Genomic DNA, 58,801 nt, shown 5'->3' on the forward strand with positions numbered 1-58,801 from the left:
GGTATTGTTGAGTTTTTTGAATATATAACGAGTAGCGATGAATTATCTGAAAATAAAAGGAAATTAGAGTCAATAATAAATGAGAGTACTTCATTTAAGGCTCGTATTCATAGCCTGAAGGTTAACTGTAATACTATACTAATATTTATTTATAGCCAAGTTATATCAAAAGGTAAATAATAGAATAAATACTTTAGAAACAAAAGTGATACAAAAAAGAAAAGCAACAATAACATTAAACAATAACATTAATCAACAAAAACATTGAAAGAAAAAAAAATTAATAAAACAAACAGATCAAACCGTGGTGAGGTGAAAAAAACTGGATACGCTCATTCCGAAAGTCTTTTGTCCAAACCAGTCAGCTTCTCAGTAATATTCGGAAGGTAAAACTTACTGACTATCGTTCGATTTGTATACTAAAGAGGAAAATAAAGAAGGAATTTAAAGAAGCGGAAATAACAAGCACAAATACCACTAAAATCAGTTTCGATAATTCAGAAGGCTTTGTAGGAGATCTAGAGAGATGAATTTGCCAAGTAAGTATGGGGTGAACAGTGCGCCGGACGTTTTCAACAGCAAGTTATCTACCAAAGCAAACAATCCACTCAAAATGAAAGTTTGTCTTTTAACCTTGAGATGTTTTTAGATAAGCTGAAAAGCTCATATTTGAATTTTTCAACTTACTCTCTATTTTCTTCTTCGTAATATCAAAAGAATATCAAAGGTATGGTTGAATAGAATCTCCAGCCTTTCTAATTTTCTTTTTTTTGCCTTTCTAAATTTTTTGATGTGAATGCGTTCTGCGGTTTCACCCCTGCAGCGATGCGGAAGACGCAAAAGTTCTTTAGTGTGGCATCTAGTTTTTAGATTTTATTTCAAGTGAACCAGATAGAAAATTTCTGACATAGGGATAGGATGCTATTATTTTTTTAGGCTGTCAAATTAACTGGTAGGTTGACAATTGTTTAGTCAATGAAGATGAGCATTTTACACAGAAGTATGTACCCCTGTAAATGGCCCCAATCTTGGTAAAGTTCTAGAAAGGCTTCTTTTTGCTATCTTGGAAAGGGGTTTGATTAGGAAAATAAAACTTTCAGGGATGGACACTTTTAACAACTCACTGCAGCACCAAGCCGCCTGAGGCCAACACAGCTACGCACGCTCCTCCTCCATCTCAATCTATCTAGAGCCTTCCTTTTTACACCCTCCCACAAAGTTCCCATTTCCTTTAAATCTTCCTTTAGCCTATGACATCCTCCCACCCCAGATGAGAATGACCTGCTTTCTGTTTAGCCCTATATTTTTGGCCAAAAAGATCAATCTCCAGCAATCTGTCATCCTTCATTCACACAATGTGCCCTAGCCACCTCAACCTTTCTTTCATTATAGCCCTAGAGAGCAGTATTGAACCACTTTTTTGTACAGCCTAGGCTATTGTTTGAAATATGGTCAGTCAGCTGGGTACCCTGAGCAATCCTTAAGCAATTTCTCTGGAAAACATCTATCAAATCTTCATCTGCTTTTCAAAGCACCCATTCCTCTGAGCCATATTTGACCACCATCATCACTAGGCCTATAGCTTCTAATATTCTAATTTTGGTTTGCAGACTTATCTTCCTTTTCTTCTAAACTTTTTTTTTGATGTGAAAAACACACTGAGCTTTGGCTATTCTACTTTTAACATCTTCACAGCTCCCACTATCTTTACTAGTAATACTACCAAGGTAGGCCTAAGTGAAGCTGCCCACCTGATCAATCTTTTTGTTACCCAATGTCAACTTTTCATCTTCACTTATTCCTAGCTTTAGTGACTTAGTCTTCTTAACTATTAATTCAGGAATGAATCCAGGGCCAAAAACTAACTCTAGGAAGGTAATGTCAAGCTACTTTACTAGGCTAATCATCTTCTGCTTTCTAAGTTTTAGAAAATTGCCTACCTGGGAGGTCCATACCTATTGGAATTTTAACAAAACAACATTAGGCTAGCCTAGCCTATCTTAATTTTCAGTTTCTTTTTCTTTCAGTTTAGTTCTAAAATTGTAATTCCTCTTACATGAGTAAAATTTAAAGCCAGATGAATGTTTTTTTTCTAAATTTAGGAAATGTATTTGTAGATCTTGGAAACCTCATAAATCAGGATCAAGCTAAGTTATGATTCTGATATATTTTCTTGTTATTCATTTAAGCAGAAGATCTATGTTCAAAGTTTCACTTATTTGATAGGCCTATAAAGATTTTAAAGGTTATCAAAGGTCATTGCCCTCTAGAGAGAGAAAGAGCAGAGATAGGTACTTCAAAATACCTTCCTGTGACACACCATACTATGGTATATATATCCATGCTTGAATGTGTCATTTTCCTAATCTAACCCATTTCCACAATAGAAAAAGGGAAATATTGTCTAGAAATTCACCCCAACCTCTCCTATGGGTCAGATGTTGAGTAAAAGACCTCTTTTTGAGAAAGACCACTTTTCTTTGGGATTCTGAAAAAATAGCAATGGGTTTTTGGACCTCCCCCTTTTACTACAGCATGATGCAATGTGAGGGTAGTAATAAGAGCCCTGCCTTCTTGGTCAAATTTTCGCCAATAATTTGTCAGCATTAATTAAATGTGGTCTCTGTTTTGAAAAGCAATTTAAAAGAAAAATTATATTTAATATTTGTGATTTATAGAATAAATATCTAGCAATAAAAGTTACATTTCTAGAATCAGAAGAAAATCAGCTTTTTGTTAATATGTGAATAAAACTGAAACACTAAAAGAATATATACATAAGAATAAGATAATTGATATTTCCAAAAAGAGGTCCCTGTAGGTAAGTCAATAAAGTATTAATTTCAAGTGTTTGATCTTATAGTTTTAATAATAACCATATTGATGCATAGCTTAGATTGTTAGCTATTCATTAATATATACAATTCTTCTCAGTTCCTCTTTGGTAACAAAATGTGAGGGTTTTTGTTTTACATAATTTTGCTCAATTTGATACTGGTTTTTTATCCTAGCCCTAGGCTATAGTTTAAACAATTTTTTTGCTAATTTTGTAGTTCTATTTGGCCTACGGTAAATTTGCAGTTGACTGCATAATTTAGGTTAGATATCACTTGGTGCCTGTTTTATGCTCTTTTATAATTCAATAATTGTTTCTGGGGGAAATTGCATTTTGAGCCCCTAAAGGGCTTAAAACAGCTCATGGTAACCACAAGTCTAAAAGATCCTAAGGAATATTTATAAATGATCCCAGTGTATTAGTTCCTCTCCTTGGAAGGAAACACTATAAAATTCCAAGAATGACTTTCAAAATTATAAAATAGTCTATGGAAAGAACCCTAGTACTCAGCTAGTGCCTAATCTTGGACAGATATACTGGTTAAAAAGTATTTTTCTTATGCATAGACAACATGCACACATATCATTGCATAATCAGGGCTATTGAGAAAGCTGCATTTGAAGGCCATGTAGCAAAGAACATAACAGAGTACAGATATCTCAATGGTATGTACAATAGTCTACTGCACAGGGATATTAAGACCTTTGTTGATCAGAAAGCCAGCAATCTTCAATATACTGTAAGGAAGCAGTGGCATAAATCATGGGAGGGGGGGGGGGATAAAGTTGGAGCCGATTTTCCCAAATCATGACAATGACAGCAAAAACTCAAAAATGAGTCATATATTACCATAAAGGCAAAGATATACTAAAGACAACTGACCCATTTCTCAGGATAATTGAATTCTGCAGACTTATCTTAATTTTGACAAGATTTTTGTAGAAACTAAATCACAGGTGTGGAGAGGGAGACAAACTTGGGTCTGAAGGGGGCAGTTGTCTCCCCCCCTCCCATGTCAAATTATCCCCCTTCTAGGAAGGGAGACACCTGCTCACTATACAAACTTCTCCATGAGCTGAAAAAAGGGAAGCCTCCCATAATGATTTTTTTTCTCTCTGTGGATGGCAGCATGTTGGATAATGATGCAGTTCAACTTTCTTCCTAGAGCAGCCACTTTTCAGAACTTCTGAACACTGAAGCATGATACATCCTGACCCAGACCTAATTTAAGCAGCCATTGCCACACCCAAGGTGACTTCTGACCTTGTTTTGCAACCATTTGCAGTCTTCATTTTTTTTTTATTTAGAAAAAAAAAAAACAGAGTAAGCCATAGGCTTATCTCATTACAAAGTGATAATAAACAAGAATTGGATCTCTGGGAATTGATTGGCACCAAAATAACAAATAAACTCCATAGGCTGAACACATCACAAAAATATGCCAGAATACACAAAGTGACAAATTCAAGAAACATATTTTAGGGGCACTGAGTAAAACAGATTTTACAAATGCCATGAATATTGTGGCTCTATATACTGCCCTTCATAAAAAGAGGTTGTAACCAAAGCATTTTTAAAAGCTATAACATTATTTCTTGAGATGGCATGATCAGTTAAAATGCTCCAAGATTTAATGGACCAGTTTACCAAAGACCCTGTCCAACCCTGTCCTGTACAAAAGACCCTTTTTCTGGTACAATTTCAATGAGTTTTGGTGTATGGGCAAATAATGGCTAAATTGAAAGAAATCACTAAAAGATAGATTATCAACACTTTTAATAATTCAAAATGTATTAACTAGGTCTAATCTATCCCTCTCAAATTGCAGATGGTAGGCCCAAACACCTTCTCCTAAACTCATCAAATTGCTTTTTGCTTTTCTGCACTTGACAGGTTGCAGTCTGTTCTGATGCCTGGTGAGTTTGGGGGTTGGTAGCGGTTGGAGGAAGAATTAAGCAATGTTTCTCGTTTGACATGAGTGATTTCTCAAATCTCGTCTTTGGGCGAACAAAGTGGGCAAGCTCATAACCACAAGGGCATGCTCATAACTCTCATACCTGGGTCCAAGAATTATTTTAGTAGCACGTTTTTGAATGTCTTCTAGTTCCTCTGACATGTAGGCAGTGTTTTGTGCTTGGGGACCCCAGACAGAACAACAATATTCAAGGATTGGCCTGATGTATGCTGTGTAAGCCAATAAGAGCTGACGATCTGAGAAACCCAGCCTTTGCATACTCGTTAAACTTTGGATTGAGTAGTGTCCTTTGCGTACAATATTGTCTACTTGCAGTTTAAATGAGCAATCACTTGTAAAAGTCAAAATCCCCCCCCCCCTTGGAAGAATATAAATTTAATGATATGGAGGAGAATCCACCAACTAGGAGGCCAGAAAGACACCAAAAGATGGAGTCCAAGTGATTTCTAACAAAGAAGAAGAAAAGTCCAGTTAGAAGCTGAAAGGAGTCCGTTTTAGGATTCCAGGTGCTTATTTTAAGAAGAAGTCACACCCAGTATTGTTGCAGACAAAACAGTTGGAAAGGGAACATCTGGTATTGTAATATCTTGTTTGAGCAGGTTGAATTGTAGAACTTTCGATTTCTGCTCGTTCAGTTGCAGGCTATTAGATTTACACTGGTTAACAAAGTCCGAAAAAAATGTTGGTTCAAACTGCTGTTTTGCTACTGCGTTTTCTACTATGTATTTGAGTAGTGAAGACAAGTTGTCAACAAACTTGAAATGCTCCTCAAATTCTGCAAGGATTTCATTGATGACTGCAAGGGATAAAAGGGCAGCTAGTTTCATTCCTTGGGGACAGCCACAATTAAGTTTGGTCCACTCAGAGTGGATATCATCAGCAAATAATGGATATACCAATTGCCATTGCCCTTGTAGAAAATCTCTCACTTATAGGAGCAAGTTTTTCCAGCTCCCATCTCTTTTAGATTTTTCAGTGCAATGAGGTGCTCTATAAGTTCGAATGCTTTCCTGTAGTCTGCCAAAAGTAAATTGATAACGCTGTTTGGGCTGTCCAGCCACTCAACTATTAAATGGTACATCTGCACTAGGTATATTGCCATGCTACTGCCTCATATACAGCCATATTGGTAAGTGTCTATTGAGGGTGCAATGTGCTGTAATAGGGCATGGCGGATAAAACTTTTGGCCACTTTAGCCAAGTTGGGAGTTATGGATATAGGTCTCAGCTGATTGCAGGACTGGGGTGCCTTTACTTTTGGAATGACCTGCACATAGGCAACTTTCCACAATTTTGGGAACAATTGTTCTGAGAAACACTGATTTATGATTGATGCCATTGGTTTGGCTAGAAAAGGTGAGTAGTCTTTCAGTAGCTTCACAGGGAGTTCACCTGGGTATGTGGCACAGTTGTTATGTAGTCATTCAATTTCACGGAAGACTGATATTTTGGACACTTCTACAATATCATTGGCACTACAACTGTTGATGATATTGCTCATCTGTTCATCACTTATGATGGGGTAAGAAGTGCAAATTTTTGTAAAAAAACTCGTTAACATCCGAGGCTCTGGTTAGACTCCCATCTATATTGCTGATTTGTACTTCAGTCCCTTTCTGTTTTCCAGTAAGCCTTTTTACCGCATTGTGCCACTTGTGGGAATCTGACTTGAGGAGTGGAGCTACTTATTCTCATATATACCTTTTCCTAGATACGCGGTGGGCTGAAACAACTTTGTTTCTCAACTTGTTCCCCTCTGATACTTCTCCCATGGCATGGAGATTGCATCGTTTTTTGATCATTATTTTGAGCTCTGACCAAGCTTGGTCTGTGTTTCACAGACCAAGCGAATTTTGACAGGAAAGAATTCGCTGTATTTTTGTTGCAGAGTTGAATATAGTGTCTCGACCTTTAAATCAATGTCAGTTATAGCACAGATTGCAGCAAAATTGAAGTTCGCAATCGATCTGCCAAAGGCTTGAATGGCGCTTTAACTCACTGGTCTGTACAGTATTCTAGTCTTTTTTGGTTTAGGTATACGGTCTCTGTTCTTTGACTTCCAGCATGAAATGTGTGATCAGATTTTGCAAGTGATCCTAAGTAAAATGGCGGTTCATAGTACGCTTCGAGATTTGTCAGTATGAGGTCCAGAATGCTTCCACTTTTATGAGTGGGATCATTGACAACTTGTTTAAGGTTTAACACGCGTGAAATCCATTTTTTGTTGGTTAAGTTGAAGTCTCCTGCTATAATTAATGCTGGATTGCTGTACTGTTTCCAAAAACTGTCAACTTGATATTGCAGATACATCACTAATTCTTGCTTATTACGCGCACCTTCTGGATAGTATATTGCTGTTATTATGATGCATGAGTAAGTCCTTGGTAGCTCCTTTGGCTTGCACCAGAGCCAAATTGTCTCATGGCACAAATGTGAGGGGATACTAAGTTGTTTGCATGGTAAGTCTTTGCAGCTATAAATTCCTATGCCACCTCCATGTCAGTTGTCCTCTCTATCAAGTCTGGTATTAAAAAAGTTCAGATATCCTTTGATTGCACCCGTTTCGGTTGTCATATCCCAGCATTCAGTAATTGCTGTTAATGGTGCTAAGTTTATGTGCAAGACAAGTTCTAATTCATCAACCTTGTTGGCTAGGGACCGGGCGTTGTTAAGAATCAGGTTTGGAAGATATGTCTTGGCATTCAGCGTTACAGGTTTTAGAAAGGGAGGGGAACTATTTGAGGGGAGGTGGTCCACAGGATTATCAGAAGAGTAAGTCCAGGGTTGGCATAGGTGCTGAATACCCTGTAGTTACTGTATATGTCAAATATTGGTTATTTCTTGGCCTTTTGATTCTTAATAGAATCAACCAAACTTATCACTGAATCACCAATGGAATACCAGTATGCTACTGCATTCACTACATAGCATTTTCCCTGATTAATAAACATTGAATTTAAATTACACCAGTTAGCAACTGCATCTAAATCATCCTGTAGAAGAGCCACATCAACTAGGGAAGATATTCCTCTATAAAGCTTTATGTTATCAGCAAACATTTTGATTTTGCCATGTTGAATTACCTGTGGAAAGTCATTTAAAAAAATACAAAACAAAACTTGTCCCAAGCAACTACCCTGAGAGACTCAACTCAAAACACTACACTGGTTAGATAATGCCTTGCCAATCCTAAGATTCTGTGACCTATCTGAGGAAATCTGTAATCTAAGCCATAGCTCTCAATCCAGTCCCATAATTTTGGCCTTTTTTCAGCAGTAGAGGTATTGAAGCCTTTTTCAAATACCTTATAAAAATCAACATAAACACAATCAAACTTTTGAACTGAGTTAGCCATGATTTGTAAATCATTGATTACTTCCACTAGCTGACTATTACAAGACCTATTTTTCCTAAAACCATGCTTTGCTATATGCCAAATCTTTTTTTTCTGATTCTGGACCCAATCAATAATTACCTAATCCTAGAAAATTTGAAGTGTTTGAAATAGGATAATTATTACTGAACTCTGATCTTAATCCACCCTTATGAAAAGTTTTATCACTGCTTTTTTCCATGCAACAGGGCATTTACCAGAATCTAAACAAAGGTTAAAAAGAGAAGTAAGAGGACTTGCTAAGCAAGGCCAATTCAAGCACAACAATATTTAAAATACCATCAATATCAGGGGCTAGATCCATGGAAAGATTCTGAATGATCTTTTCAACTTGTTCTGGTATAATATCTGAATCATCAAACTGCAATTTATTTTGCAGTAAAGGAGCTACTGCCATGTAGTTATGTTGCACACGAGTAGCAGGATTTACAAAGAATGATGAAAAGTTTTCATTAAAAAAAAGCTGCCTTTCTCCTATCTTCAGAAACAGACTCACCTGTGACTGGATCACTGAAAATCATAGATGATGGTGATATGATCATTATTGCCCCTATTTACATACTTTCAATATCTCTTTGGGCAGCTTTTCAGGAAATCAATGATAGATGACTACTGATTCAGTGCATGATTGCAAAGCAATTGTTGCTACATTTATTGCTCTTTTATGGGCAAACCAGGATTTATCATCCTTAACCAACAGATAATATCTCCAAAGTTCACTTTTTATGGTGAGATAATTTTTATCCTTTAATTGGGTAATTTTATATGGTGAGATAACTTTGAGATCCAAAATGCTGTAAAATGTCTATAAAATAATCAAGTCCCTGGATAGAATCTGTTGTATTTCTTCAGAACTGTTCAGGTACAGTGGTACAACAATGATATTGTGCATTCAGTTTATCTTCTTAGTTATATTGGCAACAGAATGTATATCAAAAGATTGGCAGGCTGGCATCATTTTGCCACCCTGGAAATGAATGGGCAGTTGCAAAACTCGCAGTAAGTATCAGGGGATGATGCTTCTCTCTGTTCCCAGCAAACTTTTTACTACGACACTACTGGACAGATGCTCTGGCTTCCTCCATAGAAATAGAAGAGCTCAGCAAGCCAGATTCATGCCTGGCAGGCCAACAACAATTTAAATCTTCATTATGCACATGTTGATGGAGAAGACACAAACGTTCAACCAAAAATCATAGGCTTCAAAGCAGTTTTTGATTCCATGGATTGTTGCGATTTGCTATTGTTGATATCAAGAACCACAGGTATACCCCATAAATAATGCTCACTTTTCAAAAAGCTATATGATGGAATGGATAGCTGGATGCAACCCAATAGAAGACGTGGCCCACTTTGTCAGTGAAGACAGGGGTTCAGAAAGGTTTTACTGCTGCTCCTGGGCTCGTCAACTGCATGATACTTTACATTATGACTTGAACAACAAATTGCCTTTGATTTGGTATCTAGTTTGGAAACTGTATGCTTACTTATTCTGACTGCTGATGATCTTGCAGTAGTCACTGAAATCATAAAAAAACTCACTAAACTCTCCATATGCTTTCAGAAGATACCTAAAAAGTTGGTCTGCAGATCAACTGGCAGAAAGCCATAAGTTATGCCCATCAAGCCCCCCACATCACCATCAACTTTAAAGGTAGTCAACATCAGGAGCAACTCAATAGATCTGGTTGAAGATTTCAGCTACCTGGAATCTACACAATGAAGGGATGGTTTAATTAATAAAAACTTACATCCCAAATAGCCAAAGCACCAGCAGCTGTCAGAAGGCTGAATAGCATATAGCAAAAACCAAATATAAACCACCATACTAAGATGCATATTCACAATGCTTCAGTCCTACATGTCACACCAACACAGATTGTGCTGGACTTTGACCTCATCCTGCATGAATGGAAGCCTCCCAGAGAAAGCCCCCTGCTAGATGTAAAGACAAAACTAATGAACGCCTTACCAAAGCCCACATCCAAGTGGAAGGAGGCACAAGCCTGGCAAATAATAGGTCAACCTTAGGGTGTCTGTTCTCATTATTCTTTATACTGTCCTGGGAAGAGCTGTAACTCAAGCCCCCCTCCCCTGCCCGGAGGGTCCTAAATATAGCCCTAGAATATATACCAACTAAAAAGATCACTAAAATAACAAAAAAAATTCTGGCTTCATAATCTGTAGTATCTTTCTATTAATCACATTATCCTGTTACCTTTCAATGTTGTCCATAATTTCAAATAATGTATCAAACAATTCCATTAAAATCACTTAGGTATAGTGACTTTTTCACAGATCAAGAATGCAGTAAGTCTGTTTTAATTTGGAAGATATAATTCATCTTGAGATGATAAGCAATAAAGGGTTATTTTATTTAGGGCTATAACTGCAACATTGAGTTTTTTTTTGCAATTGTCAAAATGCAAATATGACATCTGAAAAGAGCATAAAACAAGGAATCTAATAATTCTACTTATATTATTGTATTTATTCTTCTGTTGAGCACTAGTCTAAATTGTTACCCTTTTCATGAACATGCTTTAAGCTTGAGCCCAAACAAGGAAATACTGCCTAATTTTAGACATGGGATTTTAAGTTTAGCATAAAGTATCTAAATCATAGACAGACTATCATGAATATATTCAATCTAAGGCAAGTATTGTGAAGCAGAATAATTGTATTTAACTAAGCTAGAATGTAAAGGTAACTTCTGTTTGAATGGTAAGAAATAAGATTTTTCTAGATTATAGTATGGAACCCTAACTAGCCCAGTCACAAGTAAAAGTGGAAGGGTGAAGGTACTGATGATTTGACAGTTTTTGTAAAAAACCAGTTATTCTATTCTAGGAGTCCCAATTCAAAAACTTGGTTTTAAAAGGGTTTCTGTATGTAGTAAAAACACCTTGAATTATATTTCTATAATGAGAATTTTTAATTTTTGTTAGAAAAGGGTAAACAACTTTGATTTTCCGAAATTAGAGCATCTTCATCAACAAATTCAACACAACAAAAAAATTACCTGTTTTCGACACAAGTCTGAACCCAACTTGACACGTGTTAAAATACTTGGAGAATGCCTGTGGGTGCAAGTTGGTGTATTCGACACGTGTCGAAATACTTGGAGAATACCTCTGGGTGGAACCTAGTGTATTTGACATGCATATTCTTGTTTCTTTGTTTTTCTTCAACTTCATTTAATGTATAAAAGTATAAAACACTGGCCTATTAAAAAAGCACAAGAAATAAAACTAACAAAATTGTTTCAAGTATGTATTATTTAGTATAACAAAATTGGTTAATCATAAGGAGTGTGATATTGTGACCTAGATCACATAAATCTTCTTTTTATTAAGTGTTGCATATATGTTACAGAATAGCATCTCCAAACGCCATCTGGAATGACCCACTTCCTATCAGTTTTAATTGCTTAGCAAAGATTTGTTCATTGTTGACAGAGTAAATGTCATCAACATTTGGCCATTTCAAAGTGTGGTCTACAATTCTAATCCATTTGAAAAATTTTAGTTTGAACTGTCCTTTGTCAAGACAGTCTAGAATCCTACCAACAAACTATGGCACCTTGCTTTTTTGTTGCTAACAAAACGGCATAGTATTTGTCAAGCTGCAGTTCAACCTCTGACCCGAATTTGAGATTTTTTTTTTAGTTTCATTGGTAAGTGCTTGGGAAAGGAAAAAATGACTTCCATGTGAACCTCTGCAATTTGGCAGTAGTAGGCACTCATAAATTTGACAGGTTTATTTTCGTTCAGTGGACCCTGGAATTTCGAAACCAACTATTTTTTATTTGTTATACATGTTCAATGAAGTTTCAACAGAGTCACCTATATTTCAACAGGGCCTTTTGGTGTCTGTCGAAAATTTCCACAAGGTTACTACAAGATATTCACAAAAGAAATAAATCAATTTATAGAAGCCATTATCTACATTTGAACTTGACTGAAGGAAAATTCTTAATGCACCTGGTATTCCACTACATTAAACAAGAATTTTTGTCACTTGGAACCTAGTTTTGACAATGTAATATTTGTTGCCATTGTAATTTTATCAAGAAAAAGCTGTTGTGACTATAATTCAGATAAAATCAGATGTATCTTGATGCATTGGGGCTAATCCCAACTTTTTTTTTGCAATAAATAACCAAGTAACAGCAGTTTTGCTGTTGCAAGTAATTGTCAGGGGCTCCTTTCTTGTCAAAAACTTCAAAAGGAAAATTTTGACAGGGGTATCAAAATTGCACTGTTGAATCACTGGTACCTTTACCCTATAAGTTGCAGTTGCCGTTATTCACAATCATAGTTAGTTGCAGTCAATGTAACTGGTAGTCTCAGTTGTAAGTATTTGCAATCACAAGCCATTTTAGTCACTGTTGCTATTAGTCCCAGGAATAGTTGCAATTGCAACTACTATGCTGGTGATTATTTGGTTTGGCATGGAATTCATTTGACTCTGTAAGCTTAGCCAGAGTCAGGTCAGCTCTAAATGACTATATGGTGAATTCTGGGGTCCCCTTTCCCCTAATCAGTTCGGATTCTTTTTCGAATATAAATTAAAAGTTCTAGTGCCCTTTCTAAATTTCTTAAAATTTCTCATTAGTTAAAAGAATTGTGTCACATCAGAATGGTTTTTTCTGGGATTTTCTGACAATTTGGGCAAAATTGTTGGCACAGTTGTTGTCACAAGACAACAATTTCACACCAAAGTAGGAGGAAAAAGCTATTGATGGAATGAAGGAGGGCTGGATTGTTTTGTATTATTTATTTGACCAGAACCCCATAATTATAAATAGTTCTTCTTTATCAAGATATTTTTCTTGGACTACAGATAATTTTTTCATGGTCCAAGGGTCTTTCTTCCTCTTCATACTTTTTATAATAAAACTGGAACTTGTTTTATTGCTTTTTTTTTATTAGGAATGGTTGATGTAGGAATTTTGTGTTAATGGATGTTTTGTGCAGCAGCACATTGCTTTCCTTCCAACGCATCAGGGGGGTATCGTTATTATTTGTCAAGGGGTACGCGTTTTTTTAAGAGAGTGGTCTATGCCACAAACAACGTTGATGATCCTGTTTTTTTTCACATTGGTTTTATCTGGCATTACAAGCTAACTGTTGATGAGGAACAAATACAAAAACTAATATCAAGTCTGTGCATAGCTTAAGGGTATATCAAGTCCCATTAAGGGGGCCTGGGATATAATTGTCTGTCAAGCAACTATTATTGTGTTATAGCCCCTTAGGGAGGTCAGATATAGCCCTAGGCATTATTTAGGCTTTTACTGATTTTGTGGGTATGCCATTTTTTTTGTTAAGGGTACTTATAGAATAGAAGTATTCTTGGGCTAACTCTTTTCTTGGTGTTCATAAACAACCTAGGAGACAACGTTGTGAAAAAACCTCACTGTTTGTGGATGACACAACAGCAAAAACATCAATTGCAAAAGACAAAGATCACAGTGAACAAAAAAGGAGCTTCAGGCTGACCTGAAGAAAATTGAGGCGCGGGCAGATGCATGGCTTTTAAGTTTTAACACATTGAAAACGAAAGAGCTCCTTATTTCTAAGGCGCGTAATATGAGGGCGCATCCTGATTTCGTCTTCAAAGGGGAGGTAATAACGCGACTTGATACACTACGCCTACTTGGAGTTAACTTTTCTTCGGATCTCTCATGGACTGAGCGTCTCAGTAAAATTAAATCCTCTTGCAACAAGAAGTTAGGAGTAATCCTAACATGCAAAAGGTTAGGAGCTATTATCATACTCAGCTTTATGGAAAATAAAAACAAACCTGCAAAATCAGCAAAAGTTTGCATTTAGCCTAGAGCTATATCTGTCCTTAAGGCTGAAAAAAAGTCTGATGGTTGTTTCTATTTACTATTAAACAAAAAAAACAAGTTTTTTAAACTGAAAGTAAGGAGCGACAATAAAACTTAAAACGAACAGAAATTATTCCGTATATGAAAGGGACTGTCCCCTCCTCAACGCCTCGCTCTTTACGCTAAAGTTTTTTATTGTTTTAAAAAATAAAGTTGTGAGACAGAGTAAAACTTTAGCTTAAAGAGCGAGGCGTTTAGGAGGAGACAGCCCCTTTCATATACGGAATAATTTCTGTTTGTTTTAAGTTTTATTGTCGCTCCTTACTTTAAGTTTAAAAAACTTGTTTGTTTTATTTAATTTTTGAACATTTTCGAATAAATGCAGCTTTTGATCTTTGCTCACCGTACATGAATAACTAAAACAAAATTTTCATATTAATTTACTTTTATTTAGTTAAATGGCTTTCTCGAAACTTGTTTAATTATATTTACGAACGTTTTTTTTAGTAATAAATATACATAGCTTACGAATTAACTTACGTAACGAACTTCTATATTCATATATTTTTAATTTGTTTATTAGGGGTTCGCCCCCTAGTCAATACCTTGCTCTTTAAGCGAAAGTTCGAATTTTGTTCCAATTCTTTAAAAATGACCGCTTAATCACAAAGGCCGTTAATTAGAATAAATAGCTCTTATGAAAGTACTAAAAAATCTTTGGCTTAAAGAGCGAGGTATTGACTACGGGGTGAACCCAATCATATATGTAATATTTTATGTTCGTTTGAAGTTTCGATGTTGCTGCTATTGCAGTTGAAATAGCTGTTTTTTTATATTAAATTTCTGATCTTGCTTTAAATAATGCTGGGAAGTCCGGCGTCCCCTTCATAGCAATATCCCTTCCCCCATTAAAACTTCCTTCATGGAAAGATCCTCCCACATAGCCCCCGAAACACCCCCCCCCCCACTACCAGGAAAAATCTCCCCTGAAAACGTCTGTATACTTCCAAATAACCAATACTATATGTTAACATTGGGTAAAGTTCATAACTTTCAGCCCTCCCCCCGGGAATTTCGGGGGATTAAGTCATCCTAAAAGACATACTTACCATATATTCAAACATACTGAACAAAATGACTATCTCAAAATTTCGATCGGGTGACTTTGGGGAAAAAATTAGCGTGGGAGGGGGCCCAGTTACACTCCATTTTTTGGTAACTTAAAAACTGCCCTAGAACTCTTAAGGTCCATCCAATTGAGCCCTTCCACGGTATTATAGGACCACTGGGTCGATATGATCACCCCTGGGGAAAAAAAACAACAAATAAAAACGCACCCGTGATCTTTCTTCTGGCAAAAAATGCAAAATTCCACATTTTTGTAGATGGGAGCTTGAAACCTCTACAGTAGGGTTCTCTGATATGCTGAATATGATGGTGTGATTTTTATTAAGGTTCTATAACTTTTAGGGGGTCTTTCCGCCTTTTTTCAAAATCAGCCAAATTTTCTCAGGCGCCTAACTTTTAATTGGTACAATTAAACTTAATAAAACTTATATATTTGAAATCAGAATTAAAATCTGATTCTTTTGATGTATCTATTTGTATCAAAATACCGTTTTCTAGAGTTTCGGTTACCATTGAGCCGGGTCGCTCCTTACTTACAGTTCGTTACCACGAACTGTTTGATAAGTTGTTTCTCATTAAAGTTGAATCATAATGCCAAATAAAGCCAATTTGGAACCTTGAAAGGTGAAGGGTCTTTCTTCAGGAATTCTAAACTTTTAAAGATAATATTCATGTGACCTATAGGCTTCTTATCGAATTTTTATCTCTTTTCTAAACCTTTTCAGTAAGATGCTTATTGAATAGCCGTAAAAAATAAACCAGATACATTTTTAGATACAAAGTAAAAAACAATTCATTTTTAGGCTACCATTTTCAGTACTTTCAAGGGAGGGGAGGGGTAAGCCCTCGGACCAGATGAAATAAAAAGCCTATTTTTTTCTTACACCACTTTTCCCTCCCTAGGAAAAGTTCTCTGGCCTCCCACCCCAAGGGTGTAATATATGTCTACCTGTGTATGTCTATGTGTATGTATCTATGAGTATGCGTATCTATGTGTATGTAGTATGTGTATGTCTACAGTGCTGTTATTTTTATTACACAAGCTTCATGTTTGACGTTTTAGCTAAAATGGAAGAGGATGAAGCAGAGAAAAGAGGTATCCTGTGTCTTAAGTCTATAAAAGTCTATGGCACAACAGGGGACTTAAGCTGTAGCAGCAATCAGTTTCCACGACTATATAATCGAGACTATGAACATGTTGAGTTTATTGACCATATAGTGACAGAAAGGGACACAATCCAGGGACTCTCATTAAAATATGATTGTACTGTAAGTTTTTATCAAGTTTATGTACAGTTTACCTATTTTTTTAACAAAGAAGAAGCTAAATCATCCTCTTGTTTGATTGTTGTGATGCAATAGCTTTTTTGGTTTTGTCATAGACAATTGATATGTATATTCAAGAAATTTATCAGTATGCTCAACAAACTGATTTTGTTTGCTTCTATGTTATCTGGACACAATTATTTAAAAACGTAAATGTTTCAAACTTATTTTTTTCTAAATTTGTCTTCCATAGCTCCATTTTTTTATTAATTGTTTCACTTTATCCTTTTGAATTAATAGATACATTTGTTACCCTTGCATCAATCTATTAAAATCACCTAATTCCTCAAAAAATTCTTCCAGATAGGTATGTTTAATATCAAAATTATTGTCTCTAAATGAATTTGGATCCTTGTTGTAATTTTTTTTGAGAAAAATTGCAATTCCTTCTTTCCTGCTATGGAAATAACTTATTATCTTATTGCAATTTTTCTGTTTTTTTTGTGTTGCACTATTTGCCCTAATTATACAACTGTTACACTAATTATACATAATAATGCTAATCATTATAAATATGCTAAATTGTCCTCTCACATGAAAAAAAGATTAGTAAGTATTCAAACCTCATCTGTGTAGTTAGTAAGCTATCTACTAAATTTCTGTCTCATGATAATCTGCTTTTTATTTTCTGCCAAACTTCTAATCCTGTCTTCCAGTTTTAATTACTGATCCCCTAAGTTCAATCCTGTGCTGAATAAAAATATTCTGTGACTAAGATGGTTGGAGATAAGAATGGTAACTGAAGCCATAGCCGGAATTAGAAATTTTGGGAAGTATCTTGCCCAAATTAGAAGGATTGATTCCACAGTTGCATGATGACCCTTGAAACAAGAAGACATCTTCTTGAAGATTGTCAAGCTAAGAATATATCATGGCTGGAGTTTTCCCATCTTTTCAACCTCAAACTAAAGGATATTGCAGGGAAGGAAGGCTTTGACTGCTGGCAAAGTATATGGCAAGGGTGAAGGGAATCGCATCTACTTTGGGTTCCCCAGCCAATAATTAGTTTTTTTTTTTAGGGCTATGGAGGCAATGGGTCTTTGAGGCCTGTGTTTCAATACAGGGGTTTTTGTGGGTCCACACTGCAATAGTTTATAAATTTATTGCTGTTCTGTTGTACTTTGTTGAAGAAAGATTCCACAAGAGCTGAAGCAATGTTGGAAATCTAACAAAAAAAACAAAAAAAAAAAAAACAAAAAAAAACAACAAAATAGTGAAGATAAATCCTGTTGCTTTATTCCCCCAACCGATAATTTTTTTTTAAGGGTGTGGAGGCTTTGAGTCCTGAGCCTTCACTCAGACGTTTTATGGTTCCACTTCGCATAAAATTGCTAATTTATCTAATTGTTAATAAATTAAATTGCGAATCTAATGTACCTTTCCCAAGGAAAGATTTTAATGGAGTGAAAAAAATGTTGGGAATCAAGAAACAAAAAAAAAAACAAAAAAAAACAAAACAAATATTGATGATAAATCAGCATTATCTGTTGTCTTAATAAAAGAAAATTGTAAAATTAAACTAAATTCTTGAAATAAAACAGAAAGAAATAATAGCACACATGGGCGTAGGGAGGGGGGGGGGCAGGGGGGCCGCTGCCCCCCCTAGACCTTCAAATTTAAATTAGATATGGCTTAAAAAGCAGATGGTTTGGAAAAAGCAGTTGATAAAACTCCATCACACTATCGACTGCCCCCCCCCCCTAGACAATATGCTGCCTACGCCCATGATAGCACATATAGTACAAGCTCTTCACTATCCAAATCTTACCTATCTAAGACTCAACAATTTTATAATGAACCTTGCCGTCATTCAAACAAATCCCAAATTTGTATGAATATTAAATAAAAATCGTTTAAAAAGTTCTGCCTACGAGGAGAGACTGGCCCACAAATCCATAGTTAAGCTACCTATTTAAATTTTGCCATTGACGTTACTGAGCTGTATATATTATGGTAAAAAGAGTTACATGGAAATTCACCCACCCCAAGTTCCCATAGCACCTGGACAAAATATTCCCAATTCAATGTATTTACAGATCTGTTTTCAAGCCCAACTATCTTGGGTATACCATCTTTAGGTGGTACCTACAACCTCAAAGGTGCACCCGAGGCATCGTTCTTGTGCTTCCAATTTGAGACATGTTGCCTAGTCATCCCTCAGTGATGACGTAGGAGTGTAATAGTGGTCTTTGGCTAACTCTTCAAAGTTTGAGTCTATTATATAAAATAATTATATAATAGTCTATTATATAATATAATGGTATGATGTTTATGATATAATATAATAATTTAATAAACACAGAAAAAGTAAAGCCACCTCTCTTGCTTGCCAATGAGGACACCAGCCAATCAGAGGAGCATTTATCAATGACTCAATTTGACCATGTCCAGAAAGTTAAATCAATGAAGAAAGATTAAATCAGCTAGTATGATGACTCACACATAATTATTAATGCTATAAGCCAATGTGTTTTCTTGGTCATATTTAAGCTGGAAAAACTAATTCATTTAAAGTGCTAATGAAAGCAATTTATAAATGGGAGAATAAGGACATTTATCTGATGATTTTGGCCGTGGGCATAGTGCCAATCTTTTCACCTGATTTATCACTATTAATAGAAATAAATGTATTACCACTTTATATATAATAAATAAAGTCAGATGGTATACAATACGATCCGTATTTGATCATATGTGGATCCCTTTGGAGCTCAATTAAAACCTCTTAGGAACTTCAACAAAAACTCAGAGGATTTGATTAGTATATTGTATGTGATTGGGTGCTGTAGACATTTTTTATTCTAGTCTACTCTTTTTTAGTAGTATCTATTAATTTTATTAATTCAACTTTTATTAATTTTATAATTTATCAATTTATTAATTCAACTTTAGCACCAATGTGGTGAATAATTGTGAACCAAAGTTTGCAGAATTTGTGTAATTTGTCTGCCAATCCGTTCTCAATTTGAATCTTTGCAACTCTCAATCAAGAAGCCTAAACAGGGGGTGCTAATTTATGGAAGTTTAGGAGGTGATTTTTTTGTAATGAAGAAAAAAAAGGTATTTTCCGAAGTCCAGTGGTTTTTTTTTAGTTTTATTTTTCTATTGAAAGTTTAAAAAAAGATATTTTTTGAAAGCTAGCGTTCCAAAACGGCCCCGCCCTAATTGGTACCCCTGTGCCTAAAATTAATATTACGTTTCGACAAGATTCAAATTCCGCTTTGGAAAGCAGATTTTACGCTAACCCAATGAAAAAAATGTCTTCACATGGACAAATATTTGGTTCGCTTGAAGAATAAAATGAAAAAGAATTTCTTGTTTTAGCTGACGAAATTGTGTTCAGAATAAAAATAAATATGTTTGTCTACTGGCAAAGGTGTTTGTCTGGTGCTCTGTTTTGTGCATGCACTGTTGACAAGGACACATTCTATTTACATCACATTTCATTCTTTTTTTTATAGTCGAAATTTTTAATTTTTATCCCCCATCCCCGTTTCTTATGGTTCTAAAATTGCTCTGCATAAAATTTAACGTCTCTGCCTTGAATAGTTTAGCTACAATTTCAGCGAACAGAAAGAAAGATAGAGAGACAATAGATTTTTATAGACACAAAATAAAAGTAGGCTACTATGTTTTTAGATTGGGAAATAGGCTAGTAAAATCTTAGAGAATTTCGCTTTCAATTAGGCATACCGATTCGATTCCATGTTTACACGTCGCTTGCACGTTTTTTCTTGGCAAAATCTAAAGTCCTTAGTCAGATCTCACAGTGCGTTTGAGCACGCCTTACCCAACATATTGGCATAACACAAACTTCTCTACATGTAATCTATAAAAGATAACCAAAATGCTTGTCAAGCCACTTATTAACTAAAATGCTATGGACAACTAGGCAAATAACAACATTAATTAATTATATTATAGTTAATTTATTTATTAATTTATTATATAATTTATTTCAAAAAATCACTATCACAAGCCCCAAAGGTCCGAATTTGGACTTATGAGTCAAAATATCATAAACAAAAAAACAAGATTACTGGCAAAAAGAATGTCAAAACGACAACGAAAATGAAAAATCTGAATAAATCATCATTCGTAAGTCAATTATTTAACCATAAAGTGTCAATTAATACTTAAAAAGATAAAAACTGGTCAAATTAAACTAAAAAAAATACATGTTATATATTTTAATTCGTAATTACCCCATAATTTATATCATTAGCATTGTCGTTAATAGAAGGAAATCAGAGGAAGGATTTCCTTCCTCTGATTTCCTTCCTCCCTAATTTTCCAAATTAGGGGGGGGGGGGGGTAAATGAACACCCAAAAAAAACACCAAAAAAGCTTTTTTTAATTGAAAATAACTAATTGAATAGGTGAATAGGTATTCAAGCTTGAATAGGTATCAAGCTGTTTGCGTACCTATTTCAAATAGCGTGGGCACAGTTTATATAATATACCAGTAAGTTTACCGCAGATGATTTCTGGCTCTTCATTCTCGGTGTGAACAAAAAGCTCCTCCCACTTATTTCTGCACTTATTGTCCACTTATTGGTGAGCCGGCCAAGTGGTTTTGTCATTGCTTGTTCCGCAGGTGATTATTCTTTGTCTACCAATGAAAAGGTCTAATGCCGCTTATGTTTATATTTGCAAAAACGTTCTCTGGAGCACTCGTACCTCGGTCCGGGTTTTTATAAAGGGTGAGATAGGGAAAGATCATACTGGATAATTATATAAACTGTGAGCGTGGGAGTCTGTGCCACATTTGATTCAGCAATCCATCCAAAAGATATTTCGATTTTTGTGGATCAAGGTGTTAACACTTGCTACAGTATTATGGTTTTGGTATTCTATTGCTTTGTTTGTGTTAAACTCTCTGACAGTTTACTTTCATCGGTGGATGTGCTGTATCATGGCCCGTCGCAAGGTTCAGTTCTTAGCCCGATACTGTTCGACTCGTGAGAGTCTAGCGTAGCTCAATATTTATCTGGTGGTTTTTCCTTGGACGGTATGAACTTGAGTCTGTTGTGGTTTTCCAACGATGTGGTCTTGATTAGAACATCTCTCATTAAATTAAAGGCTAATATTGATCATCTACTCAAGGGCTATGCAAATATCGGCGTGAGTGTCAATCCAGCCGACACCGAATTTCTTGTTTTGAACTTCTTTGTCACCGAAAACCATACCCCACCCACAGTTCTTATTTGTAAAGTTTACGAGAAAAAAAGCTTTACAAAATGTATAAAAAATTGTTTCTGTGCATTTTTGTTTCGTTTTTACGTGTCGGACAACAATTCCGGGGGTAGTTCAAACCCTCTAACCCTCGCCCTGGATACACTGTTGGCTGTTGACATTCCTCATTGAGGTGTGAATGTGTTTTTATGTAATTTGGTATTTTTTTGCATCTTTAGACGTTATTTGAGTTAATTTTGTTTCATTGCTTCGCTTGTTTCTAGCGGTTTTTTTTTTTATAAATTAATTAGTCGGTTAATTTTGGGCATTCTATTTAACATAATTATAAGTAAAAATAATTAATTTAATAACTAAAATAACATTTCTTCCGTTTCTTTGTTGTAAATTTAATTACTGATTTAAATCTAGATAAAATTTACTTTAATTATATTTTTACTTATTTGTTTCTTTTTCAGATGAAAGATGTCAAAAGGAATATCCAATTTTGAAATAGTTTCGCATGTGACACCAAAGCTGATTTAAAGAATCAATTTTTTTTATTAAAAAAATCTTATTTAAGAAAAAATTAAATTAACGATTGCTTGTAATTATACCTATTTATTACTTTGTTTTAAAGTAAAGTTGTTGATTTAATTTTTCAACTCAGTTCTAATTTCAATATCAGTGGTTTAGGTATTATTATTGTTTTACTTCCAGAAGAAAAATATCAAAAGATATAATTGTTGAGCAATGATAATTCCTGTGCTTGGAAATTCACAATTTTATAGCCTACATAAAAATCGTATAAAAAACGGTGTCCATGTAATTCAATCCTTGTTTAATTCAACCCCCATGCAACTGAATCCTCATTCAACATAACTCGGTGCAATTTAACCCTCGTTTAGCACAACCCCATTTAATTCATTCCCTATTTAACTCAACTCCAGCACTGGTTAGGTTAGATTAATGGGATCGTGTTGAATGGTATTGAGTTAAATATGGGCCACGTTGCATAAGGTTGAATTAAATGGGGATCGAGTTTACTGGGGGTTAATTTAAATAGGGTCTAGTTGATCAAAGGTTGAATTGGGCGCGAGGGTAAAGTTAAATGGGTTAAGTTACATGCACACCAAAGAATTTCTTTAAATACAAAATTGAATATAACCTCATTTGTCTTTTCTTTTTTTAATTAAATTATTAGCCTTCAGTTAGAAATTCGAACTAAATTCTTTTTAATTTTTTTTTTTCAGATGGAAGATATCAAGAGGTATAACCAACTGTGGAGTAATGATAGTTCGTGTGTGAGGCAGAAAACAATTTTAAGAATACCCATTAGACAAGGAAGTGACAAAATGCCAAATAGTTTAAACAGCACAAGTAATTCTGAGGATAGTGAAACTGATCTTGTTATGATTCCGGATTCTCAGAATAGTAGTATTAATAATGAAAATGCTGATGATTTTTTCAGTAGAATTGATTCCTCTCTTCAAAAGCTGAAAAAGAAGTCGTCTATGGATCAAAGTTTAAGGTTTGAGACATTTCCTTTTATTATTTTATTACCATTCTAGCACAAGAATGACCGAAATTTTGAATACCTTGCGATGATACTTGCACACTCTGTGTCTACTCAGGGACTAATGTAGTGGGGGGGGGGGGGGTTCGTGGTCCGGTCTCACTCCCTAATTTTCTTGGATTCTGGGCATTTTTATTCAGATTGTCAAATAATTTGTCATTACTATTGCCTTTTCCCCCTGAGAAGTTATATTGTACCCCCCCCCCCATCCCCAATGAAAATTCACGGGGATGAGCTCACGCCTGATATTTGTTTGTTTCTTTTTTTCAATTGATTTTGTAATATGATGGATAAAGAGGGTTCAAAATTATAGAAAGCGTTTTAGCTAGGTCAATTAAACTTTATGATATTTTTAAGAATTCATTTTTCAGGGGCAGATGCTTTACGTTCAGAAACCGAAATATTCAATTTTCCGTTCACTGTTTTAAAGCGGAGGACAAACAGACGATATAATAAATATAGGAAGTCCTAGATATCCTAGTTATGCGTTTTGATTGGTTGGACACCTAAATAGATGCCATAGTTTTGGATTTTGAAAATTTTTGTCCGATTCAACCCGTCTGGGGAAGTGGTTCCCGAATTTCCTGTCATCAGGATATTTACAAGAAGGGGTTATTTGTAGGGGAGAAAACGGGAGGAACCATAAACCATTTTTTTAAACCTTATTCTTATAAAAGGAAATAAATAAATTTTATGCATAATTTAGATTTACGGGATTAAAAAAAGAGCATGCTAAAGACCTTCAAAAAAACGTAAATTTTGGAAAAAAATGAATGAATTTATAGTTGCTATTGATCCGTCCTAGACAAATGGTTTGCGTTCTAGACTTGAAATCCCTTGTCCGTGAGGGCAGGGGTTCAAGACCTGGTATTTCTGGTTATTTGATTTGGAGTGGGAGTCAACACTGCGACTGTAAAAAATGCCAGAGTCGATCCAGCTCTAAATGGGTATCTGGGCGGAAAACACGGGTAACGTCAGACGATTTGCCCCCAACCACGTATTGCAATCCTGCCCGATGGTAGAGAATCATGAGATTGGTACCTGTTCCAGGCAGACCATTGGTTAGCATGACAATTTTGTTTTATCCTTTCAGAAGTAAGTTCTTCGCCGTAATTCACATTCATTTTCAATTTAAATTCAGTATTACCAATGAAAGAAATTTATAAAATTAATATCTTGGAGATATTTGACATGTGTTCCGATGGCAAGAATTTATGAACATCCCTTTACAGAGGTTGGGTCGGGTCTGGACCTCGGAAAGGTGCAGCACGTGAATTAACTTCACTATTCATAAGGATTGGCTGAAATCTTCCGATGAGTTTTGACATATGTTCTGATTACATGAATTTAAGCTCTCCCCTGGTCTTCACAGAGCTTGGGTAGGTTCGGCGTGAAGCAGATATAGATTTATCATTTTAAGAAATTGGATAGGGATTTGACAACCCGTTCTGATAGATGCAATGATAGGAACTATAGGGATCTCTATCAAGGTATATAGTAAATTATTGTTTGTATCAGATTTGCATTTAGCTATTGATAAATTTTCCTTAATTAATACCTGACCCTTTGGTGGCAGAGTGGATTGATGCTCTGCTTGGCAATACGGGACATAGGTTATCGATCCTTGCTGTGGCAAGGTTGGGCGACAGGCTTGCTACTTGTCCCGGTTAGGAGACCCAAGAGGTGAAACGTCGATTCGACGCCCTGAGCACCAGCGATGGCCCTGGAGGATCTTTATCCTTTTATCTTTAAGACGCAACCAGCAACTGAAACGTGGATTTGACGCCCTCAGCACCAGCGATTGCCCTGGAGGATCTTTAGCATTTTATCTTTAAGACGCAATCCATGCATCTTACTAGCATCTATGAAAAAAAAGACCCAGCAACTGAAGCGTCGATTCGGTGCCCTGAGCAGCAACTGTTGCCCTGGAGGATCCTTATTCTTTTGTCTTTAAGACGCAATCTATACATCTTACTATCCCTAAAAAAAACAAGATCCAGCAACTGAAACGTCGATTCGACGCCCTGAGCAGCCGCTATGGCCCTGGGGGATCTTTATTCTTTTATCTTTAAGACACAATCTATAAATCTTGTTAGTCCCTATAAAAAAGGAACCAGCAACTGAAACGTCGATTCGACGCCCTGAGCAGCCGCTATGGCCCTGGAGGATCTTTATCCTTTTATCTTTAAGGCACAATCTATGCATCTTACTAGTCCCTATAAAAAAGGAAGCAGCAACTGAAACGTCGATTCGACGCCCTGAGCAGCAGCAATGGCCCAGGAGGATATTTAATCCTTTTATCTTTAAGACACAATCTATGCATTTTGCTAGTCCCTATAAAAAAAGACCCGGCAACTGAAACGCCGATTTGACGCCCTGAGCAGCAGCGATGGCCCTGGAGGATCTTTATTCTTTTATCTTTAAGACGCAATCTATGCATCTTACTAGTCCCTATAGAAAAGGAACCAGCAAATGAAACGTCGATTCGACGCCCTGAGCAGCAGCGATGGCCCTGGAGGATCTTTATTCTTTTGCCTTTAAGACGCAATCTATGCATCTCACTAGTCCCTATAAAAAGAGCCAGCAACTGAAACGTTGATTCGACGCCGTGAGTAGCAGCGATGGCCCTGGAGGATTTTTATCCTTTTATCTTTAAGACGCATTCTATGCATCTTACTAGTCCCTATAAAAAGGAACCAGCAACTGAAACGTCGATTCGACGCCCTGAGCAGCAGCAATGGCCCAGGAGGATCTTTATCCTTTTATCTTTAAGACACAATCTATGCATTTTGCTAGTCCCTATAAAAAAAAAGACCCGGCAACTGAAACGCCGATTCGACGCCCTGAGCAGCAGCGACGGCCCTGGAGGATCTTTATCCTTTTATCTTTAAGACGCAATCTATGCATCTTACTAGTCCCTATAGAAAAGAAACCAGCAAATGAAACGTTGATTCGACGCCCTGAGCAGCAGCGATTGCCCTGGAGGATCTTTATTCTTTTGCCTTTTAGACGCAATCTATGCATCTCACTAGTCCCTATAAAAAGAGCCAGCAACTGAAACGTTGATTCGACGCCGTGAGTAGCAGCGATGGCCCTGGAGGATTTTTATCCTTTTATCTTTAAGACGCATTGTATGCATCTTACTGGCCCCTATAAAAAAGGAACCAGCAACTGAAACTTCGATTCGACGCCTTGAGCAGCAGCGATGACCCAGGAGCATCTTTATCCTTTTGTCTTTAAGAAGCAATCTATACATCTTACTAGTCCCTATAAAAAAAGACCCAGCAACTGAAACGACGATTCGACCCTGAGCACCAGCGATGGCCCTGGAGGATGTTTATCCTTTTATATTTAAGATGCAATCTATCCATCCTAATAGTCCCTATGAAAAAAAGAACCAGCAACTGAAACGTCGATTCGACGCCATAAGCAGTAGATATGGCCCTGGAGGATCTTTATCTTTTTGTCTTTAAGACACAATGTATGCATCTTACTAGTCCCTATAAAAAAAGACCCATTAACTGAAACGTCGATTCGACCCTGAGCACAAGCGATGGCACTGGATGATCTCTATATTTTTATCTTTAAGACGTAATCTATGCATCTTACTAGTCCCTATAAAAAAAGACCCAACAACTGAAACGTCGATTCGAGGCCCTGAGTAGCAGCGATGGCCCTCTAGGATATTTATCCTTTTATATTTAAGACGCAATCTATGCATCTTACTAGCCCCTAAAACAACCAGCAACTGAACCGTCGATTCGCCGCCCTGAGCAGCAGCAATGGCCCTGGAGGATGTTTATCCTTTTATCTTTAAGACGCAATCAATGCATCTCACTAGTCTCTATAAAAAGACCCAGCAACTGAAATGTTGATTTGACCCTGAGCACCAGCAATGGCCCCGGAGGATCTTAATCCTATTATCTTTAAGACGCAATCTATGCATCTTACTCATCCTAATAAAAAAAGAACCAGCAACTGAAACGTCGATTCAACGCCCTGAGCACTAACGGTGGTCCTGGAGGATCTTTATACTTATGCTTCAAGTAATCCCCGACTTAAAGAGAGTCATCATTGGTACATCACATATATACCTACAAATTTTGGGACGAAAGTTTTTTATGAGAATGGTCCCAAGGATTTTACTTTCGGCCCTTTAATAATACGGATTGATGATCCCTGCATGACTCTATATTGAACAAGGCGGAATCTGAATACTTTTTTATTACAATATGTTATATACAAAGCCTGTGGTTTATATAGACTATATATGGTTTGGGGTCGTCTTCCCATGAAATTTGCAAATTATCCAGTAAAATGTTCATCTATTACACTATTTCAAGTAGACGCTAATAAATAATCTCAGATCATTTGCAAATTATCAGCTTGAAAGTTACCCAGTAAAATGTTCACTCAGTTTGTTGGATATCTATGACACTATTACTGGTAGGTGCTAATAAATTATAATACATAACCTTATAGTTAATTAATTAATATATTTCCATATATATATATATATATTATGTTTAAGATATATATATATATATATATATATATATATATATATATATATATATATATATATATATATATATATATATATATATATATATATATATATATATATATATATATATATATATATATATAATAATAATAATAATAATAATAACATTTATTCACCCACCATCTACAAAATAGATTATAGTGGAGCACTACAAAAAGAAAACCGAAAAGAAAAAGAAATCAGCTTCAAAAAGATAAAGATACAACACTCAGTGTAATTCACGACATTCAAGTAAATGCAGGTGAGAAACGTCTATCTAAATTAACTTTTAGTACTGAATTATTTCGAATGCTAGACCATTGTTTAGATGGCTCCTTAAGACCATATTTTTCAAGGCGGGAATTCCTAGAAGGCTTGGGTATGTACAGTAAATATTTTGCAAATTTATAGAAGCACTTTTTGATGTTTTCAGTGTCTCTCACTGACAGCATCAGGGATGAACTGGCAAGGTAGGTTATGTGTGGTGAGCAGACTGAACAATAAATCGAGGCAAGAGATTTCCTGGAGTAGCGTCTGCGATTCGGCACTACAGACGCATAAGCACATTTAATGGCTTTAGTTGTTTGCTTAACAATTGCTTGTCTAGTTTTAATAATTGTTTCCTTCCGCAATCGTTATACCGAGATATCGCAGCTCCGATACTGTAGGGACAACATGATTTCCGAGAGTTACAGAATCACTTTGCGGTGCATTAAAGGACAAAAATTCGCACTTATCAATATTGATAGAAAGCCCAATAGATTGAAAATCACTTAAGAGTCGATTCTCTTGTAAGTCTGCTTTGGATCTACTGAGCAGAAGGACGTCCTCAGCGTATGCCAAGTAAGGTAGGTCAGTGCTATGCAATAGGAGAGAGGGTGAGATACGACCCAGAATCTTGGACATGGCATGTTTGAAAATAAGAGGACTTAGAATGCTGCCTTGCCTTACACCTCTTCTGATTTTTACAGGATCTGAAATTTTGCCTTTCCATTTGGCCAACACAGTCGAATTTTCGTACCAAAATTTCAGAGTACTCACTATGCTCGAACTTACTCCATTGTGTAGTAGACCATTCATTGCTTGCATGTGATTGACGCTATCGAATGCTTTCGATATACCAATAGTGCACCTATACAGAGGCGACTCTTTTCCTTCAGAGTCCATAAGTACGTTAGCAAGAAGGCGATGAGCCTCTGGGCACCCGAGACCTTTCTGGAATCCAAGGTGTATGTCCCCAAATTGTCCGGCATAAGCCCAAAGAGGATCACATTTTCAAAATCTTTGCTATACACAAGACGGCTGTGGGCCTATAAGATTTGCGCTTTCATGGATCTTTTCCTTTTTTGATGACAGATGAAATGACCCCTGTCAGGAACGAGTTTGGAACAAAACCCCTGGAGATACACATTTGGAAGATAAGCTGAAGATGGAAATAGAAGTATTCAAGTAAATGCTTGAGGTGTTTTATTGAAAGACCATCGCTGTCCATATATATATATATATATATATATATATATATATATATATATATATATATATATATATATATATATATATATATATATATGTGTGTGTGTGTGTGTGTGTGTGTGTGTGTGTGTGTGTGTGTGTGTGTGTGTGTGTGTGTGTGTGTGTGTGTGTGTGTGTGTGTGTGTGTGTGTGTGTGTATATATATATATATATATATATATATATATATATATATATATATATATATATATATATATATATATATACTATATATATACTATATATATATATATATATATATATATATATATATATATATATATATATATATATATATATATATATATATATATATATATATATATATATATATATATATGTATATATATAAGGTGGAAAGTCGTCCTTCGTGAAATTTACGAACTGTTGAGCGTCATTTTTCTGTATTTTCATGTTTCCTTTTTTTTCAGACTAGAGAGTTTTCGTGTTGATCAATTGGAACCGAACAATTATGGGATTACTGAAACGTCTTTGATATCATATCAAAATGGGGGCTATGAAGCAGATTGTTGAATTTGATACTTGGCAACTCTGTTGTTTTCAAAGGAAAGATATTTAGTACCTGTTCATGAGTTTATGTCGTCAGTGGCTTGACGTGCGTTTTTCTGTCGTTGACTGGAGCTATTATTTAATTTGATATTATAACGTATGAGAGGATAAATGTTCTCAAAACTTACAAATGTATGTGAATACAGCTCAACCTCCTTTAGGAGATTATTGACTACACTGGTTGCAAATGACGTATGACAAAAAAAACTTCGTCCTCCGCTTAAGCGTCCTCAGTGCGAGTCTGCGCTAAAACATCTACTTTATCCTATTGCTTTATTCAATGCCTAAAATGGCTCTCGTTTGTGTTCATTTTTTTCTTAATTTTGTTTCGTTCTTTTTTTTTTTGTCGTATATTGATGAGTGGTACGAAGCTTCTAGGTTGTAAAAGCGGGGGTATACGCATAAGGAAAACGCGTTTGAAATACGTTCGAAATACGTTAGAAAAACGTTCGAAACCCGTAAGGAAAGGACGTTATTTCCTCATCTGTAAAATTTCAGTTTTCCATATTTCACTAAGCTAAGGTTGCCTACATTTATTAGGTATAAAGTATTTTTGGTTTTGGCTGTATAAAATAAGAAGACAATTAACTTTGAAAGCTCATTTTGCAACAGAAGGAGGGTGAGTGGGAATATAAGATTCAGATTGAGGGGGGGGGAGATTCATAGTCGAAAAACGCCTTTTTAGCCAAAAACTGCGTTTCCTTGTTATTAAAGTGCATTTTATAAGTAATAATTGCGTTTTATTTTCAAATTTCAGAAGGGTTGGGGGGGGGGGGGCGTACTCAGTAATATTGTATCTATCTGAAACTCTAAAATGGTCTATTGTTACGTTGAAGTAAGAAAATGATATATTGATGGAAAATGAAACTTTTAAAAATTAAAAAATCCATGTCTTCTTCGTAATTCTTCTTTCCCAGAAAAAGGGATTCAAGACAAAGGAACAATAAAAAAACAAATTGGAATTAATATCTTTATTTTGGATCTCTGTATTGTATGTATATGCTATTAATCACATTTATGTATATTAAAAACGATGGCTATTACATTCAATTTGAAAACTTCGTTTGAAGCTTTAGGTTCAGTTATAATTTTCAATTTCTTTTATGTGTTATTTTTATTTATGTGTTTTGAATGCTCCTATTTTCTTTTTTTTTATGTTTTTATGTTTTTTTTCTGTTTTCTTTTTTCTTTAGAGGTTGCTGAGCACGTCATAAGTAGTCAATATTGCATATAAGATATTTTTAGCCTTTACTAAAAAACATGAAATCTCAATAAAAAAAGTTTAAGAACGGTTTTTCAGGAATTCTTATTGTCACATTCGCGTTATTAGTTCAAAAGAATGATTTTCAAAAAAGAGTTGAAGAATCTCATCAATAGGACTAGACATTGCCAGAGCTGTCAATTTCATTAAAATACACGGGAAAGGGGAATGTCTTCTCTTTTTAATCAAGCGGAATTTTTGCTTATTTATTTCATCCAATGAAAATCCCAAACAATAATATTTTCAATGAAAATGCCCACTAAATTTTTTTCAAAAATCAAGGGGGGAATCTAGGGGAGAATATTTAATTATTTGAAATAGCAACAGTTATTCAATTTACTGTTAGATTATTCAGTTTTATTTATTATTATGTGATCATAAGATTAGGTGATTACTTACACTAGGATTTATAATTATAGCACAGTTTATTACAACACTCTCATAAATAATTTATAATAATTTATTACATAATAATAAATACTAATGTTATTGTTGTTTAAAATTATTAAAGTAATAATAAGTCATTGAATCAACAATGGTTAAATAATTTATTCTGTGTGCATTTGTACAATACAAATACAGTGCACTGGTGGGTCGGGAAAGGTTATATTTTGGAGGAAATATGAAAATTGGGATGGAAACATGTAAAGCAGCGTATTCGATGCGAATATTAAAAATATGAATTATTGCTTAAGTGGCACCAATTATTACTTAACTATAAAAAATAGTTGTTACTGATTCAGTTGTTTGCAGTTAAATTCGATATTTTTTATATGTATTGGGATTTTAGTTAGTTTGTCGATTCAGCAGTACAGGTCATTATATGATAAATAAATATATTTTAATATAAATATATTTTATATTAAATAAATAATTTTTATATTTAATAGAAATATATTATATGTGCATACGTGTATCTTTTCTATCATGAAATTTGAATTTGTATGAATCAGTCAACACTGTATTTGCATGTTTACTGAAGCTTTATTGCCTTATTCTTAACTGCAAAGATTTGTTACTATAAAGATTATTTAACATAATAATAGAACCTAAAAACATAGATGTAAAAACTTGCGCTTTATCAAGGCTGTATCCAGGGGGGAGGGAGCAGCCCCCCCCCTAAACGTTTGTCCGACTCGTAAAAGAATAGCAAAAATGCATATGAACAAATTGATGCGTTTTTAAAGTTCTTTGTACCCCCCCCTTCTATTAACAAAAATCCTGATACGGCCTTTTGGTTTATCAGTTATTAGAAAATATTTTAGGTTTGAGCGAGAATATTTTATTTTTGCAACGTTTCCCCTTGAAATTCGTTGCAGTATGAAGAAAAGACACATGTCTGCAAATAACTAGGTGATTAGAAGTCTGTATAATTGTAATGTCTTTGATTGTTAATAATTGTCTCAGTTGCGATAAATAACGATTAAGAAAGATTAATAACAGTTTGATAAATTTAACTCTGGTTTTTAGCTTCGTCGGGTAATTAAAGCACCCTAAAGCATCTTAAAGCATCAAAATAAAAATAATTTTTTGCCTCCTGCGCCTACCTTAGGTCTAATCATACCTGAAAACCGCAATTTCCTAAGATTTTTGATTTGCCTGTTTCAAAATTATTATGGCTTTAGAGCAGTACATTTTTGTCAGTGTTGCCAACGCTGAACTGTGAAAGGGGTTGAGCCTTCTGGGCTTATCTTATGTCTAATCATATTTGAAAACCGCAATTTCCTAAAAAAATTTATTGGCCGGTTTCAAAATTATCACCTTTTTAGGGCAGTACATTTTCGTCAGTGTTGCCAACGTTGAACCGTGAAAATAAGTAAGCCAAACTAACTACTTAAACTTACGCTTATCGCTCGTAAAAAATGGAAACATTAACTATGCAGTGATTCCCAAAGACAACTTGTTTCAAGGAAAAGTTAGATTTCCTTAAGATGTTTAGCGCCAAATGTTTTTAGTAATTTTGTTGTTGATTTTCAACCATGTTTTTTTTTTAGTTTGACACCCACTGCTACCGAAACTGTACTTTTGCAGTTCTTTTTCTCTAGAAATTATATTTTTGATTTTCCTAATGTTTTAAGACATAATTGGTTGTGTATACTTAATCAAATCAACCAATCAGAGTTCAGTTTCCTTCCCATAGTACTGTAGGGGTTTGATAGTTGCAGTGTTTTTCAAGCCAAGACGGCTATATTCAATATTCTGTATCCGGGTTTGTGAAAAATTAGAGGGCTTTATTTATTTTACAAATTCAAAATATTTGCGCATAGTAAAATGCTATCCTTTCTGTTACAAGTCCGCTTATTGTTCGTACTTTTACGCTCCCCAAATAATGAAAGAGAACTCTTCCTTTGCTCAGCCCTTGCAATTTTATTATAGTAGATTGGATTAGACAGTGAAGTTGCACTTTTGCGAGTTACCTCGTTATTTCAGTATGATTTGTGCCATCAACTTAAAAAAGGAACGGAGAGAAAAATGCTTTCCCTATTTTAAAGCATAAAAAAATTGTTATTGGAACTATAGGTTGAAATTGCAGATTAGAATAATTATCTTGTCCTTTGCTAAAAATTATAGTTTACATGACTCAAAGCTATATAGGCTCATATGGTCTAAAACAGTGTAAAAGCAAGTAAAGTACAGTAAGGTAGTAATTCAATGAGCTGTGAATGAAGCTTGAAAAGAAGCATAAAAGAGTATAAATGAAGCATACAAAATCATCATTAAAACTGGGTTGAAATTGTAGATCGGAATAATTATCCCTATTCTTAGCTAAAAAATCAGTTTACATGTCTCAAATCATATAAGTTCATGATCTAAAACATATGAAAATGAAAAATAACACCTTCCTTTTCGAATGATTTCAAAAGATGAATATCAGAAAGGATGATAGTAAAGCTATTCCCTCTCTTCGAACTCTAGGGAAGAGACAAATTAGTTTTTTCTAATATCGATTAAATTTTGAACCGTCTCTTGCCCTCACGTTTTCAGTCAAATTTCAATTCAGTTGGCTAAGGGTAAAAATATTGGGTATCTTGGGTATTTTCTATCAAGTTTCTGTTTGAGTATTTTCCAACAGAACGAGTGTACTGTATATTAAATTACTAAATGGAGCCGAACCGTTATTTATGAAACCAGTTTAAGTTGCCGGACCATCTAACTATGGGTTCAAATTGTTGCGTTTTAGCGAAAAAATTGCCGTTTTTAGGCTAGATTTCATTTCATTTGTGTTGCATTCATTTCATTTGTTGCATATTCATTTCATATAATTGTATTGCAAGTTTACGTGTCATAGATTTGACACGTGCGTTTAAATAATTTAAGAAAGCCCTTGAATATGCATCTGTTACTAAAATCAATAATTCATTAAAACATTTGAAAAAGAAATATTTTTCAGAAAGACATTTAATTGAAAAAATTAATGGGGGAAATTTTTCGTGTTGCTTTATATTAGGAAGAACTGTATTGCGCCGGAATAAAATCACAGGGCTTCGAACCTATGGTAAAATACTTATTGAATTAGAAAGAACCAGCCTTTTTCTCTTTCGAGTTTCTTCTTTGAGCAAAGCAGTTTCTTCTTCTTCTTCTTCGAGCAAAGCAGTTTCTTCTTCTTCTTCTTTGAGCAAAGCAGTTTCTTCTTCTTCTTCTTCGAGCAAAGCAGTTTCTTCTTCTTCTTCTTCGAGCAAAACAGTTTCTTCTTCTTCTTCTTCGAGCAAAAACTCTACGCAATGCATATGTTTCTTTTATAAGTAGTAGGAGCTCAGTTTTAACGAGTTTTGAATAAATTTATATTTTGGCTTTGTTTTACATGGAAAATAAGTGCAATTTATGATAATGCTCTTTTGCTGAAGGACAATACGATTTGTCGTGAGAATCTTCTGAACAATCAATACAACTAGTCTTTTTTGGCTTCTATCAGATTACAATGAAATATTAATTGTTATTTGCAGTTGTTGTGTGTTTGAAGTGAGTTATTAGTCTGTGATGTTGTAGTTTTGTATGTGATGAAACAAGGTTAGTTTTACGTTATATACTTGTCGATAGTGTATAATAAATATCTCAATTTTGCAGTGTTTTGACAACTTTGTTCTGTTTCTATTATTTGTTCTTCGTTTGTTTTTGTTTGCTGTTTTTCAGTTCTATTTTTTGTTTTGTTTCGCCTAAATGTCACATTTGACTTTTTCACATTTTTGTGATAATTATCAGAAGCTGATTTGTAAAGGAGGGATCAGTAGAGTTGTGTAGGTCAGGATGATCTAAGTGTGATAGAACATACACTGCCAACGTATCCCTTTTAGAACAACTTAGGAAGCAATTTTTGAAAATAATGATAACTGTCGTTATCATTAATTTGATAGTGACAATTATCATTTGGCAATAATATTTTTGACAATTATTGAAGTGTGAAAGTTTCAGATACTATCTTTAGGTGGCAATAAATAAACTTATAAGATTTCTAGATATTTGTCCACCAATTAAATGCATTGTAACTTCTGTATTTTTTTAAAGATTTTTTTGTTGTTGTTGGAAAGTGAATGTTGAAATGTCATTAAACCTCGTTCGAATTCATTGATATAAAAAACCAATTGCGCATTTTCTTGTTTTTAGTTATTTACGGACTTCTTCAATAAGACATCTGAACAACCTCTTGGTCAGGGCCGAATTTAAAGCTTTGACGCTTCTAGGCCCAAATGTTTTTGCCGCTCCATTTTTGCGAGATTTTTGGGGCTATTCCTGAAAATTCGGGGATAGTGGAAGCAATGAACATAACGCAACGGATGAGCCGAACTCTAGCTGAAATTTATAAGACATCTGGGAGACATCTGACAGTTTATAAGAGGCCACGGAATTCCTTTGTTGTTTCTGTGAATAGACAGCATGGCGGCAGAGTACACCTGGCACTTTGTCGATAAATCGGGGTGCTACCATTTCGGCGAACCGTCACAAGCACGAAACGTCATAACATCGAACCGTCATAACCTCGAACCGTCATAATATCTAAAAAAATTTACAAGTTTATGCAATAGTAATAAGTATATAATAGTTTAGAAACAAATTTTGGTTATATATTTGCACATCAGGGGGGTGGGGGTAAAGCATAGCATATATTAAATACATAACCTAACCTAAAGTTCTGAAATTTTTGATGTTATGACGGATTTTGTACTCCTCCTGACGGTTCGATGTTATGACGCCTTCCCCGATAATTCACATCAGTCCAGTTTTTGTCAAGAAAAAAATCACTCAGTGATAATTTATTGCGCCCCCTGGGCCAGGCCTATTGGTAAATCCAGGCTTGCTCTTGATCAATTCAGGCCTTGGTCCAACTGTCTTGGGAGAGGTCTTTCGGGCAAAAACTTTTTAATTGCACTATATAACTCAATTGGTGTATAATTTTCAGGGTATTTATGTTTTCTTTGTAAAATTCTAATTTTTTTGAGAAACAGAAACGTCATGAAATGTTATTAAATCCCATTTAAGTGCATCACGTGCGTGCACATCCCAAGTCAGCAAATTAATAATTTATCATTTGTTTGTGGACTTGATCATTTCAGTTCTGAATGGCTCATATACTCCTAAAATTGGTATGGATTTTAAGCACTCCTATGTTCTTCTAAAAGGATCTTTAGGGCAGCGCCTAGCTTCCTTAAAAACTCATCGAAGGCATTTCAGATTTTCCCTCAATGCGGTACTATTCAATGACCAGTAATATAATATCTTAAACATCTGATAAATGAAAAACAACGAAATTATTAAGCTTTTAGGGGAAAACCTTCTCTTTAGAGGGAGTCGCAGTAGAAGTAATATACAGTAGCGAAATGTTTCTCCAAACATGACACATTACATAGCGGGCAATTCGGAAAGCCTCCGGACCGTCAGAGCAATAGATTCAGTTGCTACTGGGCATTCAATCAGATCAGCGCTAAACATTTATCATTGCGCGTGCGCAAAGGCGGGGTCATGAAGATTGATTTAGCTTGCGTTGTTTTATATGTGCTTCAAAAATCTTCAATTGAGAGTATAGGACTTATCTCTATTGTATATTACCTTTACTGTGAGAGGAAGAGCTGTTTTAAAAATAACCACATTCAACTATTAAAATTGAAGCAACAACATGCGCATGACCTCAAATTCTAAATTTCAAGTGATAAGGTATGAGAAATTTAAGGTTTATGTTCCTTTTGAGACATGCAGTTTTGCGACAAGCCTACATCTGTAACTTACACAGAAATGAGAAGGTGCTTGAATCAATGCATTCATTTGTTCCTGAACTATATATATTCAACGATTCAAAATTTTATATTACTCGGACTTTTTCGTAGAAAGCGACTAGAAATTTGGAAAAGGGTGGATGATAAACTATGTATCAACAGGTGAAATGAATAATTTTGATACAACTATGAAAAAGTTATTCCAGCTTTTCCATGAAAACGTTACTTACTCCATGAAAAACGTGCAATGAAACCATTAGCCTTAACAAACAAACCTGGTTAGTACATGCACGAGAACAGTATTTCTGCGCTAAAGGTAGGGAATGATGTTGGCAACTAGTTTTCATATAGTTTATAAGTTGAAACTTCTAAGGCATGTTGAGGGGGATGTTGAATTAACCATAAGAATTGCTATGTACATTTTACTACTGCTGCTACGACTACTTCTACTCAGGGCGTAAATTGCTATGGGACAGGGGGACAACTGCCCCCTCCAGACCTTAGTTTACCTCCCCCCCCAACTGAAATTTAGTTTCTGCAAAAAATCTTGTCAAAACTAAGATGAGCCTGCTTAATTCAAGCATTCAGATATGGTACTATATGGCTTATTTTCAATTGATTTAGGAAAACTTCTCCAAATTCCCCCGCCCCTCAGGATTTTGACAAAATTACGCCACTGCTTCTACTGAGGCGAAGGGTATTAAGATGAAACCTTGTTGAACTAAAGCAAAACATACTATGTGCATCCAAGATGGATGTATGTGCATTCTAAAATCAAAAGGTTTCGAAAAGGATGTATGAGACATTTCTCTTGAACAGCTTAGGGTACTCAGTTGAAATTTTCAGGGCGTGTCGAGAGGGATGTTGAACTAACCAACAGGCACTCTGTGCATGCTACTACTGAGGCGGAGGGTAAGATACATAGATTTATTTTTCATATAACAATGCAATAGTAACACAACAATTTACAAATCGCCACAAAGGCTCCATAACCTATAGGAACAGATCTCATAACATGAGATCTGATCTCATAATATTTAAGCACTTAACATGTAAAGCATATGCTTCATAAAAATGGAGAAAAAAATGAATAAACATAAGAAAAGAGAGGTCATTAAATAAGCTTTATCAAACTGCAATTAATCACAACATTATAATAACGATAATAATTATAAAAAAAAAGAAAAATGGATATCACTATTTACGTCAAGGAAAAATAAATCATACGGAAACATTTTTTGTTTTACAAGTCTCTTGAAGATGCCAAACAAGTAGCATTCTCGAGCCAAATCGGGAAGGGTGTTCTATGTCAAATGACACGCAACGAAAGGACTAAAATCGGATCTTATTGTTGGTGTATGCGGAACAGGGTTGCCACCATGGGCAGTTCCTAAAGTCCTACAATTGCCCAAATTTGTGGGCTACACAGGGATTTTAGGTGCTTTAGCAAAAATATTGACGGTATTAGTGCTAAAATAGTGCTTTGTACTATTTTTACAACCCTGAGCACGTGCTACAGTGCTACACATAATGAAGTAATGCTAAAATAGCACTTCCGTGCTACAAGTGGCAATTCTGATGTGGAATCTGATTATTTAGAGAACTACAGAGCTGATAATTTGACCGATCAGATACAAAAGAAGACGCAAATCTACGGGACCTAGGAATATCACCAAGGAGCTCAAGAACAGGAAAGAATATAAAGTTTTTCAATTACCTGTTTATGTACCTGTTTAGTTGTAATTATTAATAATTAATTATTAAATAATTAAGTTTAATTATTAAGTACCTGTTAAGTTGTCGAACGATTTACATCCTGGACCAGATTTGTAGCTTTACTTTAAGTGTTCGAAAGCGGTTTGAGAAAAGAAGGGAAAGTAGACATCCATATGACTGGATAACAAGAGACATAAGAATGAATTAAGCTGTAAAATAGAATTCTTAGGATTGGTTCAGGAAAAATGTGTTTGAGTTTTCCTTCATTTTAATCAAATCAGTATGGTGTTTAAAAGATAAATTTCATCAAGGAGGATACCCAGGAAACGGGCATGGTCATCCATTGGTCTACTAATAAAACCATTGGATATATGTATTTCAGATAGTTGAGTATAAGCCTGAGGTACGAGAAAAAAACTAAAAAACTAGTTTTAGAAACATTTAAGGCAAGAGAGTTAGCTTCAAACTAAACTAAACTCTCTCAAACAGGTCCACTAACTTCGTACGAACCTCATCCTCTGTTCTCCCAGAAGTAATAAAGGTGGTATCACCGGCAAAAGCAACAAGAGAATTCGAGGAATGCAGACTATGGTTATGGGTACGGGAGAATGTTGGATGACAGACAACAACAATAAAGAGGATTTTTTATTTCTAACCGCAAAAATTACGGCATTTACATATATTAAGAACAATACTGGCCCTAAAATTGACCCTTGAGGGACCCTCTGGTCAACACTTGACGGGGAGCGAAAAAGCGGATCAACAGAAACTATTCTACCAGACATGAAAGACTTGAACCAAAAAAAGCCCTACCTTTTTGCCAAAATGAGAAAGATTAAAAAGAAGAACACTGGATTAAAGAATCAAAGGCTTTACGAACATCCAGAAACAAAGCAGTAGGAATCAAAAGGGAGTCTAGGGCAGAGTGAAGATAATTCAATAAAACTACACAAGCATGTTCAGTTGAATGATCTGCTCGAAAACCAAATTGAAAATCGTGAAAAAAATCTTTAGAAGTAAGAAAATTATTTAGACGAGAAAGCATCGCCTTCTCAAATATTTTGCTAAACACAGACAACAAAGAAATTGGCCAATAGATGGCTGGATCGTTTCGTGTCCCCCTTTTATATTTTTCGTTTTTTTTTCGTTAAGGGAGAAATAATGAAGGAAGTATATACTTAATTACTTTAGTAGGAATATTATCAGGGCCAGACGACAAGGAAATTTTCAATTCCATAACAATTTTAGTAATTTCCATATCAGTCACTGGTTCCAAGAACACTGACTTGCCTTTGAAAGGTGGCCCAAGATGTGATCTGAAGTTGGATCTTGAAGGAGAAGAACTAACATCAGAAGCGGTCATTTTACCAATATTTGCAGAATATGAAGTAAGTGCATCTCGAACGTTCAGTTCACCATCGACAATTTTGTCATCGAGATCCAAAAAAGAAGGGACTGATGGAGACTGAAAAGAGGGCCTAGGGACAGAATTTACAACCTGCCAAGTTTTTCGAATATCTTTACCGTAATCTGAAAAAAAATTAAAATGATACTGGGACGCCTTTTGACAAATAGAACATTCTCCTAAATTTTAAATCGCTGAAAGCGAATAGCTTTCATTGAGGGGCTAGCGGACTTTAAGGTCATCTGAGGACTTAGAGGAAAGGCCTTCTTAGATTAAGGATTAGAAGATGAAACAGAACAAATATCAAGAACAGCGTCTTTCAGGGGAAACTTCATCTAGAATGAAGTTGTCTGAGAGGAATTTTCCTGGCGGGAGTGGTTATTTTACGTGAGAATAACTTTCTATAGAGGGATTCTCCATGGGGAGAAGGAATTTTCCACTGATGGGGAGCCAGATCTCCCAGCGTTATTTAAAACGATCAGAAATTAAATAAAAAAGGCAAGTTTTTCCAACTGAAAGTAAGGAGCAATACCTCGTCCAGTTATTGTTTTATTTTTAGTTTCTTTGGCAGAAGTTGTACAGTCTTGAACTCACCATACATTTCGAACGTTGGTATATCAGGTGTGTATAGACAACAAATATACTTCGATTTCATTTGAATTACCTCTGCTGCTCTGCACCATGGTCAGACTTCGCTGAGTGATAAGCCCCCAGTAACTGGACAGCCAAAAATTTCTTAAAGAAATCTGGTACCGTCTTCTGAATGGCTTTCATAAAAGAAAAAAAAAAGAAAAAAAAGGCCGATATCTGATATATTTTCTCAATAAACGATAATGGCAATGACCCCATCTCTGACCAATAGTACTGGCTAGCCTATATAGATTGGGCCCTAGTCATGACCAAGAATATCTAATATGTTTGGAACTCTTTATTTCAAATAAGAAAGTAAATCGTTTTCTTTAACATTTGTCTTACTTTGCCGTGATAACTATACCCCACCCACCCCCCCCCCATAAAAGCCAAAAAAAAGATTTAAAAATAATAACATACTGAATAAGAAAATAGACACTGTTGGACATTCTACACCATATTTTCTGCCTATATTGCCTGTCTACCAAGAAATATACCCCCCCCCTGCAGACGACATGACCTGTGCAGCCCCAGACCATAAGATATGCCAGATCTCCATTGTTTACAAACATATGCAGATGATAATCACTCAGGGTATCGTTCCTTCTTCTTTTTGCATCAGAGATTTGACTCCTATCTCTAAAAAAGGGAAATCTGAAGTCCACTGTACATCATACCGTCCTGTTACTTTAGCCAAATACCTATGCAAGCTATTTGAGTTGCTATTTAATAGGGAACTTGAAAAAGTCTGCTATACCCCTCCACATAAGTTTAAATTCAAGCGAGGTACCGGGTGTGCCGACGCTTTAATCGATGTTGCAAATGCCCTGATTGATGCGGAATCGTCTTGAGAAAGTCTTGTTTTAGGGGGACATGATGTCAGACGTGCATTCGACTCTCTTATCCACTCGGCGATGCTTCTGAAAGCTGGTAAACATGGATTAAATCTGACCATTATTCGTTTTCTTCGGGATTTATATTCAAGACTTCATATCCGAATGAGACTACCCCCAGATAAAGGGATGCCCCCGATTCCGCGTAGATGTGAAATCGTCTTGAGAAAGCCATGTTTTAGGGGGACATGATGTCAGACGTGCATTCGACTCTCTTATCCACGCGGCGATGCTTCTGAAAGCTGGTAAACGTGGATTAAATCTGACCATTATTCGTTCTCTTCGGGATTTATATTCAAGACTTCATATCCGAATGAGACTATCCCCAGATAAAGGGACACCCCCGATTCCGCGTAGATGACTTATCCCAGTCAAGGAAGGGGCCCGTCAAGGAGCTGTCACCTCTCCCGACCTCTTTAATAACTATGTTCTAGAAGCATAAGATTTGTGCCCTCCTTCACTGATTTTGTCTTCTGTAAACCTTTCTTTTTGATATACTATGCTGACGAAATCCTAAACCTTAGTCGAACTCTTGAACGTATCACCGAAATTTTTGGAATCCTTAAGGCGGAATATCAGAAAATTGCGCTTGAATTCAACTCCTCTAAATCTGATATTGTCCTGTTTAACTGGAAAACAGATTCCTCTGCCCCTTCTATCACGTTTGGATCTAGATCTATTCAACCTGTAGATCACCTTGTATCTAGGTCTGCCCATTATTTCTTATATCCGACTCACCCGAAAACTTCTTCTTGAACAAATCAGACGTAGAATCTCAGCAGATTCTGCTTCCATTGTATCTTGTAAACTTCGATTCAACCGACCTCTTTTTGCAAGTTTACATAATGCTGTTGCCCATCCCCATATCCTCTACACCGCACCCTTCTGGAAACTCCTAACTAAAACTGACAAGAGTAAAGTTCGATCCATGTTCTTTCGTTTTGCCAAGTATCTGCTTCATCTGCCTCCGTTGTATAGAAATTCGCTCACTATTGCAAAATTCAAGGTTGCTGACCCAGAGGTTGCCGTCGCTAGACGGATAGCGAAGCATAATCGAAAAATTCATAAGAATTTAAATGATTGGTCCCTTATTCTTCAGCAGTGCTGTATTGTCTTTTTTTCCTATGGTCCGTCGTGTTGTGTTTTTTAATTGTGATGGATTTTTCTATAATTTTTAATTATAATAATAATTTAATTCTTGTATGATTCTTTAACGTTACTGTTCTGCAGCATATATAGTAGGTCGCGCCATGTTCAAGATTTCTTTTTCTTTTTCGCACATATATTATGTAAATTTGATGGTGCTGTTATCGTTCCTTAACTTATCCCCTTCGGTTACAACCTTGGACCCGAAAATCGTTTGCGTTTATTTGTTTTAGTATAATTGATTCATGTATTGACATATTAACAAGTATTGTGAATTTTAACGATTAATTTGTCACGAGACTGGAGCCATATCTTGCAGTGGTAAGATAATGGGCGCATTAGATTGTAATTGTTTGTGTTTATACTCGTTCGCTTAGAAGTCTTTTTCTTTTTATTCTGGTTTCTTTCGTATATTTGCTTGTCTTGTATTTTACAAAGTGTCTAATTGCTGCCTTTGTTATTTTATTTACATTCTAAGACCACACTGGGTATACATGACAAATGAAACTCAGAGAGGAAAGACAATAACAAAATGAAAAATAAAATCAAAAAAGGTGAAAAAAACGAGGATTTTGTCTGCCAGTGGTTAACCATGAAGACGAAGAAAAAAGAAAATATTTCGACAAGGACCTCTGCCAAGTCGTCCTCAGTGCTAAACAAAAAAGAAAGAAAAGAAAAAAAAAACGAAAAACGAACCTTTCGGAGTTTGCTTGACAACGACAGAACAAAAACTAAATAAGAACCAGGTTGGAATCAATGAAAAAGAAATTTACCAAGATGATTGAGCAATAATCCTTTGTTTTGCTATAGCTTTAGCCGGTCTACAAATTCGGTCTTCATTTGATGCGCAAAAAGGTTCTCTCGAGTTAGACCAGGCGAAAATATTGATTGAGTCCTTCAAAATTAAATTGTTATAAATTGGACTTCATGAAATATCTCCAGTGTCTCTATTTATTGCTAAATTCCGGTTTAAGTATTTTCGTCTTCATGGTTCGCCACTGGCTGACAAAATCCTCGTTTTATTCATCTTTTTTTATTTTATTTTTCATTTTGTTATTGTCTTTCCTCTCTGAGTTTCATTTGTTATTTTATGATTTTGTTTTCTGTTACTGCTCCATCTTGTTACTTTTGTATAACGGGTTTTCAAATAAATAAATAAATACTACATAGTAAAAAGGGTGAACATGCTTGATCTCTTTACTCGGCTTGAAACTTTCATAAATCATTTCTTGAGCCAACAGATAACCCCAACTTTATTGGGAGGGAGGGGTGTTCATGGGAGCCCTACGGGAGGGTGGGTTTTGTACCTAATAAGTTTGAAACTTGTGCTCCCAAGTCCCCGGGTCAAGCAGACTGTTTTTAACTCAACTTCAACTATGGTAATCGCAGGTAAGACAAATGCAACTCCGAATGGAAAGGAAGATATTATTTGAGGCAAAACTGAAATTTATTTACCAGCTTATATTCTAATAAACAGATAATGCATCTTCTTAATTGGTATAGCTAATATAAATCCTCGCACACTTCATAGCTAAAATTTGTAATTTTGAAAACAGAAAATATATATAAGAGATAACAACTGCAAATCTTTAATAATTCACAATTCCGTTTTATTTTCTCCCGAATTTTCACAATGCATACCGTTCCGCTCCATTTCCAATTCTGTTATATTTTCTCCCGAGTTTTCACTATAAATACGGATATAATTCAATAAATATATTTCAAACTAATTTTACTTTTATCATTGTAAGATTTATTTGCTGTGTTAAAAAACGCTACTACAAAAAAATGGACAGAAAAGATATATGTACAATTCCAATTAAATTTGATTCAATGATAAAATTTTTGTGCTGATTAGAACAAATTTTTGTCTGAAACCCAACAAATCCTTTCAATTCCATCATGATGAGAAATCGAAACAAATTTGATGTTCGGGTTTGACTGACTAGGTGCTTTGTGAGATTTTTTTGGAATACTTAGACAAGACTTATTAGCCCTGTCAACAGGCTTTATTGAAACCCCCGAGTGCAGGATAAATACCTCCTCTTACTTACAGTTCGTTACCACGAACTGTTTGATACATAAATTCATTCTTAAAGTATTGTGAACGAAAACACACAGTTGGAAATGTGTACTGTGTTCACTAAGCCTCAAGTTTAAACTTAAAATTAGGGAGTGGAGGTCTGAGGGGAGGCAGTTAAAGACTTGTTATTAATTAATAAACAAAGAATTGAATCCCTTGTATTGAAATTATTTGGCTAATATATTGTTTAATGAAGTGTTGCTTAAGGGCAATAACACTTTATTATGTGATTTATTACTCTCTTTAGTTGTTAAATGCTAATTATTTCTAATAGTGTTTTATTTATAGCATTTACAATAAACATATACAAGACACAGTCGATTGGAGGGCAACTAGCCCCCCCATGCCCACCATTTCCCCAAACACGTCCAAACGAAATTTTGAGATAGCCATTTTGTTCAGCCAAATTGATTACCGCATAGAAAATATGTTTTTGAGGAGGACACTCCCCCACAGCCCTCAGTGCAAGGGTTTTAAGTTATACCCTGGGGTTATATAAGGTTTTTAAAGAAGGTGTTGTCGTAGAAACTTCAAAAAAAAGCTCGTTAGATTGGAAATTCAAAGGAGTAGTGCCCTTTTTAATAGTCGAAAGTGATTGGAGGGCAACTAGCCCCCCCCCCGCCCATCATTCCCCAGAACACATCCAATCAAAATTTTGAGATAACCATTTTGTTCAGCCAAATTGATTTCCACGTAGAAAATATGTTTTTGAGGAGGACACTCCCCCACAACCCTCAGGGCAAGGATTTTAAGTTATGCCCTGGGGGCATATAAGGTTTTTATAGAAGGCGTTGTCGTAGAAACTTCAAAAGGGGCTCATTCGATTGGAAATTGAGAGTTTCTAGTGCCTTTTTTAATAGTTGAAAATTATTGGAGGGCAACTAGCCCCCTGAGTTATGCCCTGAGGGCATATAAGAACAATGTTGGCACAATGTACCATATATTATTTTTTTACTTTAGAGCAGGGCACTTCATATGGAAGGGGTCGTCGTAAAGACTTCAAAAGGGGCTCATTCGATTGAAAATCGAGAGTTCTAGGACGCTTTTTAATAGTCGAAAGTGATTGGAGGACAACTAGCCCTCCCCCCCACACCCATCATTCCCCCACACATCCAATCAAAATTTTGAGATAGCCATTTTGTTAAGCTTAGTTGATTTCCAGATAGGAAAAAATTTTTTTAAGGAGGAAACTCCCCCATAACCCTCGGGGCTAGGGTTTTAAGTTATGCCCTGATGGCATATAAGAACAATGTTGGCACAACGTACCATATATTATTGTTTTACTTTAGAGCAGGGCACTTCATATGGAAGGGGTCGTCGTACAGACTTCGAAAGGGGCTCATTCGATTGGAATTTGAGAATTCTAGGGCCCTTTTCAATAGTCGAAATTGATTGGAGGGAAACTAGCCTCCCCCCACGCAGAATTATATTTTCAGAATTTACTGATGAAGGTTTAGATGCCATCGCTTGCTGTATTTTCTATAGGTGTCTTATCTCCCCTAGATCGGTAATAATTAGAAATTACATTAAAAATAAGTTTTCGACTGAAACTAAGGAGTGACATTAAAACTTAAAACAAACGGTTGGCCGAAAAGAAAAATCTTCGGCAATCTGTCATCCTTCATCCGCACAACGTGCACTAGCCACCTCAACCTTTCTTTCATTATAGCCCTAGAGAGCGGTATCGAACCACATTTTTCGCATAGCCTATTGTTTGAAATACGGTCAGTTAGCCGGGTACCCAGAACAATCCTTAAGCAATTTCTCTGGAAAACATCTAGCAAATCTTCATCCGCTTTTCGGAGCGTCCATGCTTCAGAGCCATATTTGACCACTGCCAGGAAAAAATGTTAAAAGCCCTGATGAAAACCCCCTACTGGAAGGAAATGACCCATTACAAGATCATCCAGCTCAAAGTTCTTATTTGAAAAAACTAATGTATGGGGGTTCAATGCTTTCAATTTTTGCAGTTGGTGCAATAGGGTTGATCTGGGTGATTCGGAAGTCATAAATAAAAAAAAGAATCATGTAGTTCAGAAAAGTCCTAGGCCAATTGCAATGCATGTATTCTATTGTTTGTGTTTTTTTGATATTAATGATTGTAAAATAAAAAGTTACTATCAATTTCGTCTTTGACTTTTTTTTATTTTATTTAGTTTTAGACTTGATATTCCGTAACCATGGAAATATCTTAAGGTAGGCTTGAATAGGTTTGATATGAATTTATTCGATTTATGGATTGGCACAGAGCGTATGACCCAGTGTAAGGATTTGGTCTGCTATGTCCATTAAAGGGCTTAAGCAGCTTTGTTGGGACCAGGCAGTTTGATGCTGCAATGAATTAATAGTAGATTTAGTAGTCTGAAAACCAACTATTTCTATCCTATATAAAAGTTAAAAACAAGGGATACGTAATTGATTTCCCAGTATTTTAATTGCTTATTCTAAACAGCTATAAAAACATAGGAAAAAGATCCCAAAAATCCCCTTATGGCAAGGGCCATATCCAGATTTTTTTTTTTGGGGGGGGGGGGGTACAAAATTAATTTTTTGGGGGGTGGGGGTACAAAAAAAACTTATAAAAACGCATAGAAAACTTATATTCATTTTGTTACGTTTTTACGGATTGGAGAAATATTTTTGGTGCGGGGTTCAAACCTCTTATCCTCCATCCTCGATACGGCCTTTCTTATGACCCGCTGGGTGTCAACAATTGTTGAAGATTACTTTACTGGGTCTTTATAAAGGGACAGGGTCTTTTTAAAGGCAGCGCTAGCGCGCTGCTTATGAAATTCTAAATGTCTATGGTCCTAATACTATCAAGATGCATTTGCTTCGAACTTGTGCACAAACTAATCATGATATGTCCTTTTCTGAACCAAAACGAGAGCCAGTCATTGAACTGGGCCATTGTGCAGAAGCGATACCAAATTAATTGTAAAAAAATAAAGCGACAACAATTCTAAAATGGATTGTTCCTTTATCTTAAAAGGGATTGATCCTAAAAGGATTTGATAATATTTTTATTCTTTAAGAAGTGTCCTTAAGTGCTTTGATTTTACTTTACCAATACTCCTATATTATTCTGTGATTTCAGTAAAGCGCTGTTTTTTTTTATAATCCTAAAAGCATAAGGAAACATAATCAGTTGGTTTATTTGTACTAATTTTATCGATATTGTAAACCCTCGCCCGGGGTCATAACTACAGGCGGAGGAGGAAGAAGGTCCCTCAAATGTACACTCAAAAGGGCCCAGTAGCGCGTCCACAAGTCCCATGTGTTACAAACCGTCTCTCAGTAATGGGTTAAAGTGCACATTAATGAAGAGTACCACCGCGGGGGAATCCTCTATAGGAGGACAACTGCGGCAGGGCGTAAGATATAGATCTATGGACAACGGCCTCAGTAAAGGGCTGCCTCGACCTTTTTGGGGTACCTGAAAGACTGGGGACCTTGCGGTCAACTCTATTCCCACTTGAGGAGTGGCGTCCCTCGAGGAAATTATAGCCTAGTAAACGACACAGCATCCGCACGGAATTCAGACTAATAGACAATTCTTCTGGGCTTGGTTTGTTTTTATGAGCGTCTTCGGGTTGAAAAACCTCTTCCTAGCTAATTTATCTGTAGGCATGAATATATAATGAGTCGGAGGTAATAGGCTCTGTCTGTGCAGGATTTCGACTCTTGTTGATAGAAGAGCATCGCCAAGTGCTGAAAACCATGTTGTGACCAAGATGGGCCCTGGATTGCACAAAGCTTCCATTCATGGAGGTCCCAGGGACTTCTTGCTGTCCGGTTCTAAGCCGGCTTAAGCACTTCGGTGTAGACTTGAGAAAATATGTGATCCCCGTCCTGCACTGGTATCTGGGATCATTGCTTTTCCTGAGGCGAAAATAATTTCAATGATTTAAAGAACATGAAAATTGGAACTTGGAATGTTACGACGTTCAAAAATGACTATCGTATCGATATTGTGACTGACTAATTAAAACGATTCGAATTGGATTTACTAAGAGTCTCAAAAACTCATATCCCAGGTGTAGGCAGCATGAAATTAAGGGATATAGAATTTGTTTACTCAGGCAGGAAGGATGGGGTACATAGACAGAGAGTAGGCCTCGTGATGAATAAGGAAGCTGCTAAGTCCTGTTTAGGCTGGGAAGGTATTAATAATAGAATACTAATTGCTCATTTTATGACTAAAAAGTTCAGGGTATCAGTTATAGTAGTATACGCCCGTGTATAACCAACTGACGGAGATACTAGTGACTCAGATGAATTTTACTTACGGTTACAGGAGCAAATAGACAGGGTCCCAGGTAGAAATATGATGTTATTACTGGGAGATTTTAATGCCCAGGTTGGTAGAAATAGGGATAGATGGTATCCTAGCCTTGGTAATTTTGGTGTAGAAAAGAAAATAGTAATGGATACACACTTTTGCAATTTTGTAGGTACAAAAATCTAGTTATAACCAATATGGTGTTTGGTCATAAAATGGCTCATAAGTTAACATGGTATTCACGTGATGGTAAGACAGCAAACCTTATTGATTATGTTACAGTAAACCGAAGACTGGCAGGATCAATACAAGATACTAGGGTATATAGGAGTGCCGTTATTGATGTTAAAAGCAAAGATCATCATCTAGTAGCGTCAAGGGTTAATTTAAAGCTGAAATATCGGAAGGGTAACTACCTCCCGGGAAGTTATGATGTTAGTAGACTTCAGGATGATAATTTGAGAGAAAATTTCCATGAACAGTTGAATACTAAACTTAAGAGTTTAAAATTTGATAATGTGAAAGATGGTTGAAATCATTTTAGAAAAATAATTTGTGAAGTTGCTGAAGGTGTATTAAAGAAGAAAGCTAGAACTGCAGCTAAGAATATTAGTGAAAAAGCTTTATGTTTAATAGAAAGAAGAAGGGACTTGTACAAGAATTATCTGAGTGATAGATCATTTGAAAACAAAAGGAATGTAAAGAAAGTGGAGAAAGCATTAAAATATGAACAAAGGAGATGTGAAGTGGAGGCCATGGATAAAATTTCCGAGGATCAGGAAAGATGCAGCTAAAGAGCATAATAGTAAAATATTGTACTGGTATGTTAACAAATTAAGAGGGAGTAGTCTATCCGGACTTAGCCCAATGAACTACAGGATTGGGGTTGCAATTAGAGATAAGGAAAAAAACTAAAGAGAGATGGGCTGACCATTTTGAGAATCTTTTTAACCGAGATAGAGTTGCAGAAAAAGAAGTAGAGGAAAATAAAAAGTTTGTGATACCTTGGATGTGAAAGAAGATTTGTTTTGTGAGGAAGAATTAGCAACGGTACTAAAAGGATTACAAAATAATAAGGCTCCAGGTGCTGATAGGGTGATAAATAAGTTTCTTAAATATGGTGGCTCTGAGGTTAGAAATAAGTTACTGAAGATTATGAATATGATTTTTGAAAAAGGCGAAGCGCCTAACGATTTTTGGAAAACCTTAATTAAGCCAGTCTATAAGAAAGGTGACAATAGTGAATGTGCTAATTATCGAGGGATTACTTTGTTCTTTGTAGGTAGTAAATTACTTAGTAATATGATACTTTTTAGATTGAGCGATTGAGAGATGCCGTAGACAAAGTTTTAAGAGAAGAACAGTGCGGTTTTAGAAAAGGTAGAGTATGTGTTGACCAAATTTTGACTCTTGGGCTAATAATTGAGAAGTGCCTGAGTTTTCAAACACATTTGGTCCTCAGTTTAATAGATTATGAACAAGCGTTCGATTCTGTTGATAGAAGAGCTTTGGTAAAGGTTTTAGCCTTGTATGGTATACCAGACAAATACATTAAAGTGATTAGTGCTATGTACAAGAATAACACCGCTGCGGTTAAGGTAGGAAATGGGGTTAGCAGCTGGTTTTGTATTAAATCAGGAGTTAAGCAGGGTTGTGTTCTATCCCCCTTTATATGGATTATTTTGATGGACTTTGTTTTAAGGAGCACTGGAAAGGCAAGGGGAGACCACGGAATCAAATGGGGAGGAAAAAGTCTCCTGGACTTGGATTATGCTGATGATTTAAGCATCCTAGATGAAAGTGTGAGCAAAATGAATGAAGTTTTAGAGGTTTTGCGAGTTCAGGATGCTAGAATTGGTTTGAAAATTAATGTTAGGAAGACTCAGTGACTAAGGCTAGGAATAAGTGAAGATGAAAAGGTGACGTTGGGTAATGAAAAGATTGATCAGGTTGGCAGCTTCACTTACCTTGGTAGTATTAGTAGTAAAGATGGTGGGAGCAGTGAAGATGTTAAAAGTAGAATACCCAAGGCTCAGGTTGTTTTTCACAGTTAAAAAAAGTTTGAAAGAATAGGAAGATAAGTCTGAAAACCAAGATTAGAATATTAGAAGCTACAGTGATGACAGTGGTCAAATATGGCTGTGAAGCATGGACGCTCCGAAAAGCGGATGAAGATTTGCTAGATGTTTTCCAGAGAAATTGCTTAAGGATTGTTCTGGGTACCCGGCTAAATGACCGTATTTTAAACAATAGGCTATGCGAAAACTGTGGTTCAATCCCACTTTATAGGGCTATAATGAAAGAAAGGTTGAGATGGCTATGGCGCGTTCTGCGGATGAAGGATGACAGATTGCCGAAGATTTTTTTTTTCGCCCAACTAGGGCTAAACGGAAAGCAGGTCGTCCGCGGGTGGTGTGGGAGGATGTCATAAAGAAAGATTTAAAGGAAATTTGAACTTCCTGTGAGGGTGTAAAGAGGGAGGCTTTGAATAGATTGGGGTGGAGGAGGAGCAAGCGTAACTGTGTTGGCCTCAGGCGGCTTGGTGCTGCGGTGAGTTGTTAGTAGTAGTAGTAGTATATTAGACAGGCTGTGAAGTAATAATTTTTGTCCGTTTTAAGTTTCAATTTCTCTCTTTACTTCTTTCGGAAAAACTTAAAAAAAAAAAAAAAAAATATTTGTTCGTTTTTGATTATCATTTAATGTAGAGACAACACAGCCATGATCTTTTTTATTTGTACGGAACAAAGTATGTTTGTTTTAAGTTTTAATGTCACTCCTTAGTTTCAGTCGAAAACTTATTTTGAATATAATTTCTAATTATCACCGATCTAGGGGAGATAAGACACCTATGGAAATTCAGTAAGAAATGGCATATAAACCTTCATTAGTAAATTCTGAAAATGTAATTCTGCGTTGGGGGGGGGGGGCTAGTGGCCCTCCAATCACTTTCGACTATTAAAAAGGGCCATAGAGCTCTCGATTTCCAATCGAGTGAACCTCTTTTGAAGTCTCTACGACGACCTCTTCCATATAAAGCGCCCTGTTCTAAAGTAAAACAATAACATATGGTACGTTGTGCCAACATTGTTCTTATATGCCGTCAGGGCATAACTTAAAACCCTTGCCCGGAGGGTGGTGGGAGATTTCCTCCTCAAAAAGATATTTTCTATCATGAAATCAACTACGCTGAACAAAATGGCTATCTCAAAATTTTGATTGGATGTGTGTGGGAATGATGGCTGGGGGGGGGGGGGGGCCCTAGCTGTCCTCCAATCACTTTCGACTATTAAAAAGGGCCCTAGAACTCTCGATTTTCAATCGAATGAGCCCCTTTTGAAGTCTTTAAGACGACCCCTTCCATATGAAGTGCCCTGCTCTAAAGTAAAAAAAATAATATATGGCGCATTGTGCCAACATTGTTCTTATATGCCCTCAAGGCATATGAGGAAATCAACTACGCTGAACAAAATGGCTATCTCAAAATTTTGATTGGATGTATTCGTTTTTGAGTATCATTTAATGTAGAAACAACGCAGCCATGATCTTTTTTATTTATACGGAACAAAGTATGTTCGTTTTAAGTTTTAATGTCACTCCTTAGTTTCAGTCGAAAACTTATTTTTAATATAATTTCTAATTATCACCGATCTAGGGGAGATAAGACACCTATAGAAAATACAGCAAGCGATGGCATCTAAACCTTCATCAGTAAATTCTGAAAATGAAGTAGTTCGTAAAGACCAAAGTGAACCATCTAATGCAGTGACGGCATCTAAACTTTCATCAGTAAATTCTCAAAATGAAGTAGTTCTTCAAGACCAAAGTGAACCATGTAATGCAGCGATGACATCTAAACCTTCATCAGTAAATTCTGAAAATGAAGTAGTTCTTCAAGACCAAAGTGAACCATCTCATGCAGTGATGGCATCTAAACTTTCATCAGTAAATTCTCAAAATTAAGTAGTTCTTCAAGACCAAAGTGAACCATCTAATGCAGCGATGACATCTAAACCTTCATCAGTAAATTCTGAAAACGAAGTAGCTCTTCAAGACCAAAGTGAACCATCTAATGCAGCGATGGCATCTAAACTTTCATCAGTAAATTCTCAAAATTAAGTAGTTCTTCAAGACCAAACTGAACCATGTAATGCAGCGATAGTGTCGATCGATGAGCAAACCAAGCCTCTAGTAAAGGGGAATCCAGATGTGGGGGAAGAAGAATCTATTTCTCACCCAAGTGACGCAAAACCTGTATCAGCAAATGAAGTGGAAGTGGGAGCCAAGGAAGTGGGTGGAGCTGGTGACGATACGACAGCAGCCACAAAGAAGAAAGATAAAAAGAAAAAGAAGAAAAGCAATCCAAGGGTAAAAGAAATTAAAGACAGGGAAGGAGAGAAAAAGAAAAAGCCGATTATTAAAACTGTTGCTGCACTAAGGAACAAAAAAAAGTAGAGGAACTATTAAAAAAAGAAGAGGAAAACAGAGTGAGAATTGAAAATGAACTTGAAAAAAAGAAGGAAGAGGAAAAAGAGCAAACAAGAATAAAGTTAGTTCAATAAAAGGAGCGAGAAAAAGTAAAGCACCATGAGCGGAAAGCCAAAGGATTAAATCTTACGGCAAAACTAAAACATGAAAAGAAAAGAATGGAAGCAACTTTAGAAGCATGGAAAGAAAAAGGTCTTCTATTTCCAGCTAGCTCAACCATTGAAACAAAAGCTCGACCAGGAACAAGAGTCAGGCCTAAGAAAGAAAAAGTAGAAGTTACCCCTTTTGCTGAAGCTAAACCAGAAGGGGTGACAGAAGAAGCAAAAGTCAATGGCTCGAATCCAGAGCCAGTGCCAAGGTAAAAAATACCAGACAACTGGGAGGAGCTTCTGGACGGAGAGAGCGAAGAGCAAACAAATGTGTCTGAACCAGTCTCTGAATTAGTTAAAGAAGTTGAAAAAACCCCCAAAGAGGAAGCAGAAATTATAGACGAAGAAGGACATGCAAGTCTTCTTTCCAAAAAAGTTCCTCAAAGGAGTTTTCTTCTGACTGGGAATTAGAAGAATTCAATGGTATTGAAAAAATTAAATTGAGACTGCAAAAAAGGCGAAAAGTGAATGAGAAGAAAAGAAGTTTAGACCATCTTCGTGCATCAGTAATATGTGTACTAGGCCATGTAGATACTGGCAAAACCAAGATTTTAGATAAATTGCGTTGTACTAGCGTTCAAAATTCAGAGGCAGGTGGCCTCACCCAACAGGTTCAAGCAACTAATGTGCCTATTGACGCGCTGCGTGAGCAAACTAAAATTGTCAGATGTCTTGAAGGTTTTCAGCCTTTAAAAATAAAGATACCAGGGCTCCTTATTATAGACACGCATGGACATAAAAGTTCTGGAAAATTGAGATCAAGAGGCTTTTCATTGTGTGACCTGGCAATATTAGTTGCTGACATTATGAATGGAGTGCTCAAATGGAGTGCTCAAATCGTAGAAACCCAACACAAAACTTGAATTTGAGCAGCGGTCAAGCACTAATTTATTGCGGTTATCAGAACAGGGCCTCAATACGAAGCTTTTTTATGAGAATCCAGATCCAAAAAAACATTCATCGTTTGTACCCACCAGCGCAATTACTCGTGATCGAATTGCCAACTTAATAGCAATGGTAGTTATATACAATGAGGAAACCCAACCTAAAAAATTAAATTTTTCGGAGGAACTTGAGGCTACAGTATTAGAAGTAAAACCCATTACTGGACATGACACAATCATTGATATGATTTTGACTAATGGTTCACTTAAAACTGGAGATACAATGGTAACTCAAATGAGAGCCCTTCTTCTGCCAAAGCCAATGAGAGAACTGCGTGTCAAGAATGAATATACAGAACCGAAAAAAATCAAAGCGTCCAAATTGGAAAAAATCAATTGGATTTGGCCATAGCTGGTTCAAGTTTTTTAGTGGCACATTGTCAAAACGAAATTGAACATTTAAAAGAAGAAATATTGCAAGAAAAACAGACACTGGGTTGTATTCAGTGCGAGAAGCGTGGAGTTTACGTCCAAGCGTCTACGTTAGGCTCCTTAGAAGCTCTCCTGGAGTTTTGAAAACATCAAAAATTCCTTATTCTAACGCTAGAATAGGGGATGTTGTAAAAAGAGATGTTGTAAACGCTTCCGTTATGTTGGAGACCGACCCCCAGTTTGCCTGCATTTTAGCAGTTGATGTTAAAGTTAACCGTAAAGCTCAAGAACATGCAGATGCTAAGGGAGTCAGAATCTTTAAAGCAGATATTATTTATCACTTGTTCGATCCTTTTACAAGATTAATCAAAAAAACTTTTGGCACAAAATAAGTTTTTCAAAATTAGTTTTTCAAAAATTAATTAAGATTTTAAGGAATACATATCAGAATATTTATATTAAATTGACAATGAATATTTTTTTCGGTAAATTCATTTCAATTTTTTTCAGTAAAGTACAAATTATTTTCTGGCTTTTAGAAAGCTTAGGATTTAGAACCCTACTCAGATTAATTTCTGCTCGTTTTGAGTTTGACTTCTTTTAATTTCTGTTTGTTTTGGGTTTCGTTTATTTATTAATACTGATTTGTGGCAGTTGTATGCTTGGTAGACTATTTGATTCAATTTTTGTTCACTTTTGTTTTAATGGAGTTCTTTACTTTTTTTCAAAAACCTATTTTGTACAATTTTTTTTTTTTGATTAATCAAACAGTAACCGAAACTCTAAAAAACGGAATTTTGATACCAATAGATACATCAAAAGAATCAGATTTTAAGTCTGATTTCAAATATATAAGTTTCATCAAGTTTAATTTTACCTATCAAAAGTTACGCTCCTGAGAAAATTTTGCTGATTTTCGAAAACAGAGAGAAAGACCCCCTAAAAGTTATAGAACCTTAATGAAAATTACACCATCATATTCAGCGTATCAGAGAACCCTACTGTATAAGTAGAAATGACCCTAAAGGTCCCAGGGGGACTCCTTATATGGGCATAGAGTCCCTAGGGAGAACACGTGGTTAATCAAAGTGGGTCAATGACCTCTTTTTCCAAGGTCGATTTATTTGATGTTTTGGCCAAGTGCACGCTCGGGCCGAATATTAATATCCAGGAATAGGTAAACAGGATCACATGTTCCCCTCTCGTGAATCAATAATTCCCCTTAGAAACAACAAATTAATTCCCCTTTCTTGACAAATCAATCAACCATGACATCATCTGTCAGACATTAAAAAACTTCGCCACGGAAACAATTCTACTGGTCGAACTCCAAAGATATTAATAAACTTCGCCCTGGAAACAGTTCTCCAAGAAAATCCGGCGAATGTTTTGATCTTAGAGATGAAGAGATTAACACGGGAAAAGGGTTTCTTAGTAATTTGAAATGTGACAGCGCAGAGATGCCAGAAACAAAAGGAACACGCTGAAATTACGTTTAGGGGTTATTTGAGCGAAACAGTTTTAGACATTTTAGGGAATTATTTCGGCGAAACAGTTAGAGAAATTTTAAAAGATGATTTTAGAAGATGTTTTAGAAGAGGTTTTGAGTGTGGTCGTTATAATACACAAGTTCCATTTGAAGAGTGCCGTGAGGTCCCCTACCCCAACCCCAAAGGGCTCCGATCCCCATACCCCAACCCCAAAGGGATCCGATCCCCAAACCCCAACCCCAAAGGGCCCCGATCCCCAAACCCATTTTACAAGTTACTCCTAAAGGACTCCTAAACCCATTTTACAAGTTAAAGTACCCATCCTTTTCACCCACAACTATACTTTACATCTTTTTGGATACCCCAACACCAAAAAATACCTTTCAAAAGGCATTTCAGAGCCATTTCCTTTCTTAATATCCCTCCTAAACCTATTTTACAACTTGAAGCAACCTTCCTTTTCACCCACAACTATACTTTACTGCTTTTTGGATACCTCAACACCAAGAAATACCTTTCAAAAGGCATGTCAGAGCAAGTTCCTTTCTTAATTTCCTTTCTAAACCCATTTTACAAGTTGAAGTACCCTTCCTTTTCACCCACAACTTTACTTTACAGCTTTTTCGATACCTCAACACCAAGAAATACATTTCAAAAGTCATGTCAGAGCAACTTTTTTCTTAATTTCAGTCCTAAGCCCATTTTACAAGTTGAAGCACCCATCCTTTTCACCCACAACTATACTTTACATCTTTTTGGATACCTCAACACCAAAAAATACCTTTCAAAAGGCATTTCAGAGCCATTTCCTTTCTTAATATCCCTCCTAAACCCATTTTACAACTTGAAGCATCCTTCCTTTTCACCCACAACTTTACTTTACAGCTTTTTGGATACCTCAACACCAAGAAATACTTTTCAAAAGACATTTCAGAGCAAGTTCCTTTGTTAAAGTCCATTCTAAACACATTTTACAAGTTGAAGCATCCATCCTTTTCACCCACAACTATACTTTACAGCTTTTTGGATACCTCAACACCAAAAAATACCTTTCAAAAGGCATTTCAGAGCAAGTTCCTTTCTTAATGTCCCTCCTAAACCCATTTTACAACTTGAAGCATCCTTCCTTTTCACCCACAACTTTACTTTACAGCTTTTCGGATACCTCAACACCAAGAAATACTTTTCAAAAGACATTTCAGAGCAAGTTCCTTTCTTAATGTCCCTTCTAAACCCATTTTACAAGTTGAAGTACCCATCCTTTTCACCCACAACTTTACCTTTCAGCTTTTTGGATACCTCAACACCAAGAAATACTTTTCAAAAGACATTTCAGAGCAAGTTACTTTCTTAATGTCCCTTCTAAACTCATTTTACGAGTTGAAGCATCCATCCTTTTCACCCACAACTTTACTTTACAGCTTTTTGGATACCTCAGCACAAAGAAACACTTTTCAAAAGACATTTCAGAGCAACTTCATTCCTTAATGTCCCTTCTAAACCAATTTTAAAATTTGAAGATACCTTTCGTTTTACCAACAACTTTACCTTTACAGCTTTTAGGATACCTAAACACCAAGAAATAATCTTCGAAAGGCATTTCAGAACAAGTTCCTCTCTTAATGTCACTCCTAAACTCATTTTACAACTTCAAGCAAAAATCAGTTTCACCCACAACTTTACTTTACACCTTTTTGGATGCCTCAACACCAAGAAATACCTTTTAAAAAGACATTTCAGAGCAAGTTCCTTTCTTAATGTCCCTCCTAAACTCATTTTACAAGTTGAAGCATCCATCCTTTTCACCCACAACTTTACTTTACAGCTTTTTGGATACCTCAACACCAAGAAATACTTTTCAAAAGACA

At 35.9% G+C, this 58,801-nt stretch overlaps 1 protein-coding gene and 1 pseudogene across 2 annotated transcripts; both read left to right on the forward strand.

Annotated features, from left to right (window-relative positions):
• The first annotated feature begins 619 nt into the window (after positions 1–619).
• Positions 620–30,864, forward strand: LOC148943313 (lysM and putative peptidoglycan-binding domain-containing protein 2-like). Of its 2 annotated transcripts, none has more exons than XM_089101429.1 (4): positions 620–727; positions 16,213–16,438; positions 22,921–23,198; positions 29,733–30,864. In XM_089101429.1, the coding sequence occupies exons 2-4, from the start codon at positions 16,217–16,219 to the stop codon at positions 29,833–29,835; spliced, it is 603 nt and encodes a 200-aa protein (XP_088957555.1). In that variant the 5' UTR covers positions 620–727; positions 16,213–16,216; the 3' UTR covers positions 29,836–30,864. The 2 variants fall into 2 exon arrangements, with proteins under 2 accessions (XP_088957555.1, XP_088957556.1); XM_089101430.1 differs by lacking the exon at positions 620–727 and adding an exon at positions 846–952 and having other exon boundaries at positions 16,233–16,438.
• Positions 30,865–53,492: 22,628 nt separating this feature from the next.
• Positions 53,493–55,835, forward strand: LOC148943314 (eukaryotic translation initiation factor 5B-like; annotated as a pseudogene).
• Positions 55,836–58,801: the final 2,966 nt, after the last annotated feature.

This window comes from Artemia sp. Qi Xiang Cuo, chromosome 15 (assembly GCF_049724085.1).
Source record: "Artemia sp. Qi Xiang Cuo chromosome 15, ASM4972408v1, whole genome shotgun sequence".
Taxonomy (NCBI): domain Eukaryota; kingdom Metazoa; phylum Arthropoda; class Branchiopoda; order Anostraca; family Artemiidae; genus Artemia; species Artemia sp. Qi Xiang Cuo.

What these genes read in the sequence shown, in the direction of transcription:
- LOC148943313 (XM_089101429.1), top strand. Translation starts at nt 16,217, where the DNA reads ATGTTTGACGTTTTAGCTAAAATGGAAGAGGATGAAGCAGAGAAAAGA. An exon ending in CATTAAAATATGATTGTACT is followed by an intron (nt 16,439 to 22,920) that starts GTAAGTTTTTAT and finishes TTTTTTTTTCAG; the next exon opens with ATGGAAGATATCAAGAGGTA. An exon ending in TCTATGGATCAAAGTTTAAG is followed by an intron (nt 23,199 to 29,732) that starts GTTTGAGACATT and finishes CTTTTTTTTCAG; the next exon opens with ACTAGAGAGTTTTCGTGTTG.